The 60,948-nt window shown below is 48.4% G+C and overlaps 2 protein-coding genes and 1 long non-coding RNA gene across 3 annotated transcripts; 1 reads left to right on the top strand and 2 right to left on the bottom strand.

The window, feature by feature from the left end:
• The first annotated feature begins 12,816 nt into the window (after window positions 1-12,816).
• Window positions 12,817-15,332, top strand: MRPL11 (mitochondrial ribosomal protein L11). The gene is made up of 5 exons (XM_036764015.1): window positions 12,817-13,068; window positions 14,032-14,127; window positions 14,427-14,520; window positions 14,612-14,771; window positions 15,071-15,332. The coding sequence occupies exons 1-5, from the start codon at window positions 12,946-12,948 to the stop codon at window positions 15,177-15,179; spliced, it is 582 nt and encodes a 193-aa protein (XP_036619910.1). The 5' UTR covers window positions 12,817-12,945; the 3' UTR covers window positions 15,180-15,332.
• Window positions 15,333-17,913: 2,581 nt separating this feature from the next.
• NPAS4 (neuronal PAS domain protein 4) lies at window positions 17,914-23,060 on the bottom strand. Its single transcript, XM_036765540.1, has 8 exons — window positions 22,886-23,060; window positions 22,078-22,229; window positions 21,358-21,460; window positions 20,961-21,228; window positions 20,616-20,725; window positions 19,929-20,064; window positions 18,407-19,821; window positions 17,914-17,942 (listed from the first exon to the last, which is right to left on the bottom strand). The coding sequence occupies exons 1-8, from the start codon at window positions 23,058-23,060 to the stop codon at window positions 17,914-17,916; spliced, it is 2,388 nt and encodes a 795-aa protein (XP_036621435.1).
• An 8,719-nt stretch (window positions 23,061-31,779) lies between these two features.
• LOC118852690 lies at window positions 31,780-33,374 on the bottom strand. Its single transcript, XR_005010620.1, has 2 exons — window positions 33,264-33,374; window positions 31,780-32,257 (listed from the first exon to the last, which is right to left on the bottom strand). It is a non-coding gene; the product is annotated as an uncharacterized LOC118852690 (long non-coding RNA).
• Window positions 33,375-60,948: the final 27,574 nt, after the last annotated feature.

The raw sequence follows: 60,948 nt of genomic DNA, 5'->3' as shown, positions 1-60,948 counted from the left end.
CCTCCTCTGTTCTCTCTGCTATTCTTCCCACTCCTCCCTCTGAACTTGCCTTTCCAGGTGCCTACTGTGCGCCCAGCCCCCCCAAGGCCTTTTTGGGTGCTTACTGTGCCCCCAGCCCCCCAAGGCCTTTTTGGGTGCCTACTGTGCATCCAGGCCACTCAGGCACTGGGTGGGGGGTGACCTAACAAGAGTGGAAGCCTAGGTCCCTGCCCTCAAGAAGCCCTTAGTCCAGAGGAGAGAGGACACACATCAAACATTTAGGGGACAATTCCAGAGAACACTAATTCCTAAGCTAGCAGGGCATCCTTCAGGAATAAAGAGAGAGGCCAAGAAGAAAATGGACAATTTAAAGAAGGCAGAACACATCCCGACCTTTCATGTCCGACCGCTTCGAAGGCTCCTGGCGTGACCTTGGGACCGTCCCTTTGTGCTTTGTTTTTCCATTTATAAAATCAAGGCCACTGCTAAAATACCAGTGGCCCTCCCCAGGGTCACACCACTAGGAAGTGCCTGAGGCTAGATCCAAACCCAGGTTTCCCTGGCTCTAAGCCTAGCCAGGCAGTCACACAACGACTGAGCCCTAGTCTATCTGAAGTCACCCTTTCTTTACTCCAGCTATGAGGCCTCTTGGTGGAGAGAGTCCTGGGCTTGGAGTCAGGTAGACCGTGTTCCAATTCTGTGACGTGCTCCAGGTCTCTCCCAGCTCTACATCTGTGATCCTGATCTTGGACGAGGGGTCAACCAGGCTCAGCAGCACACCTCAAAGCACTAGGGAAGCCAGAGAGTAGCCCGTGAGCAAGCTCAGTCCTTGGACTCAGTCCTTGCTCTCTCCTCTGCCTGGAATGAGCCTAGAGCCTTCTTCAAACCCTGCTCAGATTTTGCCTCCGTCAGGAGCCTTCCCTGACCTCCCCCCACCCCAACCCCGCCCAGCATCTTCCTTGTGTGCTCTGCTCCCAAAGCTTGAGACCTTGTACTGGAGGCAATCAGTCAGCAGGCATTTATTAAGTACTTGCTGTATGCCAAGCTGAGTGCTGAAGACCCAAATACAAAAAGGCTAGTCCTGCTCAGAAGGAGTTGACATTCTAATGGATAAAGTGAAGATAATACATAAAAGTTAACTGGAAAGGGGGAGGGGGAGAAGAGGGCAGGCTGGAAGGGGGAGGGGGAGAAGAGGGCAGGCTGGAAGGGGGAGGGGGAGAAGAGGGCAGGCTGGAAGGGGGAGGGGGAGAAGAGGGCAGGCTGGAAGGGGGAGGGGGAGAAGCTGGCAGGCTGGGAGGGGGAGGGGGAGAAGAGGGCAGGCTGGAAGGGGGAGGGGGAGAAGCTGGCAGACTGGAAGGGGGAGGGGAGAAGAGGGCAGGCTGGAAGGGGGAGGGGGAGAAGAGGGCAGGCTTGTGGGCAGGATAGAGGAGTCTAGAGGACAGCAGCCAGATGGGAGATGAAGCACACTGTAGGAATTTCTGTGCCTGTCAGAACACAAATAGGTGTATACGTTTTATGCTGTGTACCCAGCACCTCACTCAGTGCCCAGCATACAGGAAGGAGTGAGGGCTTTGCAAATGCCAGTTGAATTGCCCTGGGGTCAACCTCTGTTCACTGACCTTCACAATAATCCTGGAACTATCAGTTGGATGCACTTTGGTAAGGGCCCCGTAGGTCCTTACTCAGGCAGAGGGGAGGAGGGATTAACTATAGCATCCATTCCTATCGATGTTTCAACTCTACAAAGTCCTCTCTTCACAAGGTATGGGAATTATACCCATTTCACAGAGGGGCAAATTGAGGCTGAACTAAGCAAATGATAGTAATTGACATCTTTGTGACTCTTAAAGGTTTACAAAGCATTTTCACCATGCATCAGTGCACAGTTTTGTCAATTCAAAGGTTTCATAGGAGCTGGAAGAAATAACTGAAAACACACCTATTATTAAGTGTGTACAATGGGCCAGACACTGGGGATACAGAGGAAGACAGTCCCTGTCCTCAAGGACCTTACATTCTAAGAGAAGATGATAATACGTATAGGAAAGCTAGGGTTGGAGGAGGCGACTGATGGCTGCCAGGTGGCAGCATGGTTAAAGGATGCTGTGGCAGCCTGGTTCTAGGCAAGGGAAAGTCTAAGCTTATCGGAGCCCAGGGCCTGGAGTCTAGGACCCAGCAGAAATTGGAAGAGGGCCAGAATTGAGCAGCATGGGTAGGAGCTGGCCAGAGAACAGAAGGCATGTTAGAGATGATCTCAATCAATTAACATTTATTAAGCTCCTACTATGTGCATTATGCCAGGCATTATGCTAAGCGAGGGGGATATAAAAAGAGGCAAAAGACAGCCCCTGCCTCCAGGAAGCCTACAAGCTAATGGGAGAGACCAAAAGCAAACGGATATCTACAAAGCAAGCTCTAGACAGGATTAATAGGAAATGATAGAGGGGAATTTGGAGAAGCTGGGGAAGGCTGCCAGTGAAAGATCTGACAAGAAAAAGCATTTTTATGTATCTACTACATATAAGGGACAATGTTCCGCAGGAGGGAACCAAAAATAAACACTAAGCATGAGCCCTACTCTCAAAGAACTGATATTCTGGGGAATGAAATATAACATGGAAACAGGTAACCACAGAACTTGTTAAAAAATGCCTTTTGTTGATGCCCTTTAACTTTCCATCACCACCATTTATTACCTCCACTCTCTCCAGATCGAACCCTCCCAGGTTCAGAAGAATAAACAATTAAAAAAAAACAACAAATGAAACAAAAGCATCCAACACAGAAACCCATATCTGACGATGTATATATCATTCTGCCCTAGTCACCCCCCACCTCTCATGGTGAGAGAAAAAGGACATATCTCCTTATCATTTCTCTGGAAACTTGCTTGGTTTTTCCATTGCTCCTTTTTTTTTTTTAGAAGTCTCTTCATTTACATTCTTGCAGTCATAGAGTCTCTTGTTCTCCTAGTTCTAGTTATTTTTGCCCATCCAAAACTTCCAGGATCCTTTGAATTCCTGACATTCATCATTTATTACGGCACAATACTCTTCCATTATCTTCACATACCATAGTTTTTTAGCCATTTCCCAACCAAGGGACATTAATTTTGTTTTCCATTGTTTGCTATCATAAAAAGTTCTACTGTGGCTGTTTTTGCATCTATTCCGTCTCTGTCACGGTCTTTGACTTCTCTGGAGTTTATGCCCAGTCACTGGGTGAAAGGACAGGAAGAACTTGGTCATTTTTCTTGCATAATTCCAAAATGAGAACCCAGCATGGTCATAGCACTTCGTAGCTCCAACAGAGAATCAGTGTGCCACCTTCCCACAGCCCTACCAACAAGGATCTTTGTGCCATCTTTGCCAGTTTTCTGGGTGTGAGGTGAAGTCATCTATCTATTTAACTTGGGTTTATGCCACTTGTAACCTGGAGCATGTTTTCATACAGGCATTTGGTAGTTTGCAATTCTTATTTAGAAAAGTATATATATATGGTTGTAAAGGCAAGCAAAGTGGTATTTTTTGCTGTTTTTTTTTCTTTAGGAGTTAAGTTTCTGTAACGCATTAAGTGCTTAATGTAAGGTTAATTTAATTAAGTGCTAACCTCCAAGCTTCTCAGCACTAAGGCAATCAAGTGCCTTTGATTGAGTGTCCTCTTTGATAGAATTGAGTCTTTGATTGAATACATTATATATTGCTTGGAAGGAGAGGTGTGGGTAGAGAGAGGGAAGCAGAACTGAAAGTGAAGAGAGAAGCAGAGCTGAGAGAGAGAAGTGTTTGTGAGCATCTACTGGAACTTGCTTGTGGGGAGGCCTAACAGAAAAAGTATTTGCGGTGCTGGCAGCCTGTCTGTTGGTGTGTGTGTTAAATTTCTCAGACAGAAGTCCTGTCTGTTGGTGCATGTGTTAAATTTCTCAGACAAAAGTCCTGTCGGTGTGTGTGTTAAATTTCTCAGACAGAAGTCCTGTGATGTTGGTCCGTGTTAATTTCTCAGACAGAAGTCCTGTCTGTTGGTCTGTGTTAATTTCTCAGACAGAAGTCCTGTCTGTTGGTCTGTGTTAAATTTCTCAGACAGAAGTCCTGTTGGTGTGTGTGTTAAACTTCTCAGACAGAAGTCCTGTGATGTTGGTCCGTGTTAATTTCTCAGACAGAAGTCCTGTCTGTTGGTCTGTGTTAATTTCTCAGACAGAAGTCCTGTCTGTTGGTCTGTGTTAAATTTCTCAGACAGAAGTCCTGTCTGTTGATCTGTGTTAATGATGGTGCTGATAATAATGTGCATGAATATTGTTGTAGCCCTGTTAAGCTTTACTTTCCTAGAAACAGAAACTTTGGACAGGAGCCCCTGGAGCCTGCTCTCAGATAAGAGCAGGAAGAACTTGAAGTGGAGCAGTCTTTGTGAACTGAGACAAGGAGCAGGAGCAGAGAGTTGCCTATGTGTGAATCCAAGCAAGAGCTGGGAGTGGTTGGCCCACAAGGAGGAACCATGGGGTTTGGAAATCAGCCTGGAGTCAAGATAAAAGAGGACTTTACTTGGACATTCTGCATTGACTGAGGAGATTGTAACTTGCTGTGACCTAGGGGTAGATGGTGTTTGTATTTTCTGCTACCCCTTAGGGATGATATATTGTGTTAGGGAAGACCCTGGCCTGGGACCCCCTGCTTGTGTAAACAAGTATTTTGGGGAATGCTACTAAATGATTTTGCTTAAGGATGTTTCTATGAATGTCATGTTTAGTTTATTGAACAATGTTTAGTTCTGAATAAATAGAGAGTTCATTATAATATATGATTAGACCCTTGAAATTAGCCTCAGCAGCAGTTCTCAGGTGTGCTGCTGTTGAGTGCTTTACAATGGTTCTAACTCTTCTTTACATATTACACACTATCTTGGGGTGGGGGAGTGGAGAGTTAGGGAGAAAATTTGGAATTCATAATCTTATGGAAGTGAATGTTGAAAACTAAAAAGAAAAGCATATGCAGTCTTTGACCTTGACAAATGGATCTTTGGATCATAAACTTGAATCCATTCCCTGACTGCTTTGGGTATAAAAATACGAGTATTAGTAATTTTAATGGTTGGTAATTTGTTAATGGTTACATTAATGATCAATGATACTCAGTAAGTTTCTCAGTAATATTTAACACATTTCCCCTCTCTATTACTTCTCTTCTAATTCTGTCTTTATTGATTTTTATTTGTTCAAAAACTTTAAATTTCATGTAGTCAATACCTAGATCCTGAGTCTGACACAATAGGACTATTCTTGTATCTCTAATATGTCAAAATTCATAGATAAGCTCTCCACAGGGATGGAGGGTGGTGAGAGTGCACAGGTGTGGAGGGTGGGGATAGTGCACTGCTTTTATATTAGCAAGCAACAAAATACGTAGAACAGAATTTCTTAGGAGTTTTTCTTCTTTTTCTTCCTACATACAATCTCCTACTCATGCTATTTCTTAGTTTTATTTTGGTCATTTTCTTGCTCTGAGATCACCTGATTCAGTATTACTTGAGAAATGAAGATGACTTTCTATGATGTGTCAAAGAAAATGGAAGCAGGTTGATACTGGGGGGAAACGATCTTGTCTAAAAGATTCCTTTTTGCTTTGATAAGCTTCCCCAATCATTTGTTTGGCTGAGAAGACTCCTCTCGACTTAGCGCTGACTGGTACCTGCTCTCATCCTACGCTGAATTTTTGATGATGTGAGTTCTTCTATTCTGGTAATGTTCTGTTTGATAATTTGAGGGAAAAGAAAGCATTGATCAGTCACAAAGGAAATCAGGAAAGCCTTCCAGTTACTGTGGCTGTGGGAGAATTCTTGAGGCTGGGGGAAATTGAGGTGAGTTGGGACACAGGGCAGGCAGTAGAACAGAGGACAGTCTGAATGCAGATGGAGCCATGCATGGACAGAGGGGTCGAACCAAAGAGTCCCTCAAACATGGGGTGGGGTGGAGGTTAGGAGAAGGGCACTGGACAGATAGGACTCTTGGGGGGCAGTTATGTTGTCTGTAGGCCTGGGATAACACAGGTCTGTGAGGTAAGGCTGGGGAATGGAGGCTAACTTGGGGAAGAATACATACTCCCCCAGAGGGAAGTGCACCCTCAGATATAAGCAGCCAGAGGTAAAGCCCTATTGGCTCAGGCTACTTCCAGCTCTGCGTACTGAGCTGAGCCTTTCGAAGAAGCTACAGATTCTGTAACTGGAATATACCAACAAGGGAAAATGTTTTTATGTAAAAATGTAAATATCCATAATTTATACTTTGTAACAAAAAGAAAAGTGTGTATCAACTTTGTTGTTGTTGTGTCCAACTCTCTGTGATCCTATTTGAGGTTTTCTTGATAAATGTACTGGAGTGGAAGATACCCTTTCATTCTCCAGCTCATTATACAGATGAAGAAACTGAGGTAAACAGGGCAAAGTGACTTGCCCAGGGCCACAGTTAGGAAGTGTCTGAGGTCAGATTTGAACTCAGGAAGATGAGTCAGCCAGACTCCCGGCCCAGTGCTCTATGCGCTATGGCGCCTCCTAGCCCCCCATTTCAACTTTAACAAGAGAGCAATGAAAAAGGTCCCCCTCTGTTACTCCCCGCATAAGCTGCATTTTCTGGATCTTGCATCACAAAGTAAGGTAGAAATGAGAAGCATAGCTGGGGTAGCCACAGGACGCTTGCCCTGTCATCAAAGGCAGCTGTCAAGGGCTGCCTTCTGGTGTCACTTTTCAAAAACTTTTTATTGAAATTTATTTTTTTTTGTTTTGACATTATCTCCTTTTTAAAAGAAACCCCTTCCCCCTCCCCTACCCAGAGAGCCATCCCATGTACCAGAGAATTTAAAGAAATAGTAATTAAGCAATCAACGAGCCTTTTTAAAGCTCTAATTATGCACCATCTGCTAAGACCTGAGAGTACAAAACAGAAAGCAAAAGTAGTCCCTGCCGTCAAGGAGCTTACATTCAATTGGAGGAAACAACACATACGCAGCTGGGGCGGACAAAATCCATCCAAAGTAAATGGAAGGTAGTCTGAGAGGGGAAGGCACTGCAGCCAGGGAGGAGCTGGAAAGGCTGCCCAGAAGGGGTGTGTGTGTGTGTCTGTGGGTGTCTGTGTGTGGGTGTCTGTGTGTGTGTTTGTGTGTGTCTGTGTGTGTGTCTATGTCTGTGGGTGTCTGTGTCTGTGGGTGTCTGTGTGTATGTCTGTGTGTGTGTTTGTATGTGTCTGTGTGTGTGTCTATGTCTGTGGGTGTGTGTCTGTGTCTGTGGGTGTCTGTATCTGTGTGTCTGTGTCGGTCTGTGTGTCTGTGTATCTGTGTGCGTGTGTGTGTGTGTGTGTGTGTGTGTGTGTGTGTGTGTGTGTGTGTGTGTATGTTTGTGTCTGTGTGGTGCTTCAGCCAAGTCTCGAAGGAAGCCAGGGAGCAGCAGAGTCAGAAGTGAAAAGACAAAAAAAGCCAAGCTAACAATGGGGTTGAGGACATTCCTTTGCCAGCTATTGAAATTCTGAAGTCACCACTGGTTTCCAGTCTTGCTTTTCCCTCACACTCGCCCCAGAGGGCCAGTCTGATGCCAAGTCTGGTTGGCTCTCCCTTCACATACTTGTCCCCTTCTCTCCACCCAACCTACTCCCGGCTGGGGCAGCCCCTCATTTCCTCATGCCTAGACTATCGCCAAGGCTGCTGGCTGGTGTCCCTGTCCTTCCTACTCCGGTCCAGCCTTCACTCAGGTGCCAAAGCGACCTTTCCAAGGCACAGGACTTCCCTATTCAGTGAACCCCGGTGGTTCCCTATCACCTCCTCTGCTTGGCTCTTAAAGTCCTTCACAACCTGGTCCCCTCCTACTGTTTCAAAGTCCTTACACTTTTGTTGTTGCTGCTCAATCTTTTTTCAGGCATATCTGACTTTGTGACCCCATTTGGGGTTTTCTTGGCAGAAATACTAGAGTGGTTTGCCATTTCCATCTCATTGGACAGATGAGAAAACTGAGGCAAACAGGGTAAAGTGACTTGCCCAGGGTCACACAGCTGGGAAGTATCTGAGGCTGGATTTGAACTCAGGAAGATGCGTCTTCCTGACTCCTGGTCCAGCTCTACCCACTGTACTTACTGCCTACTTTTCTTCCCTCTGTTACTAAGATCCAATAACACTGTTCCTCCTACACATACACAACGCCCCATCCTCCTACTCTGTACTTTTCCCCTGGCTATTCCTCCCGTGTCTGGAATTCTCTCCCTCATTTCCACCTCCTGGTTTTCCTTCAAGCCCCAACTCAAACTGCCTTCTGCAATAGGCCTTTCCCAGGTCCCCTCTCTAGTTTATCATCTAGGGCTAGTTTATCGTCTTGGGATGGTCTGCAATTTATCTTGTTGGTAAATCTCTATCTGCATGATGTCTCCCTCATTAGACTGAGCTCCTCCTGAGAGCAGGGGTTGTTTTTGCCTTCTTCATATTTCCAGTGCCTGGCATATAGGAAGCCCTTATTAATTGCTTCTTGACTTGAAGAAAATGAGCATTTCCACATATAAAGCAGAACAGAAAAAGCGGATTATAAATGAAGCTGCAAATTTCTCTATGAACAGCTTGCTTTTCCTTTTAAGTATCATTTAGCTCTTTCTGATCTTCCACATCCAAGGTCCCCTGCCTCTGGAGAGAAAGGAGGGAGATGCCCTTTGTCATCTCTTCTCCAGGGCCAAGCTGGGTCATTATGCTGATTCATTGGGTCAGTTTCTGTCTCTATTTACATTGTTATAGTCGATTTCTATATTGCTTTCCTGGTTCTGCTAACTGTACTCTACACTTTCAAATAAACCTTCCCATCCTTTTCTGAATTCTTTCAATTTGTTGATTCTTCTTTGTTGTTGTTCCGTTGTTTTCAGTGGTGTCCTATTCTTTGTGACCCCATTTAGTGTTTTCTTGGTAGAGATACCAGAGCGGTTTGCCATTTTCTTCTGCAGCTCATTTTACAGATAAGGAAACTGAGGTAAACAGGGTGAAGTGACTTGACCAGGGTCACACAGCCAGTAAGTAAGCAGTAACTGAGGCTGGAACTGAACTCAGATCTTCCTGACTCCAGGCTCCAGGTAACTCATCTACTACAGTAATGGTCCAGCACATTCAGACATTACAATCTGTTCAGCCATGCCCTAGCCATTGGGTGTCCGTTTTGTTTGCTTCTATGCACATTTTGAGATCTCTGGGACTTTTCTTTCTTTGACCTTCTCGGGGTACGTCTGGTGGGATGCTTTAAGGGTAAGACACGGGCTTCGGTTCTCTTTCACTCCTGTTCCCTCACTCCCACTCAGCCTCCGGCTTCACACCCGGGAAGCAACACGGAGCACCTGAACCCCTGGTTACTTTTTGGGTGGCAGCCTCTGGGGAAGAGACCAGGGGGCAGAGGGTTGGTGACATCCCTTGTAATGAAAGGAGATGGAGCGAAAGCTGAAGAATTGGAACAGATGCCTGCTGCCTCCCTCCCCTTGGGTCTCTGAGACCAAGAGTGTTTGCTTAAATTCATTCACAAAAAGACCTCCGGCAGTGCCCGTCTTTGCCATCAGGATAATAGTAACTGGTATTTACAAATATCATCCTGGGAGGGTGGTGCTATTATGACCCCTATTGTGCAGATGAGGAAACTGAGGCAGATGCCAATGGGCCCCACAGCCAGTGTCTGAGGCTAGATTCAAACTCAGGTCTTCCTGACTCCAGATGCAGTGCTGCGTGCACCTCCCGGCAACCCAAGATATAGAAGAGATGGTGGGAGGCATTGGGGACCCAGACCTTCTGTAAAGGTGCCAGGTTAACTCGAGCTGCTTGGGATGCTGACCAGGTGAGTTTCCTCTGGATTCCATTTTAGTAAGTGCTACAAGCTGAGTGCTAAGGAAGTGAATTTTAAGGGCCGTGCTGAGCTGGAGGCTCAATGAGTAGATGCCAACCTAGGGAAAGTTAGGACTTTTTAGGGAATTCATTCACACTGTTAGATTTTCAATGTGAACCCAGAGGATGAAGGAGAGCCAGGAGGTGGGAACGTGCTTCTCTCCACATGTGCTCAGTTTACACAGGCTCAGTGAGCACTGCCTGAGCTTTGGGTACCACCTGGTGGCTTCTACACCTTATAGCAGCTCTTTGGAGCCACAGCCCTGTGAGTGAGAGAGAGAGAGAGAGAGAGAGAGAGAGACAGACAGAGAGAGGGAGACAGAGAGACAGAGCCAGAGAGAAAGAGACAGAGACAGAGAGACAGAGAGGGAGAGAGAGACAGAGAGACAGAGAGGCAGAGAGAGACAGAGAGACAGAGACAGAGAGGGAGACAGAGACAGAGACAGAGAGAGAGAGAGAGAGAGAGAGAGGGAGAGAGACAGAGAGAGACAGAGACAGAGAGGGAGAGACAGAGAAAGAAACAGAGAGACAGAGACAGAGTGACACAGACAGAGAGAGAGAGACAGAGAGGGAGAGAGACAGAAAGTGACCCACACCCAAGAGAGGCACATGTCTTTTCCAATGAAATTACAGGTGAAAACATTACTTACTTTGTCAGAGTCAGTGCAGCGTATGATTTTGCTGACTCCTTCCCTATGTGGCACCATTTCCCATAATCTAACAAAATCCTCCCACTTTGCAGATGAGGAAACCAAGGTTCCAAGAGGTTCCAGGAATGCAACACTGGAATTTTAGCCCAGATCCTGACTCCAGACCCACTGATCCCTCCATATGGGTCAGAGTAGACGGTCCCCAACGTCTTTTCAGCTCAGGTTCTGTAATCGTGTGAATCCAGAGCTCCTGGGATTGATCTCAGGAGTCAGAAGACCTTGTAACTCTGTCCCTTATCAGTTGGATGACTTTGATGGACTTACTTAACCTTTCCAGGCTTCGGTTTCCATGTGCTTCCTTCTGGTTGAGCTAAGGTTAGTCAGTCCAACGCAAGAAGCATTTATTGATCACGTACTATGAGGCATATACTACGTACAAAGACAAAAGTATGAAATCAGGTTTGACAACTGAATGGCATCCTACAATTTGTAGTTCAGAGGGATAAGCATTCTCTTTCAACCTTGAAAGTGATCAGGACTATCACAGTTCTGAGCCAGAAAACTAATTTGAGTCAAGCATGGGAGGTTTTAAAAAGACATACGCAGTCTCCAAGAGGAGACTGAAAGGGAGTAACCAGGACCACACAAAGTCACCAGTAGCAGTGTATAGACAGTGTCCCCTGCTCCACCTTGGACGGGAGGAACAGATTTTGGAATCAGTAGCATGGAGACAACAGCTAAAAGGAGAAAACTGACATGGGAGCTGAGCTGTGACAGAAGCGGGCCGTCCAACCCCTATGAACACTTGGAAGTAGAGAATGAAGCTGCTGGTCACCATCACCTCTTCAAGGACTGAGGGACATTTTAAAAAGTCTAGTGTTGCTCCAAGTTCCCCGCCCTGTACCTGTAAAGTAACTGGTTCTGTGACTTACTCTTCTTGCTTCGACTGCCTAAGCACTTCCCAAATACTGATTTTGACTCAAATATGAGACCAGAGGTCAGCCAGAAATACCAAATCTAAATTAGGGAAGAACCAATCTCTGAATGTGAGGAACTGTCCTGACTGGGGGCTCTAAGCTGCTGTATTGGTATTAATAACTTTCTGCCCGATACAAACTGCGTACAATTGCAGAGAAGGGTATTGCATGAACATGAGGGCCATCATGTCGTCCCTAAGCTAAAAGAGAACTAACTGTTGTCATGGTGTGGCCATGCTATCATTTATGCCATTTTTACAGATGGAAAATTGAGGCGAGCAAGGGTTAAGTGACTTGCCCACACAAGTCACACAGGTAGTAAATATCTTAGGCCGAATTTGAACTCAGGTCTTCCTGATTCCATGAGTCTATCCACTGTGCCAACCAGTTGCCCCAAATGAGAGAGGAGGGGCAGGGAGGAAGCGGTGATGATGGAAGAAAAGATCACACCCTCTAGGAGGCAGATAACTGGGAAGGAGCCTCTAGTCTATATAGAACATATACACATAGAAACCCAAACAAAATACATACAAAGTGAACAGGAGGCAATAGGGGGGAATCAGGAAAGGTCACATGTGGAAGGTGGAGCTTGGATAGACTAAAACTCAGAATTCTAAGAGGCAGAGGTTAGAAGAAAAAGAATTACAGGTACAGGGCACAGCATGGGCAAAGGCAGAGAGGTGGGAAATGAATGTTATTTCTGAGAAATAGCAAGGCCAGCTGGCAGCTCGACATTTTAGGTGCCTGTGAATGGGAATCGCTGACGTTTTTATTGTCAGTATCATTTATTATTATTATTATTAAAGGTCTGTAAAGCACTTTACATACATGATCCTATTTGATTACTTGCAGGAACCCTAGGAAGTGGATTGGGGTTAATACTAATTATTAACATCATTTTACAAGTGAGGAAATTTTTGGCTAGGGTGCAGCAATCTGAGAAGTGGTGGCTTTTTGGAGAGTACTGGAATAGCTTACTCTGAAGGGAGCCGAAGGCTGCAGCAATGTGCTCTGCTGCCTCCGCACCACAAGATGGCGCTAAACGTAATCTCTGCCTCAAGAGTCTGGTATGAAACTACGTGTCCCAAGATGCTCTGCGGGCCATTAGGCCTCCCCCACCCCCCCCCCCCTTTCATAGCTGACCCCGCGATCGCCTGTGGAAAAGAGAGCTTTTGCCATATGTGGATGGCATAGCTTTTTGCCGTCTGTGGATGGCGGACGAAAAACGGCGGCTCCCAGCTTTTCGTTGCTATCTCCAGGTCTGTTTTCCCCTTCCAGTATTCCTTCCTTCGGCTAGGGTTGAAAGGGAAGCACCCAAGTCGCTCCCCGAGGACCCGTGACCTTTAACCCGATATGGCGGCGCCCGTGCTTGGGTCGGGATCGCGGTGAGGTCGGGCGGACGTGTATGGGCCAGGCTGCCGCCTTTCTCTCATCTCTTGCTCCTGCTCGCGCCCTACAGCCCGCGCCATGTCGAAGCTCAGCCGGGCCACGCGCTCCATTCGGAAGATCGAGGGCAGCGGCGTCATCCGGGCCATCGTGCGCGCGGGCCAAGCGATGCCCGGGCCCCCACTGGGACCCATCCTAGGCCAGGTAGGAGACGGAGCCCGGCTGCGGTGCGCGTGCGCAGAGAGGAGCGGGGGTGGGCGCAAGAGAGGAGGAGGGCGCCACGCATGCGCAAATGGGACGCGTTCTTGTAGCCCCTATCCCGAGGCCGGCCCTGCTGAAGACTTGGAATCTGGGGTTGTGGGTTCGAATACTATTTCCGACGCGCATAAATTGTGACACCCTGTCGTGACATTTAATGATAATATTGATAAAACATTCGGCCATCTAGCACTTTAAGCACGTTGTCTCAGCATGGATCACCTACTTTGCAGAGGGGCAGACGGAGGCCCCAAAAGGAGCAGTGACTTGCCCAAGGCCACACATCCGGGACTCTTCAGAGGCACTGGGCCGCCATCTCCAGTGGCCTCGGTGGTGTTGTCTCTTCCCCAGCATAATGAGGCGGTCGTGGGGGTGTAAAGACCCATAGGGTCCTTGGTCTAGAGCTGGCAGGGAATCTCAGAGGCTGGGCTGTCCCAGCCCCCCTCACATGGATGGGAAGGAAGAAGCTGCAGCCAGGGAAGGCGGGGTGACTTGTCCCTGGTCCTGGTGTCTGTCCATTCCCCTGTGTCTTGGGGTGATCCTGCGGTGCCAGTGGACCACAAGCTCTGGCATGTGTGGCATGATGAACTGGGGATCATGGTGTCTGCTGTCCAGGAGCCGGCTGAGAAGGAAGAGGGCCGGTCTGATGGCCAGGAGTGGACCTTTGGGCTCAGCCTTGGTGATGGACAGCCAGGGATGACAGCGCCCAAGTCCCCCTAACATAATAAGAGCTGCTGTTCCAGGCGTGTTCCGGGTCCTCACCTGGGGGAGGGGGGAGTTTTCGCACAAAGTAAGAGATGTGTCAGTGACCCGTGGAGCACCAGCCTTGTGAGGGAGGAGCCCTGCGGGAGCACCTGGGTGGGGGACACCTGGGCTTCTCGGCACTCACGCTGCCCTTCTCCCCGGCAGCACGGCCTCGCCATCAGCCAGTTCTGCAAGGAGTTCAATGAGAAGACGAAGGACATCAAAGAGGGCATCCCCCTGCCCACCAAGATCATTGTGAAGGTGCGGGGACCCTGGGCCACACTCCCTCCCCTCCCTAAGGCGTCCTGGCTCGGCCCCCACCTCTGTAAGCACTCCTCCTCTGTCCCCAGTGATGGGAATCCTGCCTAAACCCCTCCTGAGTGAGGGGCCCCTCCTGACTCTGGCCTTGGGCCTCTTCTTCCCTGTGACTCCCATGGCCCAATCTCACACAGGGCACTCCCAGGTTTAGATAGCCAGCCCTGAGCTCTCTCCTCCCACCACCTGCACGTCCTGTTGTCTCAGAGGTGTCGGGTAACCCCCATCCTTCTCTCCTCTTCCAGCCTGATAGGACATTTGAGCTCAAGATCAATCAGCCCACCGTTTCCTACTTCCTGAAGGCAGCAGCAGGCATAGAAAAGGGAGCCAGGCATACAGGTGATGGGCCCGGCGCCTGGGCTGGGGCAGGGGGCCAGGGAACGGCCTGGGCAGGCAGTGGCAACAGCTGAGGTGCCTTCCTCTCTTCCAGGCCATGAGGTGGCTGGCTTGGTCAGCTTGAAGCACGTGTATGAGATCGCCCAAGTGAAGGCTCAGGACAAGGCCTTTGCCTTGCAGGACGTCCCCCTGTCCTCGGTCGTCCGTTCCATCCTTGGTAGTGCCCGCTCACTGGGCATCCGCGTGGTGAAGGAGTGAGTGAGCAGGGATGGGAAGCAGGGACCCTTGGGGAGCTGAGGAGGATCCTGGATTGTATCTATGAGGAGGGAGGGAGGGAGGGGGAGAGAGAGAGAAAGAGAGAGAGAGAGAGAGAGAGAGAGAGAGAGAATGTGTGTGCGCGCGCGTGTGTATGTGTGTGTGTGTGTGTGTGTGCCTGCCCTCGTGTGTATGTGTGTGGTGTTCAGCCCTTGTCGGAGCCGTGAGTTGGGTTGGGTCTGAGGCCAGGAAGTCCAAGCACCCGAACTCAGGGCGCTGACGTTCCTCTTCTCTGCAGCCTCAGCGCGGAGCAGATGGCTGCCTTCCAGGAGGAGCGCACCCAGTTCCTGGCGTCCCGGGCCCTGGCAGATGCTGAAGCCGCCGCAGCTGAGGCGGCCAAGAAATGAACTTTCTACCTGCCAGGGTCACTGGCTGCATGCACCTGAGGGGCAGAGAGGGCTCATGGTCACCTATGACCCTACTTTACTTTTTATGTATCATATCAGTCTCTAATTTAAAGGGCTAAAGATCCAATAAATACTGTATCATTTGTTACTTTGTTCAACTTGTCTGTCTGCTGCTCAGGGGATGATGGGGAAAAAGCAGGGAGATCAGTGGGATGTGGTGGGGAGTGTGGAGGCAGAAAATCAGCTTCAAGCAGTTTCAGAGCTTAATGGGACCTGGCAGCCGCCCTGCACCAACCGTGCCCCCGGTGGATGGGACCCTGGCAGCCACTAGTACAAGCTGTGCCCCCAGGGCTCATCTACCCTCTTCTTCCCAGAATTGGCTCTGGGTCAGAAGATCTAGGTTCAAGTCTCTGAGGCTCTCCCTGTGTGACCGTGGGCAAATGCCCTCCCAACTGGGCCTCAGATTTCTCCTCAGCAGGATAAGGCTGGCCCAGGGTCTCAGGACCAGGACCCTGGCTGGGTAGCCATGGGAAGAGCTGGAGGGGATACTGGATCAGGAGGGGCTGGGAGCCTCTGGAGCCTGGTTGGATGGTCAGGTTGGGTATAATTTCCTAAGATGTCCCCTGGCTTTTATTGTCTCCTCCATCCTTGCCATCGCCTGACTCATGGGCATCTGGACAGTGAAGGCAGGAGTGCCCTGGAATGGGTGGAGGTAAGAGTCTGAGTTGGTGGACTTCTGATGACAAAGGGAGGAGCCTCAGGCTGCAGTCTGTGAATTAGGTGCTTCTCCCCCACCCCCCACCCCATCCTGAGCTGCAGTGTCTCTTGGGTTGGAAAATGAGGGGCCTCCTCAGTCACTCAAAGGATCTGTCACCTTTTTTCAGAGTCAGTGACTATCCTTCCACCTTCCCAAAGGTGGCAGGAAAGAGAAGGAAGTTGTCTCTCTCTCCAGCAGGTGGCCCCAGTGGCCCTCCATCCTATCTTAAAACCTGGTGTTTGGTGGGCTTGGATATGGGGAAGCTTGGGGAGGAGGCTTTTGTGCCACATGGTGGAGAGGAGAGTTTGGAGTTCTTAAGTTGTACCTGGATCTCATCAGAGACTCCATTAGAGAAAATCTCCTGGCTCCCCAATTCCTTAAGGAATTAAGGTGCCTGCTCTGATGCTGAAGGCCTCAGAACTTGGGTGTTCTGGAAGAATGTAGAAGGTTCCCAGGTCACACCTGCTGGAATCTGGGGTTCAGGGAGCAGTGAGCTCTTGGGGCTGAATGGACTTTAGCTGCTGGAAGGTTCCAAGAGAGAGCCCACCGCAGAACCTTTGCTTTCTTGTTGGCCTTCAGTGCAGGGGTAAGGCAAGGGGGCTTTTTCTTTTGACCAGCACATGGTTAGATCTCCCTGAGAATTTCAAAAAGTCGACCAGCCTGTTCTAATCCTTCCCCTACAAGGCCAAAGGGAAGCTGAGGTTTGCTTAGAGTGCGGACAGGTCCAAGGCAAGGCTCCTAACCCGAATTAGGGGAGCCTGATGGAGGGCTGCTGCTTACACTAACAAACAGCTGCTGTTGACTGAGGGCTTCAGGGTCATAAAACTAGGTGAGCAGCCTTGGGTAGAGCCCTGAGGAAGAGAGAAGCACAAACCCAGAATCTTCAGCTCCCTTATCACTCAAGGTCTAATCAGACTAGTCTGCTGGTCCCAGAGGAAAACTTGGCCTAGGTTTGATCTGATAGATCTCGAAGCCTGCCCCTCCATCACCCCCATGGGGAAAGAGAATGCCAGCCTGCAGGAAGGAAGTAGCCAGGATGAACTCCAGGCTCAGAGCCCACAGCCCTTGGCTCTTAGACCAGGCTTGGCTTGGGCTTCCCAATCCGAAGGCCTCCCCCACAGAGATCCCCCAGCCCACCCCCAGCCCTCTTCTACATCAGCAAACAACGCCAGGGCTACGAAAAAGGCGAACCGGACTTTATTATAAAGTTGGTTACAAAGTCGACACAGCACCACGAGTTTCACTGCATGGAGGCCCGAGGGCCGACACAGCAGCCAGGGGATCCCTGCCTGCTTGTACACACACACACACACACACACACACACACACACACATTCACACGCACGCACGCGCACACATGCGTGTGCACACACACGCGCACACACACATGGCGTGACGACAGATCTGTCTTCCTTCATCGGAAAGAAACGATAGAGTCGCTTCACGCCCCCCACCCCAGGCGCAGGGCGCAAAAGTCACAGGAAAAGCCGCGTTAGGCGGCCGAGTTCATAGGAATTGAAATCCTGTTACTGGAGTGTAGACAATTCTACGTGAGTGTCAAGAGCCCCCATGGGGCGCTGGCTAGCCCGGGTCCGGCCTTTTCCCCCACAGAATCCCAGGGGCCCCTATGGCCCCTGGGAGTGGAGAATTCCCCCCAGGCCCCTTGGGCAGCATGGAAGGGAAGCTGTGACTCCCCCATTCTCTGTATGGAATCCCATTCAAGGAAACTCACTACGAGTGAATACAGATTGAGATGGAAACTAGGATTGCTCAAAGTCTCTTGATTCTAAAAATAATTCCCCTTCCCCTTCTTCCCACCACCCTTCCTCCCCCCTTCCCATCCTTCAGGGTAGGAGGGATTGGACACATCCCCTCCAAGCCCCCAAGGATCCCACTAATGTTCCCGGGGTGGTGGAGAACACCTCCACTCCATGATGACAATATGCCATACTCAACAGCGTTAAGTCACAGACTTATTCAGAACGTTGGTTCCCCTCCACTTCCATCTGAGGAAAGAGAAAACAAATGAAACAGGGTTAGAGAAGCCTGGGTCAGCCCACAGAACTGATCCCTCCCCACCTTGCAAGCAGGGCTGCTGGGCACATGGAGGACCCCATAACGGGGATAAATGGGATGAATTGAGTTGTTAGGCTGGGATTCTGGGAAAGGGTCTGAGCTAATAAGGTTGACATGAAATGGGGAAATGGACCAGCTCCTAGCCCGTTTTGTCTGCTCCTTTTCTTTCTCTCTTTTTCCTGGTGGAAAAATACTGGACTTGGAGTCATGAGACCCTCCTCACCCACCCAACACACACAGAGGTTCTACTCCCAGGGCCAGTACAAATGAGTTCTGTTAGTTTGGGACAAGTCAGCTAGGCTCAGTTTCCCTATCTGTGGATTGAACTCTTCCCTCCCTCTTCAGGTTCTTGTGAGGTCAGTGGGTGGGGTGGAATTCTTTCTGTCATGCTCACCGTCATGGAAGCTGTCTTGAACATGACTCTGGAGTTGATACAACTCATCGGTACATCCATCACAGGGGAACGCTGAGACACCTGTCTCAAAGTCGGTTTCGTATGCGGCCAGGTCCTCCAGGAAGCTGTGATCTTCTGGGGACAGGTCGGTGCAGGGTGACGGGGCTCCCCCTGGGCCTGAAGTCTCAGGACCACCTGGTCCCCAGTCCCCCTGGGGCGTTGGGGTGGAGAGGCCCATGAAGATGTCTTCCACAGACTTCTCTTCCAGGAATTGGTCCTCAGGGGCATCCAAGAATGCCAACTCCTGGCTTTTCCAAGATTTGAGGTCCAGGCTGAATAGAGGGGGACCAGCCCCTGGAAAGGAGAGACTCTGGCCCAGGGATTCAAGTCCCTCTGTTCCAGGCTCGGCTGGGAAAGGGCAGTCCATGCCCTGGGCCAGCTGGCTGATCTGCTGGATAAGACGGTCTATCTCACTTCTCTCCTTTTCTGAGTAATGGAAGAAACTCTGTTTGACTGGGGAGGCCTCTGGGGTAAGCAAGCCATCAGGCATGAGGGGCACGTCTACCGAGAGTGGCCCCCGGAGCTGGGCCAGAGCCAGGAGAGTGCAGTCCCCATTACCAGGACTGTTAGGGCTGGGGGGCAACTTCTCATAGAGAAAACTGCAGCCATCTTGGGGGAAGTAAGATTTAGTGGGGTTAGGGCTCAGTTGGTCTGGGAAGGTCCGGCTGGGGCTGGCCAGGTGAGTTTGGAAAGCTGTGCTGGGTGGGGTCAGTTGTTCTTGGACAGGGCTGGCCAACTGCTCCTGGAAGGTGGTGGTGTCGGGCATCAACTGCTCTTGAAAAGTCGTGGCACAGGGAGTCAGCTGGTCTTCATAGGTCTGAGCTGTGGCATCAGTCAACTGGCCTTGAATGGGGCTGGTCAACTCAGGAAAGGTGGCACTGCTGGGGGTCAGCTGGTCTGGGAAGACGGCAGTGCTGGGAGTCAGCTGGTCTTGTATGGAGCTGGAAGGGGTGGAGATGTGGGTGTGGAAGGGCTCTTGCAGGCTGAAGAGGAAGGCACACCCCCCTGGCTGGTGAGGTGTGTATGGTGGGGTGCACACAAAGTCTTTGCACAGATCTCCTTGGAAGGTAGGCTCAGGGCCTGTGGAGAATGCCAAATAATTGAAATCCATCTCCTTGGGGGGCTGAGGTAGCTGCTCTCCAGAGGAAATGGATGCCAGTTCTGGGCCAGTGGGGAAGTTTGTGCTTCTAGGACCCCCAAAGGCTGGGGAGAAGGTCGGGTCAGGGCTTGCACACTGGGTTGGGGAGAGGAGGCTTTCTGAGAAGGTGGCTGGTGCAGTCGAGGTGCCCAGAACATAAGCCAGATGGGCATCTTCAGAGCTGAGCTGCTGGCGGAGACACCAGGCTTCCGAGTCACTAGATGGGAAGAAAAGAGAACCTGGGTGAGAAGTCTGGTCCCCTTGTCGAAGAACCCAAGCAGCTGTCCAGCCAATCCCCTTCCTGAATCTTGGACTTCAGCTCACCTGATTGGGTAGTTGTTGGCAGTTATGGGGCCATCTGAACCCTCGGGACGCATCAGGGAGTATATCCATACCCAGCCTCCAGCCTTGGCTTGCAGTCTCACTACCATTTCTGCCTGAGCATCACCACTGTCAGCCACTAGGGGAAAAGAGAAGATGGAAGGTTAGCCCAGTAGCCCACTACCAACACACTGACAGCCCAGCTCTTACCTGGTTTGATTTAACCCTGGTCCTCACCTCACCTCACCAGGGAGTTGCTCTCAACTCCATCTCCTACACGCACCCTGTCCCTGGAATTCTAACTTTGATGTCATCTTTCATCCCAATCCTATCATAAGCCTGCCTGTGTAGAGGTTTGTGGGGTCAGAGATTTAGAGCCAGAAGAGACCTTAGCAATCAAGTCCTCATTTTTCAGATGAGGAAACTGAGGCCCATAGAGGTCAGTTGACTTGTCAAGGTCACACAGGTGCAAGTGGTAGACCGTGAGTCTGAAGTCCTATCTTCTGATTCCAAACCCAGCACTCTCTCCACTGTCTCCATGATGCCTTTCTTAGAAGGCTTTCACACTAAAGCACATTAGCACCACTGACCTGGTCCTTCCCCCTCTGGCTTATCTCCTCCCCAGATTATTCCTAGCTCTGCCTCCCTCCTGTTTCTGCTCTTGCCCCATGGATGCACTAGGACACTCACGCAGGCGGTAGTGCTGGGCCGAAGCATGGGCCAGGTCCTCAGGGTGCAGAAGTCCATACCATGATTTACAGACCAGCTCGCTGCGCTCAAAGCCCAGGTAGACTAGGACACTGGGAAGGGCGAAGTCAGGAGGTCAACTTTCTGCTATCCCATCCTGATACCCAAGCATCCTGCGCCCTTGAAACCAAGCTTACTCCCTCCCAGGCACCAACTCTTTTTGCTACATCCCAGCCCTCCTATTCCTTCAAGCCCCTAACTCTCCCATGATTCTTGGAAGCCAAATGTGCCATCCCCAGGAGCAGAAGCTCTTTCTTTCTCCTCATAACCCAGGCACCCCAAACTCACCTCTCGGAGACATCCAGCAGGGCAAGGTCCTTAGCATGGCGGCTCTGAAACACAGCCAAGAAGATTGAGGCCAGACCAGGGCCACAGCCTGGTCCAGAGCGGGCTCGGGGATCAAGTGGGGCACAGAAGGCTGTGAAGACAGGATTCCCCGCCCAGTAGGCTCCAGGGGGGTGAGGGTGGAAGCGGCCACGGATGAGCACGAGTTTGTTGCCTGCACTCTGGCGCCTCAGGGATTTGGAAGTGTTGAATCGGCATCGGAAAAGACGATCTGAATGGAGAGAGAAGGGAGTCAATGAATGAGTGAATGGATGATAATTGTAGAGAGAAAAAGACTAAGAAAGAAGACTTGTCCAATACAAGAGAAGGCAAAGAAGAGGGAAGGAAGCAAAGTGCTCACCAGTGTCAGGCATGGCGGGCAGAGTCAGCTGCTGACGGACAGTGAGGTGGTCAGCAGGATCAATAATATCATAGATGCTGTCACCCTGGGCCACCAGATCCACCTGGGGAGGGGAAAAAGGTGGAAAGAAAGAGGACCATCAATGAGTGGAGGGAATATCCAACCATGCACAGCATCTACTCAATGCATCTAGCAGCCTCAGTCCCTTAGTGGTGACCCTAGATAGCTTTGGTTTCCCAGTTCCTTAAGCCCCGGTATACAACACTATCTTGTCCCATGGGATGCACATAATTACCATGGGGACAATCTCAGGATGTAGGAGTAGGAGCATACAACTGGAAAGGACATGTAGGATCATCTAGTCCATGCCTTCATGGCAAAGGTGTAGAAACTGTGGTCCAAGGAGGGGAAGTGATTTATTTATTGAAAGTCACAAAGCATGGTTATGTGACCGGCTATGGTGAAGCCTAGCTCCCCGTTTCTGGCTCTAAGCCCCCCATGTTTTCTCAACTACATTATTCTATTTCTCAACTAGGAGGGATGGAGGGGGAGAGGGGAGAGGGATGTTTTCAGGACCCTCAGAAAACCTCTGAATATTAAAATTGGACCTTCAGTGGCTTCCCTGCCCCAGCTGTTCTAAGCATCCTCTAGGCTGGGAAGAGCTTTCTTGTTTGGATCTACTTGTGTCCTCATCAATTCCTTTCACAAGAAGGCGCTTACCATGGAATGGCCCAAGTGCTCGCTCACGCTGTCCGACAGATAGAGAAGCTTTCCCTCAGCTGTAAACATGAGCAGGAACCCGGGCAGCGCCGCCACGATGTCTTCCAGCTCCTGCGCCGAAAGCAGCCCTGCTGGGCCAGTCAGAGGGGCCCCTGATGGGAGAGAGAAGCAGGGTGAGTCAGGAGGGACGCGCCAGAAGACTGGAGACAAGAAGAGAGAATGCTATAACGGAGGGAAGATCGAGGAGTTGATCTTCAGGAATCCAGGGATCCCAGTGGATCAGCCCCACGAGTAGCGCCCACCTGTTGACCCCGCTCCCCAATCTCCTGGCCGAGGGACCTGTTGATTGGATTCTTTAATGCCCTAGCCAGGGAGAGCACGCTCAGACCTCAGTAAGGTTAGGGACCATGGACAGCACCCGCAGCCGAGGCTCCTCGGATTCAGCACCACAGACCCCCAAAGACCCATGCTCTATCGCCAGCGTCAGAACCTCGGACAGAGCCTCAGGTTCCAGGCAGTTCTATTTGCCTGTGCTTCCCTGAGCTTCCCTGCAAAAATAGGATCTCCTAGCGGGATGCGCCCTTGTGGACTGGAGACTATTATACTCGTGGCGCTTCCCAGTCCAGCGTGCTGACACTAAGGAAGGCACACTGAGGTCTCGGGGAGGAAAGGATGGAAGTCTGGTACTCCTAGGTCCCTTCCCTGTCCAGCTCCTTCCTGAATGGACTCCTCTCCCAGTCTGGGAGTAGTCCGTGGAGTTCTAGCCCCGGACTCCCAGCAGGGTCTCCGTCAGCCCGGTCCCGCTCACCTCCGGCAAAGAAGACTCCCTTGCGGGTGTAGATGCAGGCTAGCGACATGATGTGCAGGTAAGACAGCCGCACCTTGTCCGCTTCGGCCAGCGGCAGCAGCTCCTTGAGGCTCCGGATCTCCGCGTTGATCTGGTCCCGCCGCGCCTTAGAAGCGCCCTTGGTGGAGCGGTACATGGCTGCTGGCAGCGGAGCTCGCTCCCGGGCGCCTTGGACACCTGGGTACCCGCCCCGACGCGCCTTCTTCGGCTTCTTCCTCCTCTCTCTCCCCCGTCTCTCTCGATCTCTCTCTCTCTCCCTCTCTCCGGCTCCGATTGGCAGCTCTGCCCCCCTCGCCCGTCTCGCTTCGCTTTATATAGCCCCAGCCAGGCGTGGGGGGCTCGATTCAGGGACGGGGAGAGGGGCGGGAGGAGCGGGGGGCCGGGCCAAGCAGGCTGCACGGGGAGCTGCCGGCTGGGGGGGCCCCCGCTCCTCCTCCCTCCCCAGCCTCCGACGTCATCCGCATGACGTAGAACGAGAGAGGGAGGGGGAACTGCGGGGCGGGGGGGGGTGCAGGGGGAGAAGAGAAGCAAAGGAGGGGGCCGAGCCTGGAGGGGATGAAGCCAAGGCGCAGCGCCGCCGTGCAGGAGGAAAGCTGGGGGTTCTAGAGTGCAGGGGCCCGCGGGAAGCTGGAGAAGGGCCATTCTGGAAGTTGGGAGAGCCCCCCTCAGCCCCTTGTCCTTCCCTCCATCCCAGCATCTGATTCTCATTCCTTGTCTCCAGCCCAGGGTTCGGCTGCTCCCTGCCTTGTAGGCCAGGGTCCTGCCTTCCGCTAGAGCCTAGAGTCTGCACAGCGGCCCCATAGCCCCCGCCTAGCCCCAAGTATTCCCTTGGTAGGGGAAGGGGATAGGAGGACGGGGGCGGGGTGGTCTTAATTGCCCAGAGCAGGAATTCCCACGGGCTCTCTGGTGCCCCCTGGAGGCCGCTTTTCAAAGCCCCTCTCCCTCCTCCCTAGACCCCACCCCATGGGGCATATAGACTGATTGACTGACCGATGGGGGATGTTTTTTTGCACCTCCCTTTCCCGTTTTTCCTTCTCTGGTCCCCCGAATACAGAGGGTCCCCAGGCCGCTCCTGGGGGTGTGGAGGGGAGATGGGAACTGAGGCACAAGGAAAGAAACACTTAAGGTTCAGAACCGGGACCCAGATATCCCTGCCCCCAGCCCGTGCTGGCCCCTCCTCCCCCACCCGGAGGGATCCCCCCCTTCCCCCAGCTTCAGTCTTGGCGTCTCTGCACCCTTCTCCTCCCCTCCCTCACCCTCCCCTTGCCTCTCCGGGCCGGGGGCGGGGGGCGGGGGCGTGGCTGGGGGAATCCCAACTCCATATTAGGGCAGGAAACCTCCTGGCGCGGCCGGCGGGGCGGGGCCTCTGTGCTTCAGCTCTCTGCTTTTAAAGGCTCCCCCGCCCCCTTTCCCTGGCTGCTGGGCCTCTGGGGGCGAGGCGCAAAGAAAGAGCCCCCGTTCTCCCTGGGCGCTCTCCCCGCTCTCAGCTTGTCACACTACTTTCTGTCTGTCGGTCCGGCTGTCTTCCATCCAGCCCCCCACCCTCAGCCTTTTCCCAATTCTCTGTCTCTCGGTCTCCAAATCTCTTCTAATTTCTTCTTCTTGGCCTCTTCGGGTCCCTGAGTCTCTGTCGCTGCTTTTCCCATTTCTATTTCTTTCTCAAGTGCCCCCCCTCCCTTTTTAATAATGTCTCTGTCTCTCATGAGAGATATCATTCTGTCTCTTCTTTCGGTCTTTTCTCGCTCTGTTTTTCTGTATTATTTGGTATCTCTGTCACATTCTCTCTCTGTCTTTTCTGAATTTTTAATCTGTCTCACTCTCTTTTTCTATTTGTCTGGGTCTCTAGCTCTGCTTCACTCTCTATCTCTGCTTTGCTATCTCTGTATCTTTGTCTCCATCTCTGCCCCTCCCTGTCTAACCCTCTTCCAGGTGGAGGAGAATGAGGTACACCACAGTATCTCCCACTTGAGGTGAAATTGGTCCTCTCCCCAGGGTCCTGGGAAGGTGAAGGTGTAGGGCCTCTTAGATTAGAAAAGAGAAAGGAGGCCAGGGTGCTGAATGCTGGAACCTCTTCCTGGGAAGTTGAGGAAGTTCCTGGAGTTCCAGGCTGGGAGAGGAGTCCATTCAGGAAGAAGCTGAACAGGGAAGGGACCTAGGAGGTATCTTTCAGATCTTTTGGGGGATGGTGGTAGAATATAAACTCTGATGTTCGATGAAGAGCAAATGGAATAGGTTATGAATTGGACATTTGTTTCTGAAAACAAGAGCTTGGGGGATGGAGTGGGGCAAGAGTACTGTTCAGTATTGCCCTGTAGTAAGAGTATAATACTGAAGGGGGGGTGGGGGTTATACACAGAAGCAGGGACCATCTATAGATAAACCTAAGGAACCCTAGTTTCAAAGGCAAGTTTCTTATTCCTTTCTACATTTTAGCCAAGGCCCTCATAGGCACATCCTTCTCCCCTCCCTCTCCAATGGTGCTGTCAGGAGGTGGAGGGCCACGGGGGTAGGGAAGTGTGATACCACTGTCTCTTTGTCTCTATCTCTCTGTCTCTGTTTTTGGATGGAAGATGGGAATCTCATTGTAAATATGATGTCTCTATATCCATCTCCCCGTGACCCCAAACTATGTGTGCCCCCTCTTTATCCCTATGTCTCTGCATGACTTCTGTCCAGTCTCTTCTCCCAACTGATCTCACTGTCCCCCTTTCCTCCTAGCCTCCCATCCAGATGTGCATGGAAACATGATGGGAGAAGTGGGGGACAATCTAGACTTGTTTCATAGTGAGGGAAAATGTTCTTCTTTCCCCCAGAACCCAGTCAGTGTTACTTGTCAGGATCACCAAGGGAAACTTGTCACTGTCCATGGTGCTGAAGATCCCTCCGCTCTATCTGAAGAAACCAGATTAAATAGCCAGTCAGCCCCAGGACCTGCTAACCTAAGTCAGGGTCCCTGTGTATGTATCTATTTCTGAGCCTGCCTATTTGTATCCATTGTCTGTATTTGTGTACTTGGTGTTTGCCTGTCTGGCTGTGCAGCTCCCCCTCCTGGCTGCCCCCATTCAAGTCTCCTGCCTCTACCTCCTTCCCCCATACCACCTTGAAAAACACTAGGAAATCCACCACCTTCAGGGAATCTCCTCCTGCAGCCTGTCAAATCTCTACTGGGGACTGGGGGGCAGGATGTCTGGATTCGGGAAGGGAAGTAAGAATGGATGAAGGGAGAATTGAGGTCCAGGGGAACAGTTACTGAGATTCTGGAAGGAGAGTGGAATTGAGACAGTTAGGATGTCTGGGGTCTGGGATGGCAATAGGTCCTGAAAGAGGGTGTGTGTGTGTATATGTGTGTGTGTGTGTGTGTGTGTGTGTGTGTGTTTTGGGGGGAGTGGTAGAATCGACCTAGTCTGCTTTACTTCAGGAGAGAAGATCTAGTTACCCCAAGCTCCCTTCTTCCCAGGCCGGCCCCCAGCCCCCTGGCCTCCCACCTTCGTGTAGTTATTTTTAACTTTTCAGAACCAAAAATAACCTGGAAGCAGCTTCAGGCCGTGGGAGAGGAGCTATTTATATCACCAGTGACGGTTCAGAAATAGCAGGCAGGAGGAGGGGGGCGGCTGGCACCGCCAGAGAGCTCCTGGCCGGGGCTAAAAATACTGTCGCAGTGAGTCATCCTGGCCCCAGCTGAGTCACCCCCGTTCCTGGGCTGGGAGGGAGAGTGCTGGATGGACTGAGGAATGAAAGGCTGTGGTCTATGCAAACTAGGGGACTGGGGACCCCAGTTTTCCAGTTTTTCCCAGTTTTTTTCAAAGAGGGGCTAGGGGTTAGGCAAGGAAGCCCTTGGGCTAAGGGGGCAGAGAACAAGTAAAATGAGATGGCAGAGGAAAGAAGACTCAGGGCTTGAGAGATATACATGAATAACATGCACAAACAAACACATTTGCACATACCCCTGAAGCTTTTTAATGCTGGGATAGGGGCATGTTTCTATATGCAATGGCTATATGGGAGCTAGGTCAGGGGAGTATATATGTGAATGTGTGGTCAACTGTGTATGTAGCTGTCTTTGTGTGTCTGTGTATGTTTATATGTAGATCTGTGTGTGCATCCATGTATATCTATCTCTGTATGCATCTGTTTGCGCCTATCTTTGTGGGGGTCTGTGTAGATTTATATGCATGTTTATGTATGGAACTCTGTCCATATTTGTCTGTGTTTATGTATATATGTCTATCTGGGTCTGGATCTGTGTATGGGTCTGTCTCTGCCTGTCTGCATCCGTGTGTATGAGAAACTGTCTCTGTGTATCTCTCTGTGTGTTTGTCTATATTTGCATATGCATACTCGGGTATGTCTGTCTGTCTGTCTCTGTGTGTCAGTATGACTGTGTGTATAAAGCTATGTGTGCCCTTGCAGTTCCAAGTCCAATTCATTTGCCCTCTCTGGCTCAGTCTCCTGTGTTATCTGATCACACACATCCTGCCCCCTGCACCCAAGGCCTCTCCTTCAACCCCCCTAGCCCCACTCACCCCCCCCATCCCATTTCCACAATTAGCCTCCAACTCTCTGGGAAGCATCCCTCCCCAATGCATGCACTCCTTTAGGGGGAGGGTGAGCCTTCCATATTAGGAAAGGGGGCTTCCCTTCCTCCTGGAACCATCCTGAATCTTCCCTGGCCTGGGGGAGTGAGTGGTTTTCCACCGCTCCATATTTGGGGTGCTGCAGGGAGAGGAGGGGTTTCTTTAGATCTAAAAAAATCTGTGGAGTGTGCACACACATACACACACATACACAAAACCAAGAGAGAAAAAGAGAAAAAAAATATCAAGGTCCCTTCTTTACGGAGCCGAGCTCGCATCTGTTGCCATGGCAACCCGCCCACTCCTTCCCCGAAAATTCACCAAGAAGAGGTGATGGCATCAGGGAGGGATTGGCTGATTTCTTCCTTTATGATTTTTTTTCCCGAAAAAGGGCTTTTTATAGCAAGAACAGGCCATGCAGTCCCTGGCTCCTGCCTTGAATGGTTTTAGAGGGTTCCTGGGGGAACACCCCCCCTTCTCCCTGGCCACCTTATCAGGAAGAGGAGAAGAGTAGAGGCTAATCTCTTTCAGGGGCTTTGGTGTGGCAGACCCTTTATGGAGAGAAATGGAGACTGGGTGATAATCTTTTTCTCTAGAGAGCTATGATCTGTCTATGGAAGCCTTAGGGCTTCCTGGAGTCTGGAAGAGTCAAAACATCTCTAGGGATGTATTGGAATACTTCAGCTGTCAACTTGGATAGATATGCCCATTCTAGATGGAGGTTTAACCTCCTGGCATCCTTTGGCATTACAGAGAAATTGAACAGAAATCCAGGAATCTCAACTCAGAGATTTGAGATAGAGTTGTCAGGTCAGATGGTGGACCGGAAGGCTCCAGAAACATCCTTCATACCTTGAGCTAACTGCAAATTATGCTGGGGTAGAGGCAGAAGGTCTATTGACCTCTATCTAGACTGCTGGCTATGTGGTTCAACTCAAGATCTGAGGAAGCTCTGAATGTAGGTGACAGTTCTAGAGAGAACCCAAGCTAACCCCAATACCCAGAAAGCTCTAGACCAAGGTTGGCAGGGAGCCACTGAATCCATATCACTTTCAAGTGTGAGCTCAGCTTTTCCTGCCAAATGCTTTGATGGCTCTAAATCCCTGGTTTGCTCCTGGTCTTGGCTCACTACAGAAATGGGATCATCCTGGACTGGAACCCAGAGAATCATATTGTAGTTCTGTCCACAAATAGCCAACTGGACAGACCCATTACTCCAGGGTATGCGAGGGTAGAGACAGCTCTTGAGTCTGGGTAGCTTTCAAGGTAATTTGACACAACTATAGAGACAAAGATGGCTGGGAAAATACAGTGACCCCAGTGATTATATATCTCTGCCTAGAATGTTGAAACCAGGGTGATATGGGTCAGTTGCCTTTTATCAAGATTTTGGATTAATGGAAAGAGCAGTGTACTTGGAGACCTGGATTTTGGTCCTAACAGCCATTAACCTACCATAGGACCTTAGAAAGCCATTGTCACCCTTGGAGTCTTAAATTTCCTGCTCTGCAAAGTAAGGTTGGACTGCATAGTGTCTTTCAGCTTTAACAGTCTATGCTAAGGTGCCTCATACTCTGTGTTCTAAGGCTCCTTCCAGCTCTGCTGTTCTATGATCTAAAGTCCCTCCCAGCTCTGACAGTCTATGTTCTAGGTTTTCTGCTAGACATAGCATTCTATATTCTATGTTCCTACCATGACATTCTATGCTCTACATTTTAAGGCACCCTCTAGATCTGAAAGTCTACACACAATGTTCCAACTCCTTCCAGGTCTAACAATTTTTATTATGTGTTGTGAAGTCCCTTCCATCTCTGGTATTCTGTGTGCTAAGTTCTAAGGACTTTTCCCATGCTGAAGTTGCATAAGCTGTCCTCTATAATTAGCCAAATAAGAATTTCTTGTGTCTTTCTCCTTACATATAGAAGCACATTGTCTATCGATGTGTGCTTTGGTTGTAGGCAGGCCATACCTTTCCTCAGCTTCCTCCCTCTGGTTGAGGATTGGGTGAGGAAGTGATGACCTCTGCAGCCCAGCATCTCTGCCTCTTCTAAAGATGCAGCCATGGGGAGGACAGATAAACAGACATGACCACTCATTCTCTTCTGCCACTTATGCAGTACCCCTCACAAAATGAGTACAGGCCAGGGCCTTCAGAGGTGCACACAGATGCTCAGCAGCATCTCTCTGCAGGAGTGTTTCTCCGCCTCCTGCTCCCATGGCAACAGACACAGGCTCTGCCAATGAACAGCCACCATACCCTGTTCCACACCTCCAGAGAGAGGGAGATTTGGACTTGTTATCTTCTAGCCCATGACTTGGGGATTTGAGGTTGATTTCTAGATAAAAAAAATTTCCTCAAGAGGATGGTATCAGGCAGATAACACCTGCTGTGGACAAATCCCATGCTGGGTATTGCAGGAAAACCAGGGGTGCAGGATATGAGGCCTCCTGCCCTCAAAGAGCTTACATTCTAATTAGGGAGAGAATACAAGCACGCAAAAGGGTTTAACCACTACACAACCACTTCCGCCAGCAACTTCAAACACTTACAGGGTTAAGAGTTGGGTGGCATTGATTGGGCAAGGCTTCCTGAGGTGGGCTTGGAGCTGGATTCCAAAGGAGGAAGAGCTGGTCAGTGAGTGGATTAGGGAAGAGAAAGGACTTTCGGGGTCTGGGAAATGGTGCATGTGCAAAAGATGATAGGGCCACAAGCTGAAAATGTAGTCTAACCCCCTTGTCTTCAGATGAGGCCTGGACAGGTAAGTGACTTGCACAAAACCACACGACCAGGTCCTCAGATTCCAAACCCCATGCTTTTCCCATTACCCCTACCAGACCCAAGTCTCACAGAGAAGTTTGATTAGACACCCTTCTCATCCAATTAGGGAGCAAGAATGTTCAAGTGTTAAGTTCAAATAATCCTACTAGGCCCAGTGGGTAAAGAAGTATAAGACACAGCTTGGGAAAGTTTACAGGCTAGTTGAAGTGGGTGAGACTAACAACCCTTATTTGTGTCTTTCTAAGGGTCAGATTTTATCATGTCAAGACTTGGGGCCTTGGGAGATGAAAAGAAGGCAATCAATGAGGTGGTTAGAGGAGGCTTCCTGGAGAAATGAGGAGCCAAGTAACACACAAAGTGGGGAAGTATGACAGAGAAACCACCCCCCCTTGATTGAGGCTGCAGTGAGAGGCATAGGGAGAGGCAGAAGGGGATGTGTGTTGGAATAGTGCACATACTGTAAGACAATCGATACATGGACTGCTTTGTCTGAGTGGCTTCTGTTTTCTCTCTTTTGAAATCTTTGTTACCAGGCATGATTATTATTGGATAGGGGAGCCAGGAGGGAATATAGTCAAAAATGAAGGCAGTGTAAAAACAAAGGATCTCAATGAAAATCAGATGTTAGAAGTACATTCTAGAAATGATGGCTCTGTTGTTGGGCCACATGTGTGCTCCTGTGTCCAGTTCCGAGCCCCACATTTTAGGAAAGACAGTGAGAAGCTGCCTTCACTTTGAATGAAGGTAAGTAGGACTAGGAGGTGACTGGAGACCATATCATGAGAATCGGGCATGTTTATGCAGTCTGGAAAGAAGGCAATTTGGGGGGTTGGGGATGTGGTCACTGTCTTCATGCAAAAGAGAGACCAGATTTGTTCTGCTTGGTCTCAGAGGGCAGACTAAGGAGAAATGGGGAGGGGGAGGAATAGAGCTGCAGACAGGCAGACTGAGGCTGGATTCAGGAAAACCTTCCCACCAATGTAAACTGTTCTAAAGTACAGGAGGTTAGTGAAGGAAGGAGAGAAAGCAGAGGAGAGGAGAGAGAAAAGGCCTCACCACTGGAGGGTTTCAAGCAATGGTTAGGTATCCACTTATCAGGCATGTCCTAGAGACAAGGGGTTTTGGGCAGCCACGGACAGATGGGCACTGAAATTTTGTCACTCAGGGTCCATCGGGGACTAGGTCTGGATTCCTTATCTCATCGACTTCCTTCTTTGGCTTTGAGGGTGACTTGGAGTAGATTTTGAATCTGGGGTGGGTGGGCAGCTCTGGCTATTGGGCTTCCCACTTCAACCAGCCCTAGGTCAGTGGGACAAATGGACTATCCATGGCACAGCTGCACTTTCCTAGAGAGAAACTGAGAAACAGCTAGCAGAGCTCAAGGATGGCAGGAAATGGGATTAGGAGGATTCATGGCAGGTCACTGGAGCCATGGAGACAGCCAAAAGGCTTCAATATTGATCACTCTGTGGGAAAATGAGAAGAACTAAAACTGGGCCATCTACTCATTCATTCGTTTATTCATTCATTTATTCAACAGTCTGGGCATTGATGGCACAAAGAAAAAACCAGAAACAATCCCTGCCCTTGAGGAACTTACATTTTACTAGTTAAGTACACACAAATGATACTGGAAGAGGGGAAGGGGTCAGGCTACGCTTGGACGGTGCCTTGAAGGGAGTTAGAGATTCTAACATTGGGGGATGGGGTAAAGAGGAAAATGAATTTCAGTCATAGGGAAAAGCTTGTTCAAAGGCCTGGAGATGAGAGTATAGTGCTTCCGAGCTTGGACTGAGGAGACCAGGTAAGAATCCTGGTGGCAACACCAGGTGAGACCCTGGGCAAGCCACTTCCCCACCTCTGAGCCTCTGTCTCCTCATCTGTACGGTGGGAAAGATTCTACTTGCTTTGCCAATTTGAAGGAGTTCGCTGCAGAAGTGGACCTTCTGGTGATGACGCCGAGTCCCTCTCCATCTCCACCTTGGATGGCATAAGAGGACACAGGCTGAGATTTGTGGAGGAGGGATCGGGTTTGTGGAAGGAACCCCCTCCAGACTGCAAAGGCAGTAAACACTGGGCTGAGTTTCCTAGGGAAGCCGGGATGTCTCCAGTCTTTAAATAGGATCGTGTAATCCCGCCTCCGCGCCCTTGCTCACGCTCTTCCCGTGTCTTTCCTCCCCCTCTTCACCTGTCAAAGTCCTACCCGTTCCTTCCAGTCCACCTCCTCCATGAAACATCCCCAAAGCCTGTGAGCTAAAACAACAGTCTTCCCCCAGAGTTCACGTGGCACTGTGCTCAAGCCTCTCTCTGGTCTGTCATGCTAGTCATTACAGCTATTTCTGTTTGTGCTCAAGATGAAAGGATCAGAAATCTAGAATGAAAGGGGGCCTTAGAAGCCGTCAGGTCAAACCTTCCTCATTTTACAGAGGAGGAAGCTGAGACCAACAGAGGTCCAGTGACTTGCCCAAGGTCACACAGGCATTAAGCACAGAGTCAGGATTTGAACGTGGATCTTGTCTATAAATCCAAAGCTCTTCAAAACATACCATGCTGGGAGTTCCCTGAGGCAGGAACTAAGACTTACCTGAGCTTTGCACCTCTCACTAGCACCCAGTAGGATGCTTGTTTGACAAACAAAGATTTCATTTAACTCCATTCAATACATATTGAAACTGTCGTTTATTGACTCAGGATTCAGAGTAATCAGGGATGCTACACTTTGAACTCAGAAATCCATCACTGTTAGCTGAGGTCTTGGTCAAGCCACTGCCCCCTTTCCGGGACTCAGTTTCCTCATTTGTAATAGGAGAGAATTGGACTGGATGACCTCTCAGATCCCTTTCAGCTCTACAGCCTAGAGTCCTTCAAAACACACCTTGGGGGCTGCCTCCTACAGGAAGCCTACCTTGATCTCCAGGTGCCATTCCCACCCCCAGCTATTAACTTTCTCCTGAAATTATTCTTTCTCCACCTTGTGTTTACTTACCTGTGTGCCAGTAGCATGCCCTGCTTGAGGGCAGGGAGTTCTTCCACCTGTTGTATCTCTAGCACCCAGCACAAGGTCTGGATCCTGGTGATTTGAATTTAAATGAATTCACTTTCCATTTGATGGGTTGGGTGTGAAGGAGCTCTTGGTCAACTGTTGAGGTCACATAACCACTTCAGACCAGACGACTGGCCCACCAGAACCCCAGGATTTTCTCAAACAACGACCTCTTCTGGAATTCTCTAGAATGTCCCCCTTCCCTAGAATATTTCCCAGCAAGGCCTTAGGGAATCTGAGATGTTCAAGAAGAGAGGCCTCGACTCTATTTGGATACCATTTCAGATAAACATCATATTGGTTTTGTTCACTTTTTACAGCATCACTTCCTGAGGAACCCTGCCCCCCCCATAGAACCCTATCATAACAAAGAGCAAAACCAGCTGCCCCAGTGACAGAAGACAATGGGGGTCAGTGGGAAAGCATGCCGAATTTGAAATTGGGGCCTCTGTTCAAATCTTAGCTCTGCCACTTACCATAGATGTAGTTTCGGGCAAGTTACTTAATTTATAAACATTTACAAAGCACCTCCTATGAGTCACAAACTCTGCTAGGCTCTGGAAATACAAAGACAAAAATGAAAGTGTTCTTGTCCTCAAGGAGCCTGCATTCTACAACGAGAATACATACGATTTATAAATATACATATGAAGCAATTTGGGGCAAGGAAGAGCTAGCAGTGGGTTTGGGGAGGGATAAGTAAAGGCCTCCTGTAAGAGCCGAAGCTTCCGTGTCTGTAAAATGAAGGCGCTGGACCAGATGACCTGTCCAGTTCCTTCTGGCTCTAAGTCTATGAGTCTAAGACTGACAATAACAAACCACACCTGTAGTCCCCTGTTGCTGCTGAGTCATTTCAGCCATGTCCAACCCCTATTTGGGGTTTTCTTGGCATAGATACTGGACTGGTTTGCCATTTCCTTCTTCAGCTCATTTTACAGATGAAGAAACTGAGGCAAACAGGGTGAAGGGACTTGCCCAGGGTCATACAGTGATAAGTGTCTGAGGCTGGATTTGAATCCAGGTCCTCCTGACTCCAGGGCTGGCACTCTATCCACTATGCCACCCAGCTGCCTCCAAGTCAGGAAGACCTGAATTCAAACGTGACCTCAGAAACTTACTAGCTGTGTAACCCTGGGCAAGTCACTTAACCCTTGTCTCCCTCCGTTTCCTCATTTGTAAAAAGGGCGATAACAGTAGCATCTGCTCTTAACATTGTGAGACTGAAGTGAGACAAGTTCTGCAAAGTGCACCCTACAAGTTCTATATAAATATAAATTATTGTAGTTGTTGTCTGACACAGAATGTGCGCTTCATAAATGCTTGTTGATTAACAAAAACAATGGTGAGGTGAATATTCGTGCATAAATGGGGCCCCTCCCTCAGCCCTCCACACAGGTTATAGGCTCAGCGGGCTTGGTGACTCAACTTCCATATTTCTCAGAGATGATCAGCCGCTGAGCAATTGGTCCACTGAAAATGGCCCAAATTGGCATGTGTAAGTCATAGTCCTTGCTTTGATTTACTCATCTCTCTTCCTGATCCCCTACCACCACCAGGCTCAGATCCCCTTTGTTTGTGATGAGAGCCCAACACACCCACATGCAGGTTCCAGGGCCCCACCTTGGAGGGCTGAATCCAAAATGGCCACCCTGGGATGTCCTGGACTTAGGAGCTTTTTTCTCTTCAAAGTGTTTGGTGTCAGGAAATATCCCTGACCATGAGAACTGTCCAAAGTGGGATGAGCTCCCTGGGGCAGGGGTGGGCTCCCCCCATTGGAGGGCTCCAAGCAGGGGATGGGCAACAGGTGTTTAGAGATGATTCTGTTTAAAATAAGGGCTGACTGGTAGCCGCTGAGGCCCCTTCCAGCTCCAGCTGAGCTTTCGGGATCCTTTGGACCTATTTCTTCTAAAAAGTATAGGGAGGTAGCAGCCCCCTGTGATCTATCGGGCTTACTGTTTGTTTGTTCCAAACAAACCAGGGAGCTGGAGAGGAGGAGAGAGAGAGAGGAATGTGAGCAGCCTCCCTGCCCTCCCCTTCTCAGTCCTTCAGCTTCCTTGATTATACAATGGAGGTGATCATGCTGGGATTCCCTGCTTCTCAGGGTTGGTGTGAAGAAAATGCTTGGGAAACCTTAGATCACTATAGACACGCTGCCATAACTGATGATTATCATCCTGCTTAGGATGACAAGGCTAGGCCCTGTTGGACATATCTGTGTTAGGGTAAAGGGAGAGACCAGAGAGGGGGCATGACAGTGATGGCGCCTGCCAGGGCGGTGAGGGACACTGTCCTTCTTTGACCCAATGGCCGTGAGCACTGCCACCTAGTGGAAGAAGTTCCCCATCTAGGGGAAAATGCCATGGAGCAAAGCTGCAGCGGCCGTGGCTACTTATAACTGACTTCAGAGGCTCTTCACTTTCCCATCCACAATCTACCAAAAGCAGTCCGTGCCTCCACATCACAGCCTTTCTCATCTCCAAGATGGTATGAATCCAACATCCCCTGCCCCTGAATGCACACCCATACCTACTGACCTCTTCTCCTCATACTAATTAAACACAGACCAAATACCTACCATGGATAGAATATGCAAAGCAAATCCAGGCTAGGATTAAGTCTAATTTAATTTAAGAAACATTTACTAAGTCCCTTCTATGTGCCAGACCCTGTCCTAGTCACTGGGATACAAAGCCCCAAAATAACAGTCCCTGGCCTCATGAAACTGACTGGGGGTGGGGAAGTGAGGCGCACGCAGATTTAGAGCTGCAAGGGCCCTGCCAGGCTATTGAGACTAACCTCTTGATCTTCACAGATGAAGAAACCAAGGCCCAGAGATCCAATTGTTTATAAAATCAGGGGTGGAGTAGAGATTTGAACCCACACCCTCTGGGTCTAGAGCTCCACTACTTGAAATAAGGTTAGAGCTTAGGTGGTAATGCTTTACAGAGATGTTTGCCTTTTTGGTACAGGGTAGATTTTTGAAGCAACTACAGTTCCTTCCTTCTCTGAGATTTTGGGATCTTGTAGGTTAGGGGCTAATAGACAGGAGTCAAAGGAAAGATGCAGCAGGTTGTTCTGGGAAAATCCAAGGAGGGAGGGATCATGGGAACTGTCCAGAGAAGACATGTCTGAGCTGCACCTTTTAGGGAAGAGAAGTCTTTGGGAAGGTGGAGATTGTAGCAATCTTAACAAAAGAGCCTTAGAGGCAATTCTGCTCAGGGCCCTTTTCCCTCCAGAGAGGCCCAGCTGTATTTTCTTCTTCCTCAGTCTCTCTTCCTTCATCTATCTCTCTACATCATGGGACCTTAACCTTTTTTTGTGACCTGGATTCTTTGGGCAGTGAGTGGTGAAACCTAGAAACTCCTTTTTGGTAAACTGTTTTTAAAGGCATAAAATTTAAATTTAAATCCTAGACAACTGGCTGGCACACTGCATAGAGTGCTGCACCTATAGTCAGGAAGACCGCTGGATTCAGATCCAGGCTCAGACACTAGCGGTGTGAACCTTGGTTTCCTCATCTGTGAAAGAGGACGATAATTATGCCTACCTGTCAGGATTGTAGTGAAGAGATAATGTTTGTAAAGTGCTTCGCAAACCTTAAAGCAGTACGTAAGGGCTGGCTACAAAACAAATACACAGAATTACAAAAGAAACAAATTATGTTGCAATCCAGTTACCAAATATGTAAAGAAAGGAGCTCACAGACCCCAGATCAGGAGCTTACCCTAGAGCCGTAAAATGGGAGTGGATCTGACTTCCAGTCCTGGCTCTCCTTCTTAAAGACTTTGGGCAAGTCACATGCCTTATCTGAGACTCGGTTTCCCCCTCGATCAAAAGGAAGGTAACCAGTCCTTTGCCATGCTGATCTTTTCAAGGCTAGTGTGAGGCTCAAGGGTTCCACTGGGGAGTAAAGAATTTGTTACTGCAGATGGTGGGGTCTCACCCCAGAGCTGCCAAGATGTGGTACCTGGAGATCGTTAGGGAGGAAACTAGTGATGACATGAATAGCTCCCGAATCTGTAGTGCTTCAGTTAAGGGTCGAAGAGCACTTCCCTCCTTGACCTATGGGGTGGGCATCTTCACTTTACAGGAAAGGAAACTGACAGCCCCTTGTCCTGACTCTAAGGCCAGTCCTCTCTCTCTCAGCCACAGCATCATAGGATAGATGTGGTAGATGGAAGGTGCTTTCACCTTCATTCGGTGCCAGTGAAAAGAGTCAGAAGACCAGGGTTCTAATGCTGCCTCTGTGCTTGAGGCCTTGGACAAGTTCCTTTCCTTCTCTGGGGCTCCATTTCCACACATGTGAAATGGGGCGGGGGGAGGGGACGACCATGATGTTCTCCAAAGTCCTTTCTAGTTCTATATACATGAGCCCATGAAATTCCAGAAGGGCGCCTGAGGCAGGGGCTCTAGAAAAGAACACTGGGTTCTAGGTTGGGCTAGAGCGGCAGCAGGATGTCTGGGGGCCCTTCAGGTGAGGGGCTTGGAAAAGGGAGGCGATGCCCACGGGGCCGGGCTGGCCATCCCTGGCGGAGGCTGGGGGAGGCAAGGGGCGTAAGCAGCTGGGCCCGGGGTTCTCTCCTCACCTGCTAGAGCGCTTTGGCTTCGTCCACAAGAGGCTCTCCAAGCGCACTAATGGTCCTCTTCTGATTCCTTAAGAGCCTCGGGAGTTAAGAACCTGGGGGGCCCCAGGCTGGGAAAGGGAGGGGGCTGCGCAAGGAGCGGGGCGCTTGCCTCCCGCAGGAGGATGCCCAAGCTCACTAGCGCTCCTCTCCACTTTCCTTGCATGGCCAAGGCCCCAGAGCCAGAGAGGGCGGGGGAGCCGAGATGCCCGTTGCCTTTAAAAGGCGGCAGCAGCGGCGCGCTCAGCCGCTGGGCTGCGACTTCGCTTCCAAAATAGGCAAGAGCTGGGAATCCGCGCGCCCGCGGGAGGAGGGAAAGAGGAGGGAGGAGCGTGACGTCACTGGGACCCCCTCCCCCGCCCTCCGTGATCAGGGAAGGGAGGAGAGTGGAGCGGAGGGCGGGCGCTGCAGAGAAAGTGGGGAGGCTGGCAGCACGAGCCCTGGGAGAGACCTGAGAACATGGAGCTTAGAATGTCAGGGCTTGGAAAGTAGAACGTGGAATATCAGGGCAAAGAGGGGACCGAGGACGTGAAGAGTGGAATGCCAGAGCTTAGAACACGGAACGAGGAATGTCAGGGCAAGGAGGGCCCTGAGGACGTGGAGCTTGGAGAGAGCGGGGCACATACAGAGAATTCTAGAATTGAGAATATGGAGCGTTAGAAAGCCAGAGCTGGGAGGGCCTCTAGTACTAAAGGCGAGCGGAGCCTGAAGGTGCCCGTGGAGGCAGACCACTGAGGGTTAGGGTTAGGGTCTTTCCAGTACCACACCCTGCAGGCAGCTGAGGCCCAGAAGGAAGTGTGGACAGGGTGCCACTGTGACTAGACTCTGACTCCCTCCCTGGGCCACCTCCTCAAACCAGGCAAGGAAAGAAACAGCAGTGAACGAATGAGTCTCCTGACTGAGAGCCTAGTCCGGAGAGCTTCTGGTTCCCAGATCTTTACCACTCTGGTCCCTGTTGCACTGGGCTCATGTAATGGATCCAATGATCATCTGTCTGTACATGATTCCTGGATTTCCGCATCCAGCCCTTGTGTCTCTAGCCCCACATCACCACCCACCTTTTGGACATTTCGAACTCGACATGTGGTAGGCATCTCAAACTCAACAGCCAAAACAGAAAGCCTTATCTTTCCCACAATTGAGGTAATGGTGTTAAACCCAAGAAATCAGGAACATAACCAGAAGGGGAGTAAAAGTGGATTAGCCCAGGCCCCTCTCCAAAATGGAGAACCCAGGAGGAATTCACCAATGGCAGCAGAGAGCTGGCATGGCAGATGGGTGTCCCAGAATGAGGAGGCCCCTCTCCAAAATGGAGGTTTTTCATGGTTCTCCCCCAGCTGCCAGCACCTTCCCCCATCAACTTCCGTCTATTTTATATCTATTATTACGTGCCTCTTTCTATACACATCATCATTGTTTCTCCCAACTACACTCTTCACCTCTCCAAGGACAGGAATATATTCACTTTTATCTTTTTATCCCTGGTGCCTAGCATTCTGCTTGGTTCATAGTTGACATTTAAGAAATGCTTATAAATGGATTGTTATCCTCACTGGTCCAGGACTCTATGCCTTTTGTTGCAACTTAAGATCCCATGAGCTTTCCCTGGGGGCCATATCTCAGCTATCTCAGACTGACTGTACAATCCCCCAAATCCTCCAGGTCTTTCTCACAGACACTCTAGTGTGGATCTTGTGCTTCCCTCTTCTTCTATTTGTGAAGTTGATTTTTTGGACCCAAGTCTGAGACTTTACCTTTATTCCTAACAAATTTCATCTTAACAGATAGGCCAATGTTGTAGCCTGTCAAGATCTTTCTGGTTCCTGACTGTTATCTGTTCTTTTTGTTCAGGTGTTTCAAACTCTTTTGTGACCCCGTTCGGGGTTTTCTTGGCAAAGATTCTGGAGTGGTTTGCCCTTTCCTTCTCCAGCTGATTTTTATAGATGAGGAAACTGAGGCAAACAGGTTTAAGTGACTTGCTCAGGGTCACATGGCTAGTAGGTGTCTGAGGCCAAATTTGAAGTCATGGAAGATGAATCTTCCTGCCAGCACTCTATCCACTGTACCACCTTGCTTTCAGACTATTATCTGGGGATCCCTAACCCTCCCAGCTTTTTCTTATCTGAAATTTGATAAGCTAATGCTTTTATCCTCCTCATAAAGATCCCTTGGGCACTCCTCTGGAGACTTTTTTCCAAGTTGACAATGAACCATTAATGACTACAACTTGAGTCTGTCGGTTCAACCAGTTTTGAACCCACCTAATTGCGTTTGTCCAGTCCTTAATCTTGTCTACGACAGAGGCTTTATCACATGCTTTGCTAAACAATGATTGTCTGATTTACCAGTCTAGAAACCATATGAATAAGGAAGTAATAGCATACCCTGTCCTTCATTTTGTAAAAACATTTTTGTCTTACTTTTAACTGATATCTATTGATACAATCTTTTCATTACCAAATATCCCCACCTACCCACCCAGTGAGCCATCCCTTATAACAAATATTATCTTTTAAAAGAGAGAGGGAAAGTAGCTCAGCAGAATCAACCAGAATGGCAACCATATTTTTAACTGCGTATGCAACATTACACATGCCTAGTCCTCCACTTCTGCAAAGATAAGGAAGGAGGTGCATTTTTTCAGCCCTCCTCCAGGACCAATATTGGTCATTAAAATGATGGTTGAGCCCTTTCATTCTTTCTGTTTACATTGCAGTAGACATTGTGATGGTTTTCTTAGTTCTACTTTTCTCTTCATTAGTTCAGGTAAGTTCAGACTTCATATTCATTATTTCTTATAGCAGAGCAATATTCCATCATGTTCATGGACCATAATTTGTCTGGCAGTTCTCTAATCAGTACTTTCTTCCTAATTGGGTTCTAGTTCTTTGCTTCTACAAAAAGGACTGCTGTGGTTACTTTGGTGTCTATGAGCCCTTTCTGTCTCTGACTTCCTTGGAATATACGCCTGTCCATGGCTTCTCTCTCTCTAGGTCAAAGGACCCAAACAAGGGAAGCGGTATGATGGACTCCAGACTTGGAGGACCTGGATTCAAATCCTGCCTCTGATGCTGACTTACTCTGCGACCTCAGGACCATTACTTAATCCTCTGGGCCTCAGTTTCCTCATCTGTAAAATGAGAGGGTTGGACTAGATAAGCACTGAAGGACCTTTCTAGATCTACGATCTATGAATTTTAGTCACTTTTGAAAAGCAGAATTCCAAATTGCTTTGCAGAATAGGCAGGTCAATTTGCAGCTCCCCCTACTGGTCTATGAGTGTATTTCACGAGCCAGTTTCATCCTTGGCATCATTTCACTGAAGCCATCCAGGCTCTTTGGGATCACCACAGTGCCCATTGCCAGCTTGGCATTGGATGAAGCTCCTCTTTTTGTTGGGGGTGGGGAGGCAGGGCAATTGGGGTTAAGTGACTTGCCCAAGGTCACACAGCTAGTAAGTGTGTCAAATGTCTGAGGCCGGATTTGAAGTCAGGTCCTCCCAATTCCAGGACCAGTGCTCTACTCACCGCGCCACCTAGCTGCCCCTGGATGCAGCTCCTCTGAAAGGTCATCTCTGAGGTCACAGACAGCTTGTGATCTGTCATGGTGGAGCGCATGAGCGCATCTTCACTAGAATGTGAGCCCTAGGAGGGCAGGGTCTGTACTAAACTTTGCACTCTCCCCCTTCCCTGCCCCAATCCTCAGCCCTACCAGCTTCTTGGTGGGGCATGTCAAGAAAGCCCTTCGCAGGCTTGCTGAATATCATTCTCCTTGTACCTGATGGACTAACCAGAAGCACACAGGTAAATGTTTAACAGCCTGCTCCCAAAAGAGAAAAAGAAAAAAAAATGACATGCTTTTAAGCTTAATCTCATTATATTCATTTCTTCCATCACTTTCTTAAATTGAGGTAATCAACAAAACAATAAATCAAGCCCTGATTTGAAGCATTTGCTGATTTCCGAGGAGCAAAAGTTCATAATGAAAATTTAGTAATTGGCTCTCAAATGTGTTCTACCTGGCTCCAGCACATGGTTGGCTCCTGCCAAAAAGGCTGATAATCTCTTATCCAAGCCACATTCTGTGCAGTGGAAAGACTGAGGATTTGGGATCAGAAGGCTTGAGTTCAAAACTTAGATCTGCTGCTCACTACATGTGTGACCTTGGGTGAGTCACACTTTCTGGGTCTTGGTTTCTTATGGGTAAAATGAAGGAGCTTATCTAGCTAGCCTCTAACACTTTAAATCTATAATCATTTATCCCTGTGCCTTGCTTGTGCCCCGTGCTGGGAGTGCACTCCATCCCACTTTTGCCCTGCAGGATTCCTGCCTCCTTCAAAGCTCAGGCCAAAGGCCACTTCCTACATAAAGTCTACCCTGATTCCATCAGCCAGCCAACAAGACTCACAAAGCACTAGGCATTGTACCAAATGCTGGGAATACTAAGAAAGGCAAAAATGGTCCTACCCTAAAGGAGGTCACATCCTAACTCCTGGGGCCCTCATCCCCACCCCTCCCTCAAATTATTTTCCTACATTTTGTCTTCATTTGTTTGGGTTTATGTTGTTTGTCCTGAAATTCGATCCTAAGCTCCTTAGGGTAGGGACTGTTTTCATTTTTGTCTTCAGAACTCCAGTGCCTTGCACATAGTAAGCATACATACTAAATGCTCATTAAACGAATAAATGAACAAATGACTTCTAGCTATAATAGGGTCCTTATCATGCTCCTCCCCTACTAACTAGCCTCAGTCTCCCAGAGCTGCTGACACACACTAGGACCCCTGGGGTCTGGAGCCCTCTCTGGTCTTCTTTTTGTCCCCTCCCAGGGAACCCAAAGGGCCCCAGGACTTTGAGACCCCATTACCTGTGCCTTTCCCATCAGACCAATTGCTGTTCAAACATCTGAGTTTATGAAGAGCAAAGCAGGTGGCGATGTGATCCGGGCGCCACCCCGTGGTCTCTGTAGGAACTGCAGACGATGGAGCTGAGTCTGCAGCACCTTTCCCTGTCTATGAGGAAGATGATAGGTCTAGGAATTGACGCTGCCTTTTTCATTGATATAGGAACTTCCAGGTGAGGAAATTCTCTCTACCAAGGCAGATAAGCACCTTCTCTGCAGCACAGAGTTTGGAGAGTTGCCTGGAGCACTAAGTTCAGTGGTGTACCAACACAGCGTCCGAGGTGGGACGAGAAACAGGAGGAGCAGCCTGGGCCAAGGAGGCAGCCAGGGCCCTGGGAGCCCCAAGGGTGAGAGTTCTCAGTCACTCAGGAGCCCTCCCACTGTGTCTCAAGGACAGAAGACAAAAGGACAAGCCTGAACAACTTTGGAGCCCTTCCCACCTACCCAGGAAGACAGAGATAGTGACGTAAGGGGTATGGGAAGAGAAACATTGGAGCAGGGAGAAGGGAAACCAAGTGCAGGAACCCTGCAGGAACACACAGCTCTGGGCTAATCTGAAAAGGTAATGAAAGAGGCAGCCTTCAAAGGGCATTAGAATCGAAGGATCTTGATTCGAATTCTGACTTGGCCACTTATTCCCTGGTGACCTTGGGAAAGTCCCAGCCTCTCCAGACTTTACTGTAAAATTGGAGGGAGGAAGGAGAGTGGACTAAGTGAATACACACATATATACACACACATATGGCAGACTCAGAACTTACCTCCCAATGGTAATTGGCACTAATTAGCACTTAATTGGTCAGATCCCAAGGACAAAGCAGCTAAATCTCCTCTTGGGGCCATAGAGTTATCTTTCTAATGCAATGGGGAATAGAAAGGGAAGGAAATAAACACTCACATAGCACCTACTATGTGCCTCCATGCTTTATAAATATTAGCTCGTTAGATCCTCCTAACAACTTTGCAAGGTAGGTGCTACCAATTACCTCCATTTACAGCTGAAGAAACTGATGCAAACAGAGATTAGGTGACTTGTCCATGGTCCTATAGCTAATAAGTGTCTGAAACTAGATTTGAACTCATATCTTCCTGACTCCAGGCCTAGGGTTCTATCCACTGTGCCATCTAGCTGAGCTCTGAGCCCCCATCAGTGTGCTCCCCGCCATGTTTGTCATGGCATATAGACATACACATACACATATCAATTAGTCAGCCAGACTTAATTTGCTTTTATAAAGGGGTATTAACCAAGGTATTATGTAAGATCCCTCACAAATCTATGATACCTTAACCACCAATACACACAGAGTCTAGGGGAAATTGGGCTTAATCTTAGAGAATCCTTTTGCTGTCATTTTCAAGATTATTACACCCTTAACTGTGGTGTAGATTTTCTGTTGGGCTCTATGCAGAATCTCAAAACTGCTTTTCCCATCATGTCCAGTCTGTCCGTGGCTTCTGATGCAGACCCTGCCATCAGCTATACTAGGGATGCCGCTAGGACAATTGGGAAAAAGTCCAAAGCTCTCTGACCTTTTAAAGATCAAGACAAAGGGTGGGTGGGGAGTTGGAAGGACTCAGAAATCAAGGCCAAGGGCTGGGGCTCTGTTCTCCCCACCTGTCTCCAAAGCAATTCCTTCTCAGTGGTTTAGCTAGAACACTTTTTCTTCCTCTTTACCAGGCATTCAACTCTTTGGTTCCAACTAGTTTGATGGTTATAGCCACATGCCAGAGGGCATGACCAATCTGAATAGACTGCCTGACACACACACACAGGAAAGTATCTAGGCCTTTGTTAACACCTGGTGAAGAAATGATGTGTGTTCTAACCTAATATATCAGATATATACATCTTGACATCTACTTTAAGTGGGATAAGGGGATTTGATCAATTTATTCAATCAACCTTCACCCTCACAGATGTCTAAGGCAATTTCCATTTTCTAAAGTTAATTTTTAGTTCTTTAGTCAACAAAATCTTTCTCTCCCTCTTACTCTACTCCTTGTCACAGAAAGAAAGAAAAACAAAATCCCTAATGCCAACATAGTCAAGCAAAACAAATTCTCGCATTGGCCAAGCCCCCCAAAATTGTCTCAATCTGCACTCTGAGTCCATTCTCTCTTTATCAAGCGATGGGCAGCATGTTTCATCATGAAGCCTCTGGAATCATGGTTGGCCATCATGTGGCTTAGAGCTCCTAAGTCTTTCAAAGTTGTTTGTCTTTACAGTAGTATTGTCACTATATAGATCATTCAGATTCTGCTCACCTCCCTTTGCATCAGTTCATGGAAGTCTTCCCAGATTTCTCTGAAACCATCCCCCTTCATCATTTCTTACAATACAATAGTATTCCATCAAATTTACATACCATAACTTGTTCCATCATTCCCTAATTGTTACACGCCCCCTCAGTTTCCAATTCTTTTCCACTGAAAAAGGAGCTACCATAAATATTTTTGCATATTAGTCAAGTTTGTTTCAGTCACTTCAGTCTTGTCCAACTCTTTGTGACTCCATTTGAAGTTTTCTTAGCAAAGATACTAGAGTGGTTTGCCATTTCCTTTTCCAGCTCATTTTACAGATAAGAAAATGGAGACAGAGTTAAGTGACTTATCCAGGGTCACACAGCTAGTAAGTATCTGAGGCCAGATTTTACCTCAGGAAGAGGAGTCTTCCCGACTTCAGGCCTGGCTCTCTATTCACTATGGTGCCACTCAGCTGCCCTCCCTTAATCAACCTTCCCTCCCGTTGCTCCCCTTCCCTTTCCCTCTATCTCTCTGTTGAGTGAAATGTATTTCTGTACCCACCTGTGTGTGTGTTTTTCCCTCCTTTGACCAGTGAAGTTCAAGTGTCACTCACATCTCCCACCCCTTCCTCCTGGTTGTAGACCTCTCCTTGCACCAGTCATGTGAGATAATTTCCCCCATTCTTCCTCTCTTTCCCTCTTCCCATAGTGTATTGTTCTTCCCCTCCCTTTCCATTTATCTTTTGATAAAATCAAAACATAACAGGACCATGCCCAGGCCCTCTGTTAATTAGACTTCCTCTATTACCTCTAATGATAGAGTTCTAAAGGGACATGTGTATCCTCTGCTCATATTAGAATATAAACAGTGTACCCTTGTTTAGTCTCTTAGGGTTGCTTGATCTGTTGACCTTTTCATGATTTTCTTGACTCTTGTTTTAATATTTCAGAGTTTCTCTGCAGCTCTGGTGTTTTCATCAAGAATGCTTAGAAGTCCTCTCTAATTCAAAGTCTGTTTTTCTACCATGGTTATGTACTCTGTAGGATTATACCCTGATTTTCAGGAAAATGGGGGGGAGGGATATTTTGTACCAACTGATCTTGCTTTGCCTTTTTAGTAAGCCCCTTTTCTAAAACTTAATGGACTTCAATTGGTTAATTGATAACGGAGAGCCCACTGGTGGGGGCTTATGAGTAACAGTGTAGAAGTTACAGTCTCTCAGATTTAACCCTAGAATCCTATGGGGGCCCCAACTTATGAATGTGAGGGCAAGTTTGGGAAGCACCCCAGGGGCGAAGGGGGTGTAAATGTTGGAGAAAAACAGCTTCATGGCCAATGGCAATGGCACCGCCATCCTCCCAGTTATCTTTGACTGAGCATCTCAGTGACAACTTTGCCTCTCCCCTTTCCCATGAACCCACACAAACCATGATCCAGTTCTGTTGATTCTTTCTTTGAGATATTTCTTATCTTCATCCCTTCAAGTCAGCACCAAGTCCACCCACTATGTGCAATTCAATAAATACCTATTAACTCGTCACTTACTATGTGCAAGATCCTAAACTCATCCCTTGGAAGAAGAGTGCTATGAGGATGGGGTGTATGGGGTGTTCAGGGAAGACGAGCCCCTCTGGTGGGACAACTGCTCATCCACCTTTGGTGTCCGACTGTCACCCAACTCTCACCTGAGGCTCCAAGAGACTGTAGCATACGTAGTGGCCATGCCCCAGTCAAACCACCCTGGCAGAAGGGCTCAGCCAGGTCGAGGGTAACAGGGACTTCAAACCTGTCAGTGAGTTAGGGGGTATCCACCCCAAGCATGTGAAGACTTCCCCCGATGGAATGAGCAGATGAGAACAATTTGTTCCACTGGCCACGAGGGTGGCTGAAGCAGGCACTTGAGAGTGCTTAGAGCTTGGTCAGATATCAAAGATGCCAAGGTCATTGGCTGTATCCCATGGCCGTCATCAGTCATACTGACTTTTGTCCTGCCATTTGACTCCAATGAGTCTGGAAGAGAGGATGAGGCTGACAACTTTGTGCAACTCTGCCTCACTTAAATCTAATTTACACACCAGTCAAAAAAGAAGCTATCAGGATCTGGAAGGGTCCTTAGAGGCCATGGGGTCCACTCCCCTCATTTTTCAGATAAAGAAACTGAGGCACACAGAGGTTAAGTGACTTGTGCGGGGTCACACAGCTACTAAGAGTCTGGGTGGTATCTGAATCAGGTCTCCCTGACTACAAACTCAGCACTCTCTCCTTTAATTAGATATGACAAAAACTCCTGCTTCCGAGGAGTTTATAGTCTAATTTGAGTGTGGGTGGGGGCTGTCAAGAAGAAGGACAAATACACAAGTAACCGTGATACAAGAAATAGTGATGTCAATATAAAGGAGGCATCCAGGCAGAAGAATTTGAGGAGGGAGACATCATTTGCAGTTAGGAAGTCAGAATAATAGCTAAAAACGTTACCAATGATTGCTAGTATTTATATAGCATTTTAAGATCTGCAAAGTGGTTTTTTTTACCTCACTTGATCGTCAATACAGCTCAGTGAGGTAGGTGCTATTCTTATTCTCATTTTACAGAGAAGGAAACTGAGGCAGGTTAAATGACTTGGCTATAAACACACAGTAAGTGCCTAAAGCCAGGTCTTCCTCATTCCATGTCCTGTGCAGGCTTCCTGAAAGCAGAGACTATACCAGCTGGAGGTGGTAGTCCATGACAGGCAGCGAGAATGGCCTGAGCAAAGACATAGAGGATTGGATGAGTTATTTCTTTGGGTTGGACCACAGTTTCCTGAAGGACAGCTTCCTACTAATGAGAGCTGTCCAGCAGGGACATTGCCTTCTTCATGATCTGGTGGGCTCCTCCTTCCTGGAGGTCTTCAAGCAGACCCAGGACGTTTGCTTGCCAGGGCCTTTTTGTTAGCGATGCCTTCCAGGAGCGGTTAGGACCCAATGTCAGATGAGCAGCCGGTGTCTCCCAACCCTGAATGAAACTACTTGGCATTACTTGCTATAGATTTCCTGTGCATTTCCATGTGTGCAGGCTGTTTCCTTGAGAGTAGAAATTGTTCATTCTTGTATTTGTATCATCTGCCCCTAGCACAGTGCCTGGCTTCATAAATGCCTACTGAGTGAAATTAATTGAGTGAAATTCTGAGATTCTGGGAATAGTATGACACAAGCTAGCTTGGAGCCCAATTGTGGAAAGCCTTGAATGTCAGGGTAAGGAGTTTATACTCTCTCTGGAAGGCAGCAGGGAGCCACTGAATGTTTTTAGTTCAGTGGCTTTTTAGGAAGATGATTCTAGCCACGGCGAGAAGGAAATCAGAGAGGGGAGAGCCTGGGGACAGGAAGGTCTGGTAGGAAGCTATGATAACATAACAAGTAAAAAGACCTGAGGGGTTACAGCTGGACTCTAATGGGGAAGCCCGGCTCTTAGGTCAAGTCCACCTAGGGGTGGGTTAACAGCTGGGACACAAAGGACATTGGGAGAAAATGCAAGCCCTGCAAGAAGGAGGCTATGGCCCCCAGCTCTGGCAGGTGAGTCGGTGGAGAACCTGAAGGCCTGGGAATGGGGTTTGCCTCTTGGGGGCAGCATAGCCCTTCCCTATGCCAGAAGTCTGAGGCAAAGGCCCATTTGCCCAGGCCTAGGTATAACTCTAGCCTAAACAGCATAGCAGCCACGAGTGTGGGGAAGGCTTAGATGAAATAAGGCCTGGCACTAGATAATACTAATAACTACCATTGACACAGCACTTTAGAGTTTGTACAGCACGTAACAGACACCATACCTTGCTTCCTCATAACAGCCCTGTGTCAGAAGTGTTGTGGGGATTATCCCCTCTATCCTCCAGATGAGCCAACTGAGGTTCAAATATGTTTAAAGACTTGCTCAGGTAACACAGCTAACACACACACACACACACACACACACACACACACACACACACACGTATCAGAGGCAGGCCTTCCTGCTTCCAACCTGGAGCTAAGGGAGAAGGAAGAGCCAAAGATGCTTTCCAACCCTGAATGCTTGGGTGCTATCCTTGGAAATTGGGGAATTAGGGAGAGAGGGGTAGGCTTGAGGGAAAGAGGATGAGCTCAGTCAGTGTGGGTGGAGATAATGGGTAGAAATGCAGGATCTCCTCCTCCCTTTGGACTTCCATCCCCACAGCTCAGCTGAAACCTCTCTCAAAAGTCACCAATGATCTCTTAATTGCTAAATCTACTGGACTTTGATCAATCCTCACCCTTCTTGGGGCAGCTAGGTGGCACTGCAGTGGATAGAGTCAGGAAGACCTAGGTTCAAATCCAGCCTCAGACACTTACCAGCTGTGTGACCCTGGGCAAGTCACTTCACCCCCATTTGCCTCAGTTTCCTCATGTGTAAAAGGATCTGGAGAAGGAAATGGCAAACCCCTCCAGTATCTCTGCCAGAAAAACCCCAACAAACCCAAATGGGATCGGGAAGACTCGGACGCAACTGAAATAACTCAACAGCAAACATCCTTCTTGACCTCTCTGAAGCATTTGGTAGAGTTGACCACTCTCTCTTTCTGGATACTATTGTCTCTGGGTCTCCACAACATTATTCTTGGTTACTTTATAGAACTAGAAAAAAAATAATAGCAAAATTTATCTGGGGATAAAAAAAGTCAGAGGCAGCTTATACATAACACAGTGGATAGAGCACAGGCCTTGGAGTCAGAAAGACCCAAGTTCAAATCCAGCTCCAGACACTTACTAGCTGTGTGAACCTGGGCAAGTCACTTCATCTCTATCTGCCTGCTTCCTCATCTGTAAAAGGAGAATAGGAATCATACCTGCCTCTCAGAGTAGTTGTGAGGATCAAGTGAAACATTCACATTTTTTTTTTTGCAGGGGGGAAGGCAGGGCAATTGGGGTTAAGTGACTTGCCCAAGGTCACACAGCTAGTAAGTATGTCAAGTGTCTGAGGCCGGATTTGAACGCAGGTCCTCCTGACTCCAGGGCCGGTGCTCTACTCACTGCAACACCTAGATGCCCCACAAGTGAAATATTTATAAACCATTTTTTGTTATTCAATCGTTCAGTTCTTCGTGACCCAGTGAACCCGATTGTCCATGGGATTGTCCTGGCAAAGATGTTGGAATGGTTTACTGTTTCTTTCTCCAGTCTGTAAATCTTAAAGTACCCTATAAATGCCAGTCATTCCTAATTCAGAATCTCAGGGAAAATCATAAAAAAGTGGCAAGTAAAAGTTTAGTATTACAAGAACTCAAAGTTTACTACAAGTCAATAATTTCCAAAACTCTCTGATACTGTTAAAAACCAGAAAAATTAGACAAATAGTTGCACAAGAAGCAGACACAATCGATGCTAGTAGCACTGTGTTTAATAAACCCAAAGACTCCAGCTTCTGGAATGGGACAAAAACCGATGGGAAAACCACAATGCTATCTGGCAGAAATTAGGTTTAGACCAGCATCTCTAAGCATCTACCGCACCAAGTAACAAATGGATACGAAAATTAGCTATAAAACATGTTCTAAACACACCAGAGCAGTGGTTGGCAAAGTATAGCCCAAGAGCCAAATCTGGCCCCATAAGCTAACTGAGCCAGTGAGCTAAGAATGGCTTTTTCATTATTAAGTAAGACAAAACTTTATTTTAAAGTGTATTGTAGAGCCCTGCCCTAGAGAGCCAGCAGGGAAAATACCCTTCTCAGCTATGAGCAGAGGAAGAGTTGTTGGCCAAACAAAGGAGGGAGAGGATCATAGAAGAGAAAATAGACAAAACTGGTTACATAGAGTTGAAAAGGTTTGAGGATTTGTTTGTTTTTTTCATAGACAAAAACAATTGAGAGAAAATTAGAAAGGAAATAGCCAGAAAAAGGTGTTTGCAGCAAACTTCTCTGATACAGGTCTAATATCCAAAATATGTAAAGAACTAATGAAAATATACAAGGATGAGTCACCCCCCATAGATAAATTGTTTAATGATAAAATGGGCAGTTTTCAAAGAAAGATAAACTATTAACAGCAATATTAAAAATGTTCCCAATCATTAATTGCAAAAGGAATGAAAAGTAAAACAACTATGAGGCTCCACCTCATACTGGTCAGATACAAAGATGACAATCCATGAGCATTTGTGAAGTGCCATTTGTAGGGTGCACCTGGTGTCTATGTCTGCAGATACAAAGAGAAAACAAAAATGGGAAAGTGACCATGAGAGAGGCTGGGGTGCACCCTAATGCACCACTGGAAGGGTTGTGAATGGATCCCACGATTTGGAGGAGTCTGGAACTCTACCCAAAAAGGCACCCAATTGTGCATACCCATTGACCCAGCAATACTTGTACTAGGTCTACACACCAAAGAGATCAAAGACAAGGGCAAACATGCCCAAGGGCAAAAAACCCATATGTACAAAAATATTCATAGCAAAGAACCCAAAACAAACGAAATGCCTGTGGACTGGGGAGTGGCTGAACGAATGATGATGAAAGAGTAGAATGGAATATTATTGCACCATAAGAGAGAAAGAAGAGATGGATTCGGAAAAAACCAAGGTGATTTGTATGAACTGATGCAGACTAAAGTGAGGAGGAGAACAACGTATAAGATGCATGGCTACAACATTGTAAAGAAAAATGACTTTGAAAGACTTCGACACCATGATCGAGACAATGACTAAACCATGAGTCCAAAGGACTGATGGTGATGCCTGCTTTCTATCTCCTGACAGAGGGGCCATGGATAAGAGGTTCAGCAAACGACAAATATCCTTTTTCCAAACAGGTCAATATGTGGATTTATTTTTCTTAACTAGGTTTATTTTTTTTTTTATCTTTGGGGACTTTGTTTTGGCGGGGGGTGAGGGAGATAGTCAAGTCAAGTCATTAAGCCTTTATTAAGCATTTCCCCTGGACTAGGCACCCTCAAGAAGCTTACAGTCTGATGGAGGAAGAGAATTCTTGAGAGGAAGCTGAAGGTGAAGGAGAGAAGGTTCTAGGAGGAACTGACCTATCAGAAGAAGGGACCATAGGGGTAAAGGATCTTCCAGGGTGAGGATGCTGGAACTTGGAGAAAGAAGTTCAGAGAGTCAGGAATGGAGCCCAGAGAGGGATGACGGAGTGGGAGTGAATGGGTGTGGGGGTGGGGGGACAAAGGAAAGTACAGCCTGTCAATGAAACACTTTTTAAATGCACAGAAGGGAACAGAAGGTTCAGACACAGAAGGAAGGCAGAGACAAGCAAAAAGTTTGGGAACTAACATGTTGAATTTATTATCTATTTTTAAAAAAACTGTACATAATCCAGGGAAAAGAAAGAAAATAAAATACAACAGAGATATGTAACTCCAGCTACATATACAAATTAATTTCCAGGGGAAGGGCACTAGCACTTAAAATGAGGAAAGGCTTCCTATATGAGGAGATGTTTGAATGCAGATCTGGAGGAAGATAGGGATTCTAAGGGAGGAGGTGAGAAGGGAGAGCATTCCAGGCATGGGGGTGGGGAGAGGATGAGGAGCAGCCTGGCAAAGTCACCATGATGGAGACTGGAGCATAGTGTCCACAGAACTAGATTGTGGAGCTACATAGGGAAGAGCTTTCAATGCCAAAACCAAAGGGAGAAGTTTGTATTTGGTCCCAGAGGCAGGGGGCTGGAGGAGGTCCCTGAAGCTTTTCACCCACTCCAACAAAAGGTTAACTGACATAGTGCTTTCCCCTTGGTCTGATCTCTGAAGTTGTTGACCTAAGCATGGACTGGGACCAATCCAACTCTCTCCAAGATAGCCCATTGTTAAATGTTCACAGGGAACATTTACACTGAAGATATCAGTGATAGCTACAAATCAGGGCTCGGTCTCTTGCTTTGGGTTGACTGTCTAGCCTTAAGACAGCTAGGTGGTGCAGCAGGGCCTGAAGTCAGGAAGACTCATCTTCCTGAGTTCAAGTCTGGCCTCAGACTCTTACTAGCTGTGTGACCCTGGGCAAGTCACCTGACCCTGTTTGCCTCAGTTTTCTCATCTGTAAAATGAGCTGGAGAAGGAAATGGCAAATCCCTCCAGCATCTCTGCCAAGAAAGTCGCCAAAAGGGGTCACGAAGAGTCAGATACAACTGAAAAAACTGAACAATAATGACCAATGGAAAGAAAAAGAAAGGAAAACGATACTCTTAACAAATATGCAAATATGCATAGTCAAGAAAACATCCATTTTCACATTGGCCATGCCCAAAAATGTGTGTCCCTTTGTGGATATTTAGTCCATTGCCTCTCTGCCAGGAGGTGAGGAGAATTCTTTACCATTGGTCCTCAGGAATTAGGGCTGCTCGTTGAGTTCATCAGAGTTCTTAAGACTTTCAAAGTTTTTTTTTTGTTTTGTTTTTACAATATTGTTGAATAAATCACACACAGCTATATTGCTATGTAAGGGCTGGCAGGTGATGCTATCTGACAAGGTTAAGCCGCATAAAGGAAATCCCAAACCAGGGCTGCTTGTTCCTCTGGCTCCCCATCTTTGCGACAACAGATTCTTTCTCCACTTCTCTCTTCAGCCAACTCCCCGGGTGTTACATTCCCTGGATCCAGGGTCCGATACTCCCCCTCTCCCTCAGGAAAAGCAGGAAGTGTTTGAATTGCCTAGAAAGGAAGAAAAGAGAGAGTGGCCTTTGCTGCAGAAGCCGGCCTCTTTACCCCAGATTTGTTTATTGGTGACTCAATAGCCTGGGGAGATAGTTGGTCCTGACTCACTTAATTAGCCTCCTCGCTGTTGAAGTGCTCATAAGTTAATTAAAAAAAAATATCAAAAACACAAGATTCACTTGTATGATAACTCATGCAAAGAACTCGAGCTATTTAGACTGGGATTCAAACCTCTGTACTGTTTTGTTCTGTGGACTACAGGCTACTCTCTGACCTCCTCCGTTGCAACCCTCTCTGTACATAATTAAGAATAATGCAGATAACCTAGCAGTTATATTAAAAAGTCAGGAATTAATAACTTAAGGAACAGAGTACTTTGTAAGTGAATCTCTGCCATCTGCAGACAGAAGTGGAGAAGCAATTATACATATAATGTGTCCCCTTGGTAATCTCAACTCTGGTTTCTTTCAGCCACACATCCCTTCTCAGCAGCTGCTCTGGTCTCTAGCCACTTCCTTTTTAGCTTCCATTCTAAGCACCTGCCAGGCTGAAGCATCTTCCTAACCAACCTGCCACCATTGCCCACCATCATCACCATGGGACCCCATTTTCTCATCTTGAAACTGAAACTAAACATTCCCAGTAGCCTCTCCTCACTGCCTTCTCCCAACTCCAATGTTCTATATTGTGATCTGGGAGGTTCCAATTCAACCCTCAGAAACTCAACTACCTTCATGTATTTCTCCCTCTGGTTACATTAGGACTTGTGTGTATTGGAAATTCATTTACATAAGGAGATTGTAGCAAAAGCTGCAGATCTTCGGAGGCCAAAAGATAAATTTTGAAAAGCAAAGGGGGAGAAGTCTTCATATGGAAAACAGTCATTCCCTACCCTAAAAAATGTGTGAGCAGCATATGAAGAATCCTGAAAAACAATGAATGTGACTCCAAGCCACAGCCTTCGAGTATGCCCCCCTTTGTTCCTAGGGGTCCGTCTACATAAGATTCCCAAAGGAGGATGGGAATAAAAAATAAAACTAAACTGAAATTAACCATCTTTTTCAGGGGGAGCAAGGCAATTGGGGTTAAGTGACTTGCCCAAAGTCACACAGCTACTATGTGTCAAGTGTCTGAGGTCAGATTTGGACTCAGGTCCTCCTGACTCCTGGGCCGGTGCCCTACTCATTGCACCACCTAGCTACCCCATGAAATTAACCATGTTAAGGCAACATGGTGCTAAGGCTTACCAAGCAATGGAGTTTTGAGGAAGAAAGAATCCTCCAAAAAGCCAAACAAAGCCTGAGAGAGTCAAAGCGAAGAAAGGGCCGAGGTGCTGATCTAGAGCTTTGTGGTCCTCCAGCTATGAAGAGAAAAGTCTGATAACTCCCGCTATCCCCCACCCAGCCTGTGGCTGAAAGTGAAAAAAAATAATTGTTGGCAACTACCCACTGAAGAGCCAGCCCAGGAGACCAGGGGGGTGTTCTGTCATCTAGCTTAAGATGGGCCAGAGGCAAGTTTGGGCCATTTCAGCCAAAACAGCATGCCCTAAGAGGAACACCTGGGTGGGGCAGTAGGTAGAGCCTGGGCCTGGAGTCAAGAAGACCTGAGTTCAAATTTGACCTTAGACATTTATGATCTATGGGACCCTAGGCAAGTCACTTAATTTCCATTTGCCTCAATTATGAGGTTAATGATGGCACCCACTTCATTTTTTGTTTGGGCTTTTTGGAAGGGGTGGGGAAGGCAATTGGGATTAGTGATTTACCCAGAGTCACACAGCTGCCCCGACACCTATTTCCAAGGCTTGTTGTGGGGATCAAATTAAATAATATTTGTAAAAAGTGCTTGGCACAGTTCCTGGCACATGGTAGGTATTATAGAAATGTTTATTCCCACCCCCCCTTCATTTCTCAATCTAGAACCTGAACAAAATGGATGACTAGAAAGACTTTTTAAAAACCAAATCTCCCTTGGACACCAGTATGCCAAGTGACAGCTTCCTTTTCCCCTCCTCAGCGCAAGCTTGGACTACCACACAAATCATCCTTCATGTAGACAGACATCTGCCCACGTGAAGGAATCGAAATGGGTTGTAGACATTTAGATCTCCTTTTCCAAAGTCCTGTGACGCATGCAGCCCTTGTCCCACTTGGGGCAGTAAGGGGTCCAGATTTAAGCTCCCCGAGGAGGGCAGTGACAGGGTCAGAGCTGGGCTTTAAGAACAACTTAAGAAGCCAAATGTTGGATGATCAGAGAGGAGGAAGACCAGTAAAATGGCCATTCGACAGTCCACGTGAGAGGCAATGAGGCCTGAACCAGAGTGGTGGCCACACGGTGGGTGGAGGGAAGGGGACAGATGGGAGAGATGGTGTGGGATTAGAGTCAACGATGCTTGGCAATGGCTCAGATGTGTGGGGTGAGGGAGAAAGAAGAGGGGAAGGCATAAGCATTTATAGAGGTCCTACTATGTTCCATCTGGGAAGGAGGGAAATGCTTCGTGCTTTTGGATGAAATGAGAGGAGCCTACGCTGAAGTGTGTTCAGAACAGGGAGAGAGGAACCAGCCACGTCCTGTGGGGTTTGGCTAAAACAGAAAGCAGGTTCAGAATCTGTGATTCCACCAAGGGCCCAACCTTGGGTGCAGCAGCTCCAGCCAAGCCCCTGAGAATGAATCTTTTCAGGGAGAGGGGAGGGTTTCTGTCTCCCACATCTCCACCTTGACCCAAAGGTGATCCAAAAACATCAGAAAATTTGAACCTCCCTTTGACTTCCTAGCCCAAGAAAAGCAGTGGGTGACGATGGTAGCACCACCTTTGGGAGGCAAGGACAAAGGAGAAAGCTATTCCTTAGGAGAACTTTGTAAGAATCCCACAAAAGGAGACAAGGATTTCCAGGCAGCAAGAAGCTGGGAGTGAGAGCCTTGTCACCTGCACTCTCTTACCTTGAACTCATGTACCTGGTATGTACTTATGTGAGACGGCTTTAGTAAATGACCTGAAGTAAGAGTTAATTAGCCCTGGCAGGGACATGTGCTTCCCAGGAAGGAGTGGGGTAAGGGTAGGGGTCCTGACCCAGACACCATCATCACTCAGCTGTTACCCAGCATAAGCTAGTACCTTTAGGAACCTTGAGTCACCGATTCAATTCAATAAACATTTTTTAAGCACCTACTATGTGCTGGGCACTGTACTAAGCAGTGGAATGCAAATAAGAAGACAGTCCCTGGCCTCAAGAAGCTTACAATCTAATGGGGGAAGACCACCCAAAAAGAAGCTGGAAAGGGGGCGGGGGCATCAGGGGTATCTGGCATGTGAGCTGCCCGCCTTATTTCTTCTGAGACATCTCCACAGAAATCTCCCAAGAGGTTCAGAAGAAAACAGCATCCACTTTTTATGACTTTTGAGACGTTCAGTTCCCGAGGCCTTCTCCTGAACACCCCCAGCCTTCCTGGCCTTTTCCTGGGTGAATTACTGCTGGTGGCCCTGGCTTTGGGGATCTCCATCCACCGGGCTGGCCTCTTCATATCCTCCTGATGACAACTATCACCAGCACTTATCTAGCTTTTAGGGTCTGCAACATGCTTTCCATATTATCAATCTTATGGCAGTCTGAGAAGCCAGTGGCTGGATCTTGGCCTGGGTGGTGCTGAAGTCCAATAGGACCAGGGCAGAGCTCATGCTTTTGGTGTCCCGGTCTTCGTTGGTCCTGCTGTCCTGAGCATCATGATTCTGAAGCAGATCTGTCCCCTGGACCCCCATCCAGGGGCCAGATTCCAGAAGGCCCAGCTTGACTTTGCTACTGGTCTCTAGTCCTACAGTGTTAAGTGGCTACAGCCACCGCCCCTGAAGGTACTGCCACCAATGCCTTCTGGGCCCCATGACCCTCTCTCTCTCCTCTCCTGCTTGCTCCCTTCCCTGGCTGGGGAACCCCAACCTTGGCTCAGAATGAAGCTGCTTCTACTTCCTTTCTTCACATCCCTGGGCAAGTCACTTAACCACCCCCCCCAAATAAAATAAAATAAAAAGCTAATGGGCATTCATTGGCCAATCAATATTGAACACGTGGTAATTGGTCAGCTGACATTAAGGGAGGAGGCGAACACACCGGATAGGGGCTCATGGGTGATAGGAGAAGGACCACCAGCCCCTCAGCTTTACCTGTAGAACCCTGAGTAGCTCCCCTCTGGGGACCTGGCCCCAGTGATATTGGAAGGGTGAACCCTAGAACCTGCTCACACAAGTAAACGTAGAAAGTGATAAAACACAAGTCTGACCAGTCATCCCTGCCCCATACATACACACTCTAGAGGATTCAGTGGGGCGAGGGGGCGGGGGGAAGGGGCTTTGCGCTTAGGATAAAATACAGGTTTTTCTGTTTGTTTTTTAGAGTCATTTACAATCTTCCTCCAGCCAAACTTTCTAGTCTAATTATGCTTTACTCCTCCTCCTCCTCCTCTTCCTCCTCTTCCTCAGGCATGCCTTGTTCTCTCCAAACTGGCTCCCTTGCTATTCCCCAGAGGAACGTTGCCATTTGCCCTTGCCCCAAGGGGAAAGGGAAGGGGAAGGGCCAGCGGAACCACTCTCAGCAGTCGTATTCCTGGTGCCTCTGTCCTCCTGGGATTGGCGATCTTATAAAAGGCTCCAGACAGGCTTTGTCTATCACGGTATGAAAGCCTGTAGACCCAAGGCTCTTCCTCAGCCTCAGTACGCCAAGTCAAAAAATCCAACAGTCTGGGTTTGGGTTAGCCGGACTCTGTCATTTCCTAGAAGCAGACCAAGACTGGGACCACCCAAAATGGTGGCAACATAGAATAAAGGTCTGCTTCTTTCCGGTTCATGAGAGTGATTGTTCTACCAGCGATTATGCTAGTGCCTGAACATGGTGGACAGTCAGGAAGACCTGGGTTCCAATTCTACTGCTGTCCATTACAAAAATGTGCATACCCTTTGACCCAGCAATACCACTTCTAGGGCTATATCCCAAAGAAATCATGCAAGTGGGAAAAGGACGGGTATTTTCAAAAATATTTATAGCAGCTCTTTTTGTGGTGGCAAAGAATTGGAAATCAAGGGGATGCCCATCAATTGGGGAATGGCTGAGGAAGTTGTGGTATATGAAGGTAATGGAATGCTATTGTGCCATAAGAAATGGGGAGCAGACAGACTTCGTAATAACCTGGAAAGACTTATATGAACTGATGCTGAGTGAGGGGAGCAGAACCAGGAGAACATTACACGCGATTACAGACAAGGTATCTCTGATGACTAACTTTGATAGACTTGGCTCTTCTCAGCAATGCAAGGTTCTAAGACAGTCCCAAAAGACTCATGACAGAAAAAGCGATTCACATCCAGAGAAAGAATTTCGGAGTCTGAATGCAGATTAAGGCAGACTATTTTTTCTCTTTTTTTCTTTTCTTTTTTTTTTGTTTCTGTTTCTGTGTTGTTTCTTCTTTCTCGTAGTCATTGCATTAGTTGTAGTTCTTCTTTGCAACTTGACTATTGTGAAAATGTGTTTAGTGTGAAGGTATATGTCGAGTCTATAACAGATTGCATGCCATCTTGGGTGGGGAGCAGGGAGGGGAGGAAGGGGGAGAAAATCTGAAACTCAAAAACTTGAGGAACTGAATGTTGTAAACTAAAATTAAAATTAATTAATTAAAAAATAAAGCCATTGTCCCTGCCCCCCAAACATCCCACCCCCAGAAAAGAAAGATTTCCCTGGCCAGAGGGACCCCTCCTATTCCAAGATCCTCTAATCCTAAGAGTCTGCAAATTTCCTCTGGGCTCTGATTTGGGGTGGTGGTGGTGGTGGTGGTGGTGGTGGTGGTAAGGGGACTAGAGATGTAATTTCATCAAAGTAGAGAAGCCTCATTGTAGAAACCCCTTCTACCAGGGAAGACTGGCACCTCTGCAGGTCATGGTGGGACCTGGTTTTCCTGACCCCAATGCCAGCTCTCTACCCATGATGCCATTCACCTCTGCTCTTTTTTAGGGCCTGGGACTATTCCTGTGTGCCCTGCTAGATGGAGCACTCTGCCTTGTGTAATAGGATTGATATTTACCAGGGTTCTCAGATGCCCCCTTCCCTCATACAGCCTAGACTAGTTCTTTTCCTGAGAGAGATGAGCGAGCCACTCTAAGACTTGGTTGGCACAAAATGACTTTAGCTCAAATTACCTAGATGTTGAGGCAGCTTCCTCACTTAATATGGCCAAATGGCAAGACCTTCTGGGCACCTATGGGCATACAAAGGTCTGCTCAGAAGAAGTCAGGGCTCTTCACACATAGGAGGCATCACAGACCCCAAGGGTCACCACCCCCTGCCTTGCTGGCCATGCTCATTTCTACGTGGAGAGAAAGTTGGCTTCACCCAAGGACCATTTCTGCTCTGTAACCAGTGTTTGTTGACCCCCAAACTCCAGAGTTTCTCCTTCCTCCCTCCCTTCTCTGTGTATCGCCTATGGCTTACTCCCTCTCAACCTTGTCTGCTCCAGGTTCATGATGATCTGGGGGTTTATAATCACTGAGGACAACAGTCAAGAGTCCCTACTGGTGGAACCACTTTCCTGTGTCTCCAGTGTTGATCTTGGATGGACATACTTGTTTGCACGTTATACGCCCCGTTAGAATGGGAACTCCTTGAGGGCAGGGACTGTTTTTACCTTTCTTTTTGTCCCAGGGCTCAGCACAGTGCCTGGAATATAGTAAGTGCTTAATAAATGTTTTTTGACTGATTGCTGACTCCCTAGGCAGCCAGAGGTCACAACTAATTCAAAGCCAAGGTATTTTTGAAACATCTACCCCTTTGACTTAGGGCACATGCTCCCACAAATACACACACCATCAGTGGAGAGAATGAGCAAGCCCAGGGACCATGCATAATGACCAGAATAGTGGCTTGGCCCTCAGCTGGACTGCTCCTCCGTGGCTGGGGCCAGGCTCCTCCCAGGAATGTTACTCCGGGGCTCTTTGGCCCTCCTCATCACCGGGTAAAATGTTTCTGTGCCAGGAACCACATTAAGATTAGAGTTAGAAAAAAAAAACAGTTCTTACTCTCAAGAGACTTACATTCTGATGAGGAAGAGAACATAAAGAGAGTGGAAGGGGAGAGTTGAAGGGGAAGGCCCTAGAAGCCCGGGGGGCTCCAGTGCAGAAGGTGGCCCTTGATGAGAGTAACACAAGAAGCTAGGGATTCTAAGAGGGGAGGCCCTGG

The sequence above is a fragment of the Trichosurus vulpecula genome, chromosome 6, assembly GCF_011100635.1.
Source record: "Trichosurus vulpecula isolate mTriVul1 chromosome 6, mTriVul1.pri, whole genome shotgun sequence".
NCBI lineage: Eukaryota > Metazoa > Chordata > Mammalia > Diprotodontia > Phalangeridae > Trichosurus > Trichosurus vulpecula.
Note: the sequence above shows the minus strand (reverse complement) of the source record. Positions and strands in the feature narration are given on the sequence as shown.

Bases quoted from the DNA above. Each gene is read 5' to 3' on its own strand.
- MRPL11 (XM_036764015.1), top strand. From the start codon at position 12,946: ATGTCGAAGCTCAGCCGGGCCACGCGCTCCATTCGGAAGATCGAGGGC. The intron at 13,069-14,031 runs GTAGGAGACGGA...TCTCCCCGGCAG, and splicing joins TGGGACCCATCCTAGGCCAG to CACGGCCTCGCCATCAGCCA. The intron at 14,521-14,611 runs GTGATGGGCCCG...CCTCTCTTCCAG, and splicing joins AAAGGGAGCCAGGCATACAG to GCCATGAGGTGGCTGGCTTG.
- NPAS4 (XM_036765540.1), bottom strand. From the start codon at position 23,060: ATGTACCGCTCCACCAAGGGCGCTTCTAAGGCGCGGCGGGACCAGATC. The intron at 21,461-22,077 runs GTAAGCGCCTTC...TCCCCTCCCCAG, and splicing joins AGCACTTGGGCCATTCCATG to GTGGATCTGGTGGCCCAGGG. The intron at 21,229-21,357 runs GTGAGCACTTTG...CTCTCCATTCAG, and splicing joins GCCCGCCATGCCTGACACTG to ATCGTCTTTTCCGATGCCGA.